General features: G+C 46.8%; 1 protein-coding gene across 2 annotated transcripts; it reads left to right on the top strand.

Annotated features, from left to right (window-relative positions):
• Nucleotides 1-41,832: 41,832 nt before the first annotated feature.
• On the top strand, nucleotides 41,833-69,573 carry ZNF541 (zinc finger protein 541; the record flags this gene model as incomplete). Of its 2 annotated transcripts, XM_080702032.1 has the most annotated exons (15): nucleotides 41,833-42,139; nucleotides 45,957-46,200; nucleotides 48,309-50,166; nucleotides 52,365-52,423; nucleotides 53,273-53,432; nucleotides 53,738-53,911; nucleotides 56,273-56,594; nucleotides 62,304-62,367; nucleotides 62,943-63,085; nucleotides 63,476-63,579; nucleotides 66,468-66,543; nucleotides 67,051-67,139; nucleotides 68,779-68,919; nucleotides 69,107-69,288; nucleotides 69,402-69,573. In XM_080702032.1, 15 exons carry the CDS (start codon nucleotides 41,833-41,835, stop codon nucleotides 69,571-69,573), a joined length of 4,095 nt encoding a protein of 1,364 aa, XP_080558158.1. The 2 variants fall into 2 exon arrangements, with proteins under 2 accessions (XP_080558158.1, XP_080558159.1); XM_080702033.1 differs by lacking the exon at nucleotides 53,738-53,911.
• Between the last annotated feature and the right edge of the window lie 1,737 nt (nucleotides 69,574-71,310).

Raw genomic sequence — 71,310 nt, 5'->3', positions numbered from 1 at the left:
CTGTTTCAAAATAAAAGTAATAGGGCTGGGGCGTTGCTCAGAAGTAGAATGCCCTGGGCACAATCCCCAGCGCCACAAAAAAAAAAAGGGAAAAAGAAGAAAGAAAAAGTAAAAGATATTCAACGTTATTACTCATTAGGGAAACGCAAGTCAAATGCACAATGAAACCCATAGTCGTGGCTCATGCCTGTAATTCTCCTGCTTGGGAGGCTGATTTAGAAGGATCGAAGTTCCCGGTCTGCCTTAGCAAGTGGTGAGACTATCAGCAACCTAGGATGACCTGCTTTAAAACAAAATAAAATAAAATAGAACTGGGGGTGTAGCTTGGAGGTGCAGTGACCCTGGGGTTCAGTCCCTAGTATCCCCCCCGCAAACCACAATGTGACACCACTTCACATGCACTAGGATGACTAATCAAGAAAAGGGAAAATAACATGTGTGAGTCAGGACGTGGAGAAATCAGAACCCTCTTTCACCAGGAGTGGAATGGGAAATGCTGCAGTCCCTGTGGAAAGAGTGGCTCCTCCATAAACCACGCACAGGGCCACTCCTGAGGACATCGCTGGGGTAATTAAAAACAGGTGTTCCTCCAGACATGGTGGTTTATACCTGTAATCCCAGTACTCGGGAGACTGAGGCAGGCAGATCACAGGTTCAAGGACAGCCTTGGCAATTTAGTGAGACACCCCAGCAACTTAGCAAGACCCTGTTTCTAAACAAAAAAAATAAACAAAACGTACTGGGGAGCTCAGTACTTAGGAGGCTGAGACAGGGGGATCGCGGATTCAAGGACAGCCTCAGCAATTTAGCAAGACTCTCTGCAACCTATCAAGACCCTGTTTCAAAACAAAAAATAGGACTGAAGATGTAGTTTGAAGGTGGAGTACCCTGGGTTCAATCCCTAGTACCATATAAATAGGTGTTCAGTCAAGCGTGGTGACACACGCTTGTAATCCCAGCATTTGGAGGGATTACAAACGGGAGGATCGCGGTTCGCGGACAGCCTCAGCTACTTAGCGAGGCCCTTTGCAACTCAGTGAGACCCTGTTTCAAAATAAAGACCAAGCTGGGCGTGGTGGCGCACGCTTGTAATCCCCGCGCTTGGGAGGCAGAGACAGGAGGATCGCGCAGGTTCGAAGCCAGCCGCACGCGCTGGCTTAGGAGACCCTGTTTCCAAATAAACAAATGTAAAAATATGCCTGGGAGTGTAGCCTGGAGGTAGAAGGGCTTCCAGGAACCCCAGTACCACCAAAAAATAGTAATAATAAAGACCAAAAAAATAGGGCTGGGGGTGTAGCTCGGGGGTAGAATGCCCCTGGTTTCCATCCCCCAGTGCCGCAAAACAAAACAAAACAAAACAAAAAAACAGGTGTTCAAATAGTAATTTATAAAGCTGGCCATGAGTGGTGGCGCACACTTGTAATCCCAGCATTCCCGAGGCTGAGACCAGAGGATGGCAGTTTGAGGACAGCCTCAGCTACTTAGCGAGGCCCTGTTTCAAAAAACAAATAAGCCGCGTGTGGTGGCAAATGCTTGTAATTCCAGCATTCAGAAGGCAGAGACCGGAGATCATGGTTTGCAGACGGCATCAGCCACTTAGTGAGGCCTATCGCAACTCAGTGAAACGCTCTTCCAAAAATAAAAAATAAAAAGAATAAAAAATAGGACCAGGGTTGTAACTCGAGGTAGAATGCCCCTGGGTTCCATCCTCAGTACCGCAGGGGGAAGGAAAAAAAAAAAGAACTTATACACAGCTGTTCATAGTAACACTGAACAATAGCCAAAAGGTGGAAATAGCCAAATGTCCTCAACAAATGAATGGAAAAACAAACTGTGGTAGGCATATTCAATGAAATATTATTCAGCCATGTAAAAGATTGACATAGTAACACATGCTGCTGCAACATGAATGAATGTTGAAAACATGATGCTAGCTGGGCCTGGTGGCACACATTTGTAATCCCAGGACTTGAGAGGCTGAGATAGGAGGATCAAAGCAGCCTCAGCTACTTAGTGAGGCCCTTTGCAACTCAGTGAGACTCTGTTTCAAAATAAAGAATAAAAAATAGCTCTGGGGCTGTTGCTCAGAGGTAGAATGCCCCTGTGTTCCATCCCCAGTACTGCAATAAATAAACAAACAAACTAGTTAAAATGATACATTTTGGAGCCAGGTATGGTGGTGCATACCTGTAATCCCAGTACTTGGGAGGCTGAGACAGGAGGATGGCAGGTTTGAGGACAGCCTCAGCAAGTAGTGAGATTCTCATTAACCTAGTTTCAAAATAAAAATTGGGCAGGGGGTGTAGCTCAGAGCTAAAATGCCCCTGGGTTCAATCCCCAATCCCAAAAAAATTAATAAAAATAAAACAAAGCCGGGCATGGTGGTGCGCGCTTGTAATCCTAGCATTTGGGAGGCTGATACAGGAGGATTGCGGTTCTCAGACAGCCTCAGCCACTACTTAGTGAGGCCCTTTGTGTCTCAGTGAGACCCTGTTTCAAAATAAAAAATAAAAGTCTGGGGTGTAACTCAGAGGTAGAATGCCCCTGGGTTCTATCCCCAGTACCACACATACACACACAAAAAAACGGACATTTTAGCCAGTAGTGGTGGCGCATGCTTGTAATAATCTCAGCACTTGGGAGGCTGAGACAGGAGGATTGCACAGGTTCGAAGCCAGCCTCAGCTACTTAGTGAGCCTCTCAGCAACTTAGTGAGACCCTGTTTCCAAATAAAGTACAAAATAGGTCTGGGAGTATAGCCTAGAGGTAGAAAAGCCCTCGGGCTCCACCCTCAGTACCACACACACACACAAAGTACATTTATGTTATGTGCATTTAGACACAATAAAAAAATCAAGAAAGCCCAGGTGTGGTGGCGCACGTTTGTAATCCCCACGCTTGGAAGGCAGAGACACCATGCCGGCTTATTTTATTTTGTTTCGAGATGGGAATCTCACTATGTTGCCCCAGGCTAGTCTTGGGCTCAAGAGATCCTCCTATCAAGTCTAGCTAATGCTAGGATTACAGGTCGTCAAAATTGTGTCCAAATTAATTAATTAATTAATTAAAAACTAGGGCTGGGGGTGTACCTCAGAGGTACAATGCCTGATTTTTATTTATTCACTTATTTATTTTTTTGTGGTACTGGGGCTTGAACCCAGAGGCATTCTACCTTCAAGCTACACCCCCAGCCCTATTTTTATTTCTTATTTGGAAACAGGGTCTCCCTAGGTTGATGAGAATCTCACTACTTGCTGAGACTGCCTTTGAACCTGTGATTCTCCTGTTTCAGCTTCCCAAGTCCTGGGATTGATTACAGGCATCTACCATCACACCCAGCTTCTGAATTTTTTTTTTTTTTTTTTTTTTAGTGGTACTGGGGATGGAATCCAGGGGCCTTCTACCTCCAGGCTACACTCCCAGACCTATTATTTCTTTCTTTCTTTCTTTCTTTCTTTCTTTCTTTCTTTCTTTCTTTCTTTCTTTCTTTCTTTCTTTCTTTCTTTCTTTCTTTATTGCGGGTCTGGGGATGGAACCCAGGGCATTCGACCTCCGAGCTACACCCCCTGCCCTATTTTTTATTCTTCTTCTTCTTTTTTTTTTTTTTTTTTTTTTGGTGGTACTGGGGTTCCTGGAAGCCCTTCTACCTCCGGGCTACACTCCCAGACTTATTTTTACATTTTTATTTGGAAACAGGGTCTCCTAAGCCAGCGCGGCGGCTGGCTTCGAACGTGCGCGATCCTCCTGTCTCTGCCTCCCAAGCGCGGGGATTACAAGCGTGCGCCACCACGCCCGGCTTTTCAGACGTTTTGGAAGTTAGTTATCATCTGTTGCCTCTCAGAAAATGACGTGTTTTTTTTTTTTTTTTTTTTTTTTTTTGCCGGGGGTGGTGGCGCACGCTTGTAATCCCCGCGCTTGGGAGGCAGAGACATGAGGATCGCGCAGGTTCGAAGCCAGCCGCGCACACTGGCTTAGGAGACCCTGTTTCCAAATAAAAATGTAAAAATAGGTCTGGGAGTGTAGCGTGGAGATAGAAGGGCTTCCAGGAACCCCAGTACCACCAAAAAAAAAAAAAAAAAGACGTTTTTCCACCGTGGCCCTCTGGCCCTATCTGCCTACTTTTTTCTACCTCCTCACCAGTACTTTTGAGGCTGAGGCAGGAGGATGACGGGTTCATGCCCAGCCTCAGCAATTTAGCTAGGCCCCCAGCAAGTTAGCAAGACTCAGTTTCAAAATAAAATAGGGCTGGAGGCGTAGCTCAGGAGTAGAACACCCCAGAGTTTCATCTCAGACAACAACAGCACTGTGTCTGTTCACGTGTAAGGAGAACCAGAGAGACGTGGGAGGGGCTGAAGAAGCCAGAGCGCAGGGATACGGCGGCCCCGTGCTTCTTAGAACCTACTCTAGGTGTTACCTAGAGACCCTGGAGCCTGACTCCTGGGGCTCACGGGGCCCATGGGGCTGTGGGACTTGCAGACCATCAATCCCCAAAGTGGACAGGGTTGGGTTGGGGGAGTTGCAGCTGTGGGGCCAGGAGTGGGTACCTGGAGTTTGGAGGGTTTCCAGGAGGAGGAGGAGGAGGAGGAGGAGGAGGAGGAGGAGGAGGAGCAGGAGGAGGAGCAGGAGGAGGAGCAGGAGGAGGATAAGGAGGAGCTGGAGGAGGAGGAAGAGGAGCAGGAGCAGGAGGAGGAGGAGGAGCAGCAGGAGGAGGAGCAGGAGCAGGAGGAGGAGGAGGAGCAGCAGGAGGAGGAGGAGGAGGAGGAGGACAAAGGCAGTGTGAGTTTTCTAGGCTCAGAGTGGAGAGGGAACCTGGGATTGAAATGCATAGCTCAACCCAGGACTTTCTCTCATTAAAACCCTTCTATGAGCCAGGTGGTGCACTCCAGCATTCTGGAGGCTGAGACCGGAGGATCGTGGTTCATGGACAGCCTCAGCTACTTAGTGAGGCCCTCTGCACCTTAGTGAGACCTTGTTTCCAAATAAAGAATAAAAAATAGGGCAGGGGGTGTAGCTCAGAGGTTGAATGCTCCTGGGTTCCATCCCCAGACCCCCCCCCCAAAAAAAAAAAAATTCTATGGCTCCCCAGTGCCCTGGGTAGAAAGTCCAAACTCCAGGCCTTGGCGTCTGTTTATCCAGCACACACTCCCTGGGCACCTGCTCTGTGCCTGTCCTGGTCACAGCCCAGCTCTGTTCTCACAGGACCCACACCCCAGTGGAAACAGATGTAAAACAAATAATTCCTGAGGATAGATACAGCCCATTCGTCACAGTGGGAGGTCAGGCAAAGTTAACCCTGACCCCTGGGCTTCCCAATTTCTATTATTCCTAAAGGACTATACCGCAATTTTTGCAGAATACTGCCTTTACTCTCTGTGCCTTTAATTTGTTCCTTCAGCCAACCTAATTCTTTTTCCTTAAATGGGCTCCCGTGGGACTACCACCCTAAGATTTCCCCTAAGCAATGATGACCATAAAATCACAGGAATAGCCAGGCCACATCTGTATCCCAGGACTTGGGAGGCAGAGACAGGAGGATCATAGGTCGGAGGCCAGCCTCAGAAACTTAGTGAGACCCTCAGCTACCTAGTAAGACCCTGTTTCAAAATAAAAAGGAGGTTAGGGGTATAGATTGGAGGTAGAATGCCCCTAGGTTCAATTCCCAGTAAAAGAAAATCACAGGTATAATAGGCTAGTTTCTTTCTTTGGTAATATGCTTTAAAGTAAATACATAAGAGCCGGGCTTGGTGGCACATGCCTGTAATCCCAGTACTTGGGAGGTTGAGCAGGAGGATTGCAGTTTTTGAGGACAGCCTCAGCAAGTAGTGCCTAAGAGTTTTGCAATCTCTAGTACTAAAATAAACAACCAGCTGGACTGCTGATGCCCAGTCCTGTCGGTAATCCTAGGATCTAGAAGGCTTAGATAGGAAGATCATGAGTTCAGGGCCAGCCTCAGCAACTTAGAGAGATTCTAAGACTTTTAGTTTCAAAACAAAAAATAAAAAGGGCTGGAGGAGAGCTGGGTGTGGTGGTGCATGCTTGTAATCCCAGTCAGTACTTGGGAGGCTAAGACAGGAGGATCGCACAGGTTTGAAGCCAGCCTCAGCTACTAAGTGAGGCTCTCTGCAACTTAATGAGACCCTGTTTCAAAATAAAGAATTAAAAATAGGGCTGGAGTGTAGCTGGGAGGTAGAATGCCCCTGGGTTCCATCCCCAGTAATGCAAAAAAAGAAAAAGAAAAAAAGGGCTGGGGGTGTGGCTTGGAGGTAGAATGCTTCTGATTTTACTCCCCAGTACCAAATATGCACACACAAAAATAATCACAGGTATGCTGATGGGCTAGTTTCTTTCTTTATTAATATGCATTAGCTGGGCATGGTGGTGCATACTTGTAATCCCAGCATTTGGGAGACTGAGACTGGAGGATTGCTGTTTGCAGACAGCCCCAGATACTTAGTGAGGCCCTTTGCAACTCAGTGAGACCCTGTTTCAAAAAATAAAGAATAGCCAGGTGTGGTGGTGCACGCTTGTAATCCCTGCGCTTGGGAGGCAGAGACAGGAGGATCGCGCAGGTTCGAAGTCAGCCGCGCTGGCTTAAGAGACCCTGTTTCCAAAAATAAAAAAGTATAAAATAGGTCTGGGAGTGTAGCCTGGAGGTAGAAGGGCTTCCAGGAACCCCAGTACCACCAAAAAAATAAAAAATAAATAAAAAAATAGGGCTGAGGTAGAATGCCCCTGGGTTCCATACCCAGTAACACACACACACACACACACACACACACACACACACACACACACACGGATTAAAATAAATACACGACCAACCAGCCTGGTCTATAATCCTAGGACCCAGGCAACTGAGAAAGGAGGACTGCAGGTTTGAGGCCCGTCTCAGCCACTTAGTGAGACTCAGTTTCAAAATAAAAAAAGTGGGAGTGTAGCTCAGAGGTAGAATGCCCCTGGGTTCAATTCCCAGGATAAAAATGAACAAATAAGCCGGGCATGGTGGCGCACACTTGTAATCCCAGCACTTGGGAGGCTGAGACAGGAGGATCGCACAGGTTCAGAGCCAGCCTCAGCTACTGAGTGAGGCTCTCAGCAACTTAGTGAGACCCTGTTTCCAAATAAAGTATAAAAATAGGTCTGGGAGTATAGCCCAGAGGTAGAAAAGTCCCTGGGTTCCACTCTCAGTACCACAAATAAATAAACAAACAAATAAATAAATAAATACAGACAGGCTCTGCATGTAGGAGGCACTTTCCAATAGGCAGAGGCCTGGATGGAAGGAAGAGGTGGGGAAAGGTGCTCCCAATGGTGCAATTTGCCCCTCTGGAGCAGGCCTGTGTTTTTTTCGGGGGGCACTGGGGATGGAACCCGGAGCTATTCTACTTCCGAGCTAAACCCCTTGCCTATTTTTTTATTCTTTTTTTTTTTTTTTTTTTGCAGTACAGGGGATGGAACCCAGGTCATTCTACTTCTGAGCTCCACCTTCAGCCCTATATTTTGTTCTTTATTGTGAAACAGGGTCTCACTTAGTGCCAAATGCTGGGATTGCAAGTGTGCGCGCCACGCCTGGCTGCAGGCGTGTATTTTGCTGCTGTTGTGGCCACAGACTCCAGGCTCCAGGGTCTTCAGCCTCTGAACCTGGACTTGCACCAGTGACTCTATAGCGGCCTTCCGGGCCGTCGGCCTGGGACTGGCCCAAGGGCTCCATCCTCGGTCCTTCTTGTTCTCAGGCCACGGCTTTGTGGACTGAGAGGCAACTGGTTTCCAGCCTGTAGAAGGCCATGGAGCGACTGTCCAGCCTCTGGTTGTGCAAACCAACCTGATCAATCCTTTTGTATAATTATACATAACAATCATTTTGTGGTCCTGGGGATGGAACCCAGGGGCATTCTACTTCTGAGCCCCACACACCCCCAGCCTTATTTTTTAATTCTTTATTTTGAAACAGGCTTTCACTAAGTTGTAGAGGGCCCCACTAAGTAGCTGAGGTTGGCTGTGAAGCCGGATCCTCCTGTCTCAGCCTCCCAAGTACTGGGATTACAAGCGTGCGCCACCACGCCTGGCTCCTATTTATTTTTTATTTTGAGAGAGTCTTGCTAAGTTGACGAGGCTGGCCTCAAACCTGTGATTCTCCTGCCTCGGCTTCCCAAGTACTGAGATTACAGGTGTGTGCCACCATGCCGTTTCATTATACGCATTCTATTGCTTCTGTTTCTCTGGAGAAGAAAGGAAGGAAGGGAGGGAGGGAGGGAGGAAGAGGAGGAGGGATGGATACCTCAATCCTTGAGAGGGGATGGAAGCCACGGATTGGGGTTGAAAAGGCTCGCCTGGGAAACAGCAATTAAAGGAAAGAAGACTAGAGGGAGCGTGAGCTCTGGGGACAGAGACAAAGGTCTTCCCACCTGATGGCTTCTGTCTGTGCAGGACCTTTGGAACTCGGGTCATCAGCAGATGGGCAGGCAGGAGAGAGCACAGCAGAGGTGGGAGGGGCCGCCCCGTGCCAGCCCAAGGGCTGCGATTTCTCTCATTCAGGTAAAACCCGTCTGGCTGGCTGGCTGCTTTCCTCCGGCTGGTCCAGCCGGCTGGGAGAAGACATGGCTGGAGTTTGACCAAGTGGGTACTTTGGAGCAGGAGAATGGTGAAGAGGTTGGGCGTGCTCAAAGGAAATGATGCAAAACATGAATCATAGCTGGGCGGGTGGCCCATGCTTGCGATCCCAGTACTTGGGAGGCCGAGACAGGAGGATCACAGGTTCGAAGCCAGCCTCAGCTATTTAGTGAGGCCTTCTGCAACTTAGTGAGACCCTGTTTCAAAATAAAGAATAAAAGCCGGGCGTGGTGGCGCACACTTGTAATCCCAGCACTTGGGAGGCTGAGACAGGAGGATCGCACAGGTTCAAAGCCAGCCTCAGTTACTGAGTGAGGCTCTCAGCAACTTAGTGAGACCCTGTTTCCAAATAAAATATTTAAAAAAAATAGGTCTGGGAGTATAGCCCAGAGGTAGAAGGCCTCTGGGTTCCACCAAAAAAAAAAAAAAAAAAAAAAGAATATAAAATAAGGCTGGGGCCGGGCATGGGGGCACACACTTGTAATCCCTGCGCTTGGGAGGCGGAGATCGGAGTATCACGCAGGTTCGAAGCCAGCCGTGCTGGCTTAAGAGACCCTGTTTCAAAATTAAAAAATATAGCCGGGCGTGGTGGCGCACGCTTATAATCCCCGCCCTTGGGAGGCAGAAACAGGAGGATCGCGCAGGTTCGAAGCCAGCCCCGCGCGCTGGCTTAGGAGACCCTGTTTCCAAATAAAAATGTAAATATAGGTCTGGGAGTGTAGCCCGGAGGTAGAAGGGCTTCCAGGAACCCCAGTACCACCAAAAATAAAAATAAAATAAAAATAAAAATATAAAAATATAAAAATAGGTCTGGGAGTGTAGCCCGGAGGTAGAAGGGTTTCCAGGAACTCCAGTACCACCAAAGAGAGAGAGAGAGAGAGAGAGAGAGAGAGAGAGAGAGAGAGAGAGAGAGAGAGAGAGAGGCAGGCTGCCTGGCACTTCCTTGCCGCCATCTTGTCTGGAGCTGCTTGTGGTGTAGACTGTGTTCACACTGTCACGGGAGAAGAGCCGATTCTGTGAAGGGTCGCTAGGAGTTCCCAATGAGGGACAGGGGAACTCAACTCAGGACCAGTGAGGTCCTTGGCTTGTGTGACAGAAAATAATTTCAGTACGCACCAGTAAGAGATATGGAGGCGTATTTAGGCAAGCCAAAAATACACGCTCAGGAGAAAATGGGGGCCATCTCCAGTGAGAGAGACACATTTGGGGGGTTCATGGCTCTTCTTTATGTTTGTTTGTTTGGCTATTATTGTGGTACTGGGGATAAAACCCAGGAGTGTTCTACAACTGGGATATACCCACCCAGTCTTTTTTTCTTTACTTACTTATTTTGTGGTACTTGTTAAGTTGGGTCCTGCACTCATGTGACTTTGTGCCACATGACCTCTGCAGGGCAAGGGAGGGGCTGAAACCCCCGCAAGAATTGGGCGTTCCCGCGAGTAAACCCTCATCTCGCGAGATGCATACCTTGAAAAGGAGAGCCCGCGTCCTCAAGCTTCGGACAGGCGCGCGGGCTCCATGGTGCCTCGCCCTGATCCCCGGGAGAGCCGTGCCATTAAAACTTTACATGCCATGTGTACCGGACCTCTCTCGTGTTTTTCACACTCCGCCGTACTCACTTATTTTTATTTTACTCGCATTTAATTTTTTATTTTACTTATCATTTGGTGCCGAACCGGGAGAACTCTTGGGTCCCTCCCCATTTTTTTCCTTTTTTTTTTTTTTTTTCTGTTTTCTCTTTTTATTTTTACTCTCTTTTTGAGCCCCGGACTCTCCGACCCGCCAGCAGCTCGACTGCGAGGTCCCACACCAGCGCTATGCTTGCAGGCGTTGCTCCCACCACTGCCGCCGCTGCCGCCCCGTGCCTGCCCGGACCGTAAGCCTTCTTCCCCAGCCCCGCGCTCTCCGGGAGAGCCGGCGGCCTTCTTCCTGTCCTGGGCTCTGCTGAGAGTCCGCGGCCATCTTTCCAGCCCCGAGCTCTGCTGAGAGCTCGCGGCCATCTTTTCAGCCCCACGCTCTGCTGAGAGCCGGTGGCTATCTTTCCGGCCCCGCGCTCTGCTGAGAGCCGGTGGCCATCTTCCAGCTCTGAGCTCTGCTGAGAGCTCGCGGCCATCTTTTCGGCCCCGCACTCTGCTGAGAGCCGGTGGCCATCTTTCCAGCTCCGAGCTCTGCTGAGAGCTCGCGGCCATCTTTTTGGCCCCACGCTCTGCTGAGAGCCGGTGGCCATCTTTCTGGCCCCACGCTCTGCTGAGAGCCGGTGGCCATCTTTCTGATCCCGCACTCTGCTGAGAGTCTGCGGCCATCATTCCGGCCCTGCGCTCTGCTGAGAGCCAGTGGCCATCTTTTCCCGCCCACGTGCTCTCTTCTGGAGCGCCGACGGCCATCTTCCACTGCCACCGCGGCCGCGGCCACCACCGCCGGGGCGTGCAGGCTCCGCTGGCCGCCAGGCTGCCAGTTCCACCCGCCCGGAGCCAGGCTCCTTGGGTGATGCTGGCACCTGTTCTGCTTGCCAACCTCCTGCACGGGCCAGGACCTCTGCCTGCCGCTTGGACCTCCTAAAACCGCCGTTCCAGCTCGGGCTCCAATCACCGCCGGGACCTCTGGCCGGTTTGCCCCGCCCGCCCCGAGCCAGGCTCATTGGGCGGCGCACAGCTGGCTTCGGTGTCCGCCACAGTCACCCGTGCCAGGCGTAGCTCTACTTGCTGCTGCTGCTCCGTTTCGCCCGCCCAAGCCAGGCTCACTGGCGGTGCTCCTCGGGGCCCAGCCTCAGCGACTGCCGCATGCCTGGAAGCCATTTTGTCTCCACGCCGCAAACTGGACAAGCCATGCCGCCTGCGTGCCACCGTTTGATCCTGCCTGCGCCAGCCGTCAGTGCCATCCACACCAGCCACCAGCATCTGCATGCCCCAACTCCACCGCGCCCCCAGCAGCTTCTCAGCGCTTCTATCGCAGCCAGCGCTGGCTGGCAACACTTCACTCCGGTAAACTGCCTCCTTCCCTTGGTTAGCGGGTTCCGGACTTGGGTCTTCCGGTCCACTGGGACCCCAAAATCCAAGCGCTTGGTGACCCATTGTCCCCTGGTCCACTGGGACCACCCTGCGGATGACCAGGTCATCCTCCGGTTTTGAAAAGGAATGAAGACGTTCTTCCCTATCTCTTAACCTCCGTTTCCGAACGACTGAGCAGGGAAATCGGGGACGCCCATTTCCTGTTCTTCGTTTCCGCCCGTGAACCAATTATGGGAAGTCGAACCTTTATACTAGCAGATGCCCTGAGAGCCTGTCTGCCTTGATACAAGTTGGGAAATGGGTTGTGGTGGCCCAGGAATAGTTAGGAACTTTTATAAGTAGTCTGGTATCCCTCCAAATGCTCTCCCCTATCAGCTGCCATTTATTTTCCCGCCAGCTGCCATTTTGTGATGGCGCATAGTCGCTGCCTGGTGATGTCACAGTCGCCATCTTGGCCCGCGCCAGACTGCAATTTTGCTGGGAGGCCCGCGTGGGCGCGCCCTAGGTGCTGTGGGAAACGCCGGGGCTGGGGCGACACCCTCTGCCCATGGGGAGTCTGCGTTGCCATTCTTGCCGGACACCAGCCCCGGGATGCGCTCTTTGTGAGTATAGGTCCGTCGCAGCTGACAGACCTTAACATGGCATCTAAGTTTTAATTCCAGAGAGAAACAGGCGGAAATGGAGCGTACACTCCGACTTTGCCAAAAAGCAGATCCCTGGTAGCTGCCCTTCGGCTGGCGGTGGCGGCTCAGCCCCCTGGAGCGCCACCTAGGTGTGGAGGACTGCAACAACAACTACCTCCAGGAGCCTGCCTCAAGTGGGGCAAAGCCACGCCTACCAATCAGACTGCTCGGTGTGTGGCCAGGAGGGCCACTGGAACAGTGCCCTTGGAAAAGGGTGAGCCCCAGGTGCCTCAACACAGGGGGAGCACCTTTCCAGACCAGGCCCCGCTGCTGGCCCTACTCAGCCTGGCTGAAGACTGATGGCTCCTGGATCCCTCAACCTCCATCCTCTTTGCCAGCTCAGGGTAGCTCTCCAGGTACTGAGTAAGCCAGTCTCCTTTTTGGTCGCCTGCTCAATCTCATGATTTGTTTTTTTCTTTAATAGCCCTTGCCTGTTCAAGCCTCCTCAAGCGCACATCACTAAGCTGTCCAGGGTAACCTCCAATTCGCACTGCAGCTATGCACCCACCTGCACCCCCTTCTGGGGGACTGGACTCCCGACTCCTCCCGGCCTGGGGCCCCTGACGACGCCCCTTGACAGCAGGAAGAAGCTAGAGGGTCCAACGTCATCCATTATCCCTACCATCAAAAGGCCGGAATGTTAAGTTGGGTCCTGCACTCATGTGCCTTTGTGTCACATGACCTCTGCAGGGCAAGGGAGGGGCTGAAACCCCCGCGAGAATTGGGCGTTCCCGCGAGTAAACCCTCATCTCGCAAGATGCATACCTTGAAAAGGAGAGCCCGCGTCCTCAAGCTTCGGACAGGCGCGCGGGCCCCACGGTGCCTCGCCCTGATCCCCGGGAGAGCCGTGCCATTAAAACTTTACATGCCATGTGTACCGGACCTCTCTCGTGTTTTTCACACTCCGCCGTACTCACATTATTTTTTATTTTACTCGCATTAATTTTTTATTTTACTTATCAGTACTAAGAATTGAACCCAGGGGTGTTCTACCTCACCCTAGCCTTATGTATTTATACTGGGGATTGAACTCAGGGACATTTTATGTCCAAGCTACACTCCCAGCCCCAACTTTTATTATTATATTTATTTATTTACTTTTATTTTATTTTTGCAGTACTAGGGATTGAATCCAGGGGGATTCTATCTATGAGCTACATTCCAGCCCTATTTTCTATTCTTTTTTTGTGTGTGTGCATGTGTGGAGGGTTCTGGGGATAGAACCCAGGGGCATTCTACTCCTAGCTACACTCCCAGCAGATTTTTTTTTTTTTTTTTGGTGGCACTTGGGGTGGAACCCAGAGGCATTCTACCTCTGGGCTATACTCCCAGACCTATTTTATATTTTATTAGAAACAGGGTCTCACTAAGTTGCTGAGAGCCTCACTAAGTAGCTGAGGCTGGCTTTGAACCTGTGCGATCCTCCTATCTCAGCCTCCCAAGCACGAGGATTACAGGTGTGCGCCACCACACCCAGCCTCCCAACAGATTTTTATTCTTTATTTTTATTTTATTTTATTGGTGGCACTGGGGTTCTTGGAAGCCCTTCTACCTCTGGGCTACACTCCCAGACCGATTTTAAACTTTTTTTAAATTTGGAAACAGGGTCTCTTAGGCCAACACAGCTGGCTTCAAACCTGCGCGATCCTTCTGACTCCACCTCCAAAGTGTAGGGATTACAAGCGTGCGCAACCACGCCTGGCTTTATTCTTTATTTTGAAGCAGGGTCTCACTGAGTTGTAAAGGGCCTTATTACCTAGCTGAGACTGTCTGCAAACTGCAATCCTCCTGTGTCAGTCTCCCAAATGCTGGGATTATAAGTGTGCATCAGCACACCTGGCTATCTGGCTATTCTTTTTTTTTCTTTTCTTTTCTTTTTTTTTTCTTCTGGTACTGGGGTTGGAACCCAGAGTCATTCTACCTCCATCAACACCACCAGCCCTATTTTTTTATTCTTTATTTTGGAACAGGGTCCCATTGTTTTGCAAAGGGCATAAGTAGCTGAGGCTATCCATGAATCGCAATCCTGTCTCAGCCTCCCAAATGCTGGAATTACAAGTGTGTGCCACTACAACCAGCTTGGTTCTTTATTCTTTCTTTCTTGCTTGCTTTTTTCTTTTTTTGCGGTACAAGGGATGGAACCCACAGGTATCCTACTTCCGAGCTATACCCCCAGCCTTATTTTTTAATTCTTTCTTTATTTTTTATTTTTTTATATTTTGCAGTACTGGGGATGGAATTCAGGGGCATTCTACCTCCTAGCTACAGGCCCAGCTCTATTTTTTATTCTTTATTTTGAAACAGGGTCTCACTGAGTTGCAAAGGGCCAAAGTAGTAGCTGAGACTGTCCTCAAACTGCGATCCTCCTGTCTCTGCCTCCCAAATGCTGGGATTACAAGCGTGCGCAACCACGCCCAGCTCATTTATTTTGAACAGGGTCTCACTGAGTTGCAAAGGGTCTCACTAAGTAATAGCTGAGGGTGTCCATGAACCGCAATCCTTCTGTTTCAGCCTCCCAAATGTCAGGATTACAAGCGTGTGCCACCATACCTGGCTTTACTCTTTTTTTTTTTTTTTTGGTGGTGGTACTGGGGTTCCTGGAAGCCCTTCTACCTCCGGGCTACACTCCCTGATCTATTTTTTATTTAATTTGGAAACAGGATCTCTTAAGCCAGCGAGGCTGACTCCGAACCAGCACCATCCTCCTGTTTCCACCTCCCAAGAGTGGGGATTACAAGCGTGCGCCACCACGCCCGGTTTACTCTTTATTTTTGAAACAGGGTCTCACTAAATTGTGAAGGCCCTCACTAAGTAGCTGAGGCTGGTCTCAAACCCGAGATCCTCCTGTGTCAGCCTCCCAAGTACTAAGGTTACAAGTGTGCGCCACCAGACCAGGTTTGTGTTTTGTTTTAAAACAGGATCTTGCCGGGCGTGGTGGCGCACGCTTGTAATCCCCGCGTTTGGGAGGCAGAGACAGGAGGATCGTGCAGGTTCGAAGCCAGCCGCGCGCTGGCTTAGGAGACCCTGTTTCCAAAATGAAAATGTAAAAAATAGGTCTGGGAGTGTAGCCCGGAGGTAGAAGGGCTTCCAGGAACTCCAGTACCACCAAAAAAAAAAAAAAAAACAAAAAAAAAACAGGATCTTACAAAATTGGTGAGAGATTTGCTACATTATTGAGCTGGTCTCAAATCTGCAGTCTTCCTGTCTCAGCCTCCAAGTACCGGGATTACAGGCCTGGGTGGGTATGGGAATGCATATCAGGGTAATATTTATCTGCTGATCAAAAGCTGCTCTATGGTGACCTGGTTATTTTCTGGATCCTTGATCCATGGTCTCCAGTGCCTGATCAATAGATAGCACTGAGTTGGGCATGGTAGCTCAGATTTGTAATCCCAGTTCTTGGGAGCCTGACAGAGGGGGATCTCAGGTTCAAGGCCAACTCCAACAGTTTAGCGAGAAGGCCAACAATCTAGTAAGACCTTGTTTCAAAATAAAAAAGGGCTGGGGTAGAATGGCTCTGGGTTTAATCCCAAGTACAAAAAAAATAATAATAATAATAATAAAGGTAGCACTAGAAAATTCCCTATTGTAGGTTTCTCAAGTAATCATATAGCTCTTGAACCACTTATTAGGGAGTTAATTCACAGTGCACAATGATTAAATTTTGGGTAGCTTTGAGATTTATAGATTTCTCAGGAATTTGGAAGTGATAGGCTTGGGAGAGAGACTGGTTTAGGGAGTGACAGATCTGAAAAATTTCCTAAGGTTCTTGCTAAATTGCTGTGGCTGGCCTCAAACCTGCAATCCTCCTGTCTCAGCCTTCCAAGCATTGGGATTACAGGTATGCACCCCAATACCTGTCATGTTACGTCTTTAATGTTATTCAAAAGGCAAAATTAAGCTGGGCGTGGTGGCGCGCGCTTGTAATCCCAGCATTCAGGAGGCGGAGACCAGAGGATTGCAAATAAATAAATAAATAAATAAATAAATAAATAAGGCAAAATTATCGTACAATGTAGTTATACCAATCTTTCTTTCTTTCTTTTTTTCTTTCTTCCTTCCTTTCTTTCTTTCTTTTTTTGCGGGTCTGGGGATGGGACCCAGGGGAATTCGACCTCCAAGTCATACCCCCTACCCTATTTTTATATTCCTTTTTTTTTTTTTTTTTTTTTTTGCGGGTCTGGGGATGGAACCCGGGGGCATTTGACCTCTAAGCTATATACCCCCTGCCCAATTTTTTATTCTTTATTTTGAAACAGGGTCTCATTGAGTCGCGGAGGGCCTCACTAAGTAGCTGAGGCTATCCATGAACCGCCATCCTCTGGTTTCAGCCTCCCGAATGCTGGGATTACAAGTGTGTGTCACCACGCCCGGCTTACTTATTTTGAAACAGGGTCTCACTGAGTTGCAGAGGGCCTCACTAAGTAGCTGAAGCTATCTGTGAACCGCGATCCTCCAGTGTCAGCTTCCCAAATGCTGGGATTACAAGTGCGCGTCACCACAACCGGTTCCCAGGGGCATTTTATTTCTGAGCTATATCCTCAGCTCTATTTTTTTTTGCAGCACTGGGGATTAAACCCAGGGGCAGTTTATCTTCAAGCTACACCCCCAGCCCTATTTTTAATTCTTTACTTTGAAACAGGGTCTCACTGAGTGGTGAGGCCTCACTAAGTAGCTGAAGCTGTCCGAGAACCTGGATCCTCCTATCTCAGCTTCCCAAATGCTGGGATTAAAAGCGTGCGCCACCACACCTTTTTCTTTTTTTGTGGTACTGGGAATGGAGCTCAGGGGTGTTTTATCTCCAAGCTACACCCTCTGTCCTATTTTTTTTTTTATTATTCTTTGAGTCAGGGTCTTACTAAGTTGCAGAGAGTCTCACTAAGTAGCTGAGGTTGTCCTCAAACCTGTGATTCTCCTGTCTCAGCCTCCCCAGTACTGGAATTACAAGCATGTGCCACCACACCCAGCTGTCAGTACCAATTTTGCCAGTTACCAGTACTGTGTGAGATGGTATTGTTCCACCTAAGAAAAATATGTAAAAATCTGCCAGATGGGTAGTATGCCATGGCATCTATGGCTTTAATTTGCATTCACTTGTTACTGTGGTTAGCTTTGTTTTTTTTTTTTTTTTTTCAGATACTGAGGATGGACCCAGAGACATTCTACCTCCGAGCTACATCCCTAGTCCTATTTTTTTATTCTTATTTATTTTTTTAATTTATTTTATTTTATTTTTGGTGGTTCTGGGGTTCCTGGAAGCCCTTCTACCTCCGGGCTAGTGGGCTACACTCCCAGACCTATTTTTTTTTAATATATTTTTAATTTGGGAACAGGGTCTCTTAAGCCAGTGCGGCTGGCTTCGAACCTGCGCGATCCTCCTGTCCTTGCCTCCCAAGCACGGGGATTACAAGCGTGCGCCACCACGCCCGGCTATTCTTTTTATTTTTGAAACAGGGTCTACTGAGTTGCAAAGGGCCTAAGGAGTAGCTGAGGCTGTCCACAAACTGCAATCCTCCTGGTTCAGCCTCCCAAATGCTAGGGTTACAAGCATGTGCCACTAGCCACTATGCCCATTCTTTTTTTTCTTTCTTTTTCTTTTTTTTTTTTTTTTGTGTGCTATAGTGGGGATGGAACCCAGGGGCATCCTACCTCTAAGATATAGCCCCAACCTGATTGTTTATTATTTTATTTTTGTGTGTGTGTGGTGCTGGGGATGGAACCCAGAGGCTTTCTCTGGGTTACACTGCCAGAACTTTTTTTTTTTTTTCTTTGCAGGTCTGGGGATGGAACCCAGGGGCATTTTACCTCCAAGCCACACCCCCTGCCCTATTTTTATTCTTTATTTTGAAACAGGGTCTCACTAAGTTGCTGAAGGCCTCACTAAGTAGCTGAGGCTGTCCGCGAACCGTGATCCTCTGTTCTCAGCTTCCCGAATGCTGGGATTACAGTGTGCGCCACCACACCTGGCCTCCCAGACCTATTTTATATTTAATTTGGAAACAGGGTCTCACTAAGTTGCTGAGAGCCTTACTCAGTAGCTGAGGCTGGCTTCGAACCTGCGTGATCCTCCTGTCTCATTCTCCCAAGCGCGGGGATTACAGGCTTGTGCTACCATGTCCAGCTTTATTCTTTATTTTGAAACTGGATCTCACTAAGTTGCGGAGGGCCTCACTAAGTGGCTGAGTTTGTCCTCAAACCACAATCTTTCTGTCTCAATCTCCCAAGTACTGGGATTACAAGTGTGCACCACCATGATTGGCTTCTGGTTTCCTCTTGTATGGAGTACTTCTTCATTTTTTTTTTTTTTCAGTACTGGGCATGGAACCCAGGGGCATTCTACCTCTGATATACACCCCCTGCCCTATTTTTTATTCTTTATTTTGAAACCGGGTCTCACTGAGTTGCAGAGGGCCTCACTAAGAAGCTGAGGCTGTCTGTGAACCACAATCCTCCTGTCTCAGCCTCCCAAATACTGGGATTACAAGCGTGATAAAATTAGCCGGGTGCCGAGACCACTTGCTTCTTCTCGGCATCTGTGTGATGGTCTCCCACGCAGTTAATTGGCTGATTCTCAATGTGAGCAAAGCCCCGAGAGAGAGTGTTGTCTCTGGCCAAAGTACTCCCCCACTCTTAGATATTCTTTCATAACTATTATTCTTTTGGTAATGATTCTTTTAACTTTCCACACGAATTGCTCCGGTGATGTAAGATCAGGACTGTGAGAGAAACTGAGTCCGTGGAAAATAAACTTTCTGGTAATTTGTCTAAGCCTCTAAACGTCCTCGGCTTTGTTCAAATGGTAATAAAATCTAGTTAGAATTCAGATGCAGTGGCAGCATTCCAGTCACAGTAATTACAAACGCAGATTTCCCCTCTATCTCTGACCTTCATTCTAATCATTAACTTAAAAGCCCTAAAGGGGAGGCAACCCGGTACCTCTGTTTACCCCTCTCTTTGTGATCCTGCCTAGATACAGAGAAGACAAACGTTGGGTGTGACATCAAAGCAACCTAGTTTATGAGCAGCTAATACTGCCCAATACAATAGAGCTGAAGGCTAGGAAGATTCTTGACCTTTACACCCAGTATGACCGCTGCCCGAGACAGGGAGGCGCCACGTGGCTAAGAAAGAAAGGAAATATGGAGAGAATAAGAAAGGATTTTTATATGAAGAAGAGCTTATTCTAAGATTGTCCCAAATGGGAAGGAGAGAATCAGGATATTGCAAAGGGTCTGTGATAGGAATATGGATTATTTATCAGATGAATAGGCTTCTAATAAGCCTATCGGTTGAGGAAAAGTGTCCAGCAGCTAGAGAAGTACATCTGACAACTAAAATCTAAAAACTTCATGGTATTTTTTGGTGTTTATCTGCCAAACTGTGTTGTGAGTTTGCTTAAGCTTTCAGACTTTAGAAGGCAAGGTGGACGACACCTGGGAGACTTCCATCACATCCACCTGGATTGCCATATCTCCCCATGCCTGCCATGTGGACTAAGCCCTAAAGATGGAAAGTTCCAAAAAAGTTAAAGAAGATTCCATGAGAGGCCTATTCTCCCTGGGCGTGCCTGTGTCTTCTGGAATTTGCCCTTTGGAACTGCCTGTCTGCAAGGGCAGCTCTCTTGGATCCTGAGCTAATCTCTTGAATGACCGGACTAATTTTATTTTACTTTATTTACATGTCATTCACTATTGTTTCGCAGTGATTGCACTCCTTTTTTTTTTTACTATTAATTTCACTGGTGAAGGATATAAATTTTTCCGGGTTCTTGTAATAAAGTGTCAATTGCTCAAGAAGCTTTTGTCCATGTCAGATTCTTTCCCGAAGCACCGTGAATAGGAACTTAAAGGAATTTCATAGAAGGGAAAGAATCGCTGCAGATAGGTGGCTGCAGAACGGCACCCGAATCCTTGCCCATCTTTTCTGAGATAAATCGATCCCGAGTGGACTCACAGCCATTCCGATTGAGCCAGTCTGTGACAGCCGGGCTTGGTGGCACAGGCTTGTAATCCTCGTCATGGTGGAGACCAGAGGATTGCAGTTCATGGACAGACTCAGCTACTTAGCGAGGCCCTTCGCAACTCAGTAAGACCCTCAAAAATAAAAATGACTGAAAAACAGGACAGGGGATGTAGCTCGAAGGTAGAATGCCCCAGTGTTCCATCCCCAGTACCTCAAAAAAAAAAATTAGGTTGTCTCCTTCATTTGTAGGCTTTATTAATTAACTTTTTGTGGTATGGAATCCAGGGTCATTCTACCTCCAAGCTACACCCCCAGCCCTATTTTTTTTTTATTTTGAAACAGGGTCCCACTGAATTGCAAAGGGCCTAAGTAGATGAGGCTGTCTGCGAACTGTGATCCTCCTGTCTCAGCCTCCCAAATGCTGGGATTACAAGCATGTGTCGCCACGACCATCTTCCTTTCGCTTTAAAGCAATTCTGCATATGAATTCTTTGTGTTATGTGTTGAAAGTTTCTTCTATTTACATCCACAAATCAATCCACATTTGATCAGAGGACTGAAAGATATTATTTCAGGAGCTTAAGTCAACCACTACACACAGCAAGCCATCCATTTTTTTCTTTTTAAAATAAAAGCCAGACGTGAAGGTGTGTGCTTGAAATCCCAGTACTTGGAAGGCTAAGACAGGAGGATCAGAGGTTCACCATCAACCTCAGGAACTTAGTGAGACCCTGTTTCAAAATAAAGAATAATTAAAATAGCCGGGCATGGTGGCGCACACTTGCAATCCCAGCATTCGGGAGGTGGAGACGGGAGGATCCTGGTTCTCAGACAGCCTCAGCTACTTAGTGAGGCCCTTCACAACTCAGTGAGACCCTCTTTCCAAAAAATAAAAAAGACTAGAGCTGAGTGTGGTGGCACACGCTTGTAATCCCAGCATTTGGGAGGCTGAGACAGGCGGATCGCGGTTTGCGGACAGCATCAGTATCTTAGTGAGGCCCTTTGCAACTCAGTTCAAAATAGAGAATAAAAAATAAGGCTTGGGGTGTTACTTGGAGGTACAATGCCCCTGGGTCCATCCCCAGTACCTCAATAAATAAATAATTAAATAAATAAAAAATAAAAGATTTAAAAAAATAGGGCTGAGGGTGTAGCTTGGAGGTACCAGTACCTCAAAAATAAATAAATAAATAAATAAATAAATAAATAAATAAATAAATAAATAAAGTAGAACTGGGCTATAGCTTGGAAGTAAAATGCCCCTGAGTTCAATCTCCACACACTCACACACGCGTGCGCACACACACACACACACACACACATACACACTAATAAATAGGAGCCAAACATGGTTGTGCATACTTGAAATCCCAGTACTTGGGGAGCTGAGACAGGAGAATCACAAGTTTAAGGACAGCCTCAGCAAGTAGACTCTCACCAATCTAGTGAGGCTGTTTCAAAACAAAAATAAAAAGGGCTGAAGCTGGGCAAGGTGACGCACGCTTGTAATTCCAGTACTTGGGTGGCTGAGACAGGAAGATGGAAGGTTCACAGCCAACCTCAGCTACTTAGGTGTTCCACAACTTAGTGAGACCCTATTTCAAAATAAAGAATAAAAAACAGGGCTGGGGCTGTATCTCAGAGGTAGAATGGCCATGGGTTCCATCCCCAGTACCACCAATTGGGAAGCCATTAGGGTTTTCCCCTACTCAGCAATTTAGTGAGGCATTCTGCAACGCAACTGTTTCAAAAGAAAGGAATAAAAAATAGGGCTGGGGTGTACTTTGGAGGCAGAATGCTCCTGGGTTCCATCCCCAGTACCACATACACACAAAAGTTTTGAACTACATTTTTAAAATCTGGTGTATAAGCTGGGCATGGTGGTGCACACTTGTAATCCCAGCATTCGGGAGGCTGAGACCGGAGGATTGTGGTTCACAGACAGCCTGAGCTACTTAGTGAGTCCCTCCGCAACTTAGTGAGACCCAATTTCAAATTAAAGAATAAAAACTAGGGCAGGGGTGTAGCTCGGAGGTCGAATGCCCTGGGATTCCATCCCCAGACCCGCAAAATAAATAAATAAATAAACAAATAAACAAATAAATACATAAATAAAAAATAAAATCTGGTGTATAGTTGGGCATAGTAGGGCACACCCATAATCCCAGGATTTGGGAAGCAGAGACAGGAGGATTGAAGGTTAGAGGTCTAATCTTAGCAATTTAGTAAGACCCTCTTTCAAAATAAAAAAATAAAAATGGCTGGGGTATAACTTGAGGTATACCCCTCCCCATTCAATCCTCAATACCAAAATAAATAAACTGGCCATGTTGGTGTGTACTTGTAATCCCAGTTTTTGGGAGGCTAAGACGAGGATAGCAGGTTCACAGCCAGCCTCAGCTATTTAGTGAGGCCTTTTGAAACTCAGTGAGACCCTGTTTCAAAATAAAAAAAATAGGGCTGGGGGTATAGCTTCGAGGTAGAATGCCCTGGGTTCGATTTCCATTACCGCAGAAAACTAATAATAAAAATAAACCAAAAATATAAATAAGCAGGGAGTGGTGGTGCATGCTTGTAACCCCAGTACTTGGGGAGCTGAGATTGGAGGATCACAGGCTCAAATTCAGCCTCCAATCTAGTGAGAACATCTGCAATTTAGCAGACCCTGTTTCCACATAAGAAATAAAATCAGGCTGGGAGTATAGCCTGGAGATACATTGTTTTCTGGGTTTCAATCCCAGTATCATATATATATATATATATATATATATATATATATATATATATATATATATATATATATATATACACACACACACACACACACACACATATAGGGGCTGGGGGTGTAGCTCAGAGGTAGAATGCCTTTGGGTTCAATCTCCAGTATTGAAACAACATTCTCCTTGAAAATGTAAAGTTATATATGTGGCTGGTGCTTGAGAAGCTACTGAACATGCGGCAGGGATGTTTAACCCAGACACTGTAGCTCGGCACCTAGGACACAAACTCAGCCTGTGCTCAATGAGGAAATCCAGAAGCAGAAGCCAGTCCCTCTCCTTTTCATTGTATTGACTCCTCAATGGGTCAATTATTATTATTTTTTAGTTCTGTGTGTGTGTTACTGAGGATCCAACCCAGGGGCATTCTACCTCCAAGTTATACCTTCAGCCCGATTTTATGTCTTATTTGAAAACGAGGTGTCACTAAGTTGTGGAGGGCCTTGCTAATTAGCGGAGGCTGGCTTCGAACCCGTGAGCCTCCTGTCTCAGTCTCCCAAGTACTCGGATCACAATCGTGCGCCACCATGCGCTCGGCTTCAAATTAAACAACAACAACACTTTATTGAAGTGTGATTTACATTAAGTTACACACGCTACGCGCAGAATTAAAATATTTTAGTCAATTCACCGAGTTGTGCGGCCACCCATCGCCCGGGCTCAGGACGCTTCTTCCATCACACCGACCCGGGGCGGCCGGCGTCTAGGGGCTCGACTCGGCCCGAGGGAGGCGCAGCGCCCCGCGTTCTGACGCCGCCGCCGGGAACAATGGCCGAGCAGCCGGGCCGTCGGCCGCCGCGTGGAAGCCGTGCGGGGCGCTCCTCCCCGTGGGCCCCTTCCCGGCTTCGTCTTCACCCTTCCCGGCCCGCAACCGCCCGCCTCCTAAAATGGCGACCAACCGCCTCCTTTCCCGCCCGCAGCAGGTCACATGACAGCGACGGGCCCCGCCCACTCCGGCCCCGCCCCCTCCGGGCCCCGCCCCGCGCCCGGGCGGCCCAGGCTGCGCGGCCCCGCGACGCGCGCGCGCCGGGAGCCCGGGCGGCGGCGAGGCGGGCGCGAGGCCGCGCTGGGTGGCGCGAGGCCGCGCACGCGCCCACGCGCCGGGGCCGGGGGCGCGCCGGGCGGGCCGGGCTGCGCGTGCGCGCCGGGCGGCGTGGCGGGCGGCGGCCGCTGGGAGGCCCGCGAGGCGCGAGGCGCGAGGCGCGGCGCGCGAGCCCCCGGGGCGGGTAAAACCCGGTTTCTGCTGCCCTTGCCCCCTCCCCATTCTCCCAGTCCCCTTTTTCCTGCCCCCTCCTCTTATCTCAGCCCCTCCCCCCTTTCACAATCTCCTTTGTTTCTGTATTTGGTTTTTAGGGGGCCCACCTCTCGACGGGCGCCCTTCGCGCTGCGTCACGCACGCACCTTCTGCACCCCAACAGCTCCAGGCCCCGCTGCAGCCCGCAGCCCCTTCCCCTCGGAGGAGCCGCTGCCCGGGGGCCCCTGGCCCGCTGCACCCCGGTTTCCTTCCTACCCCTCGCTCCGGGCCCCAACTGCCCCCTCGCAGCTCCCTCTCGCGCCGCGGGCCCTACCCGACCCCGCAGCTTCTGCATTTCGGCCTTGCATTCGCCGCCCCCTTCTAAAAATCCTCCGTCCTCCGGGGTCCCACTTCCGACCCCCCAGATGTGCCCCTCTTTTGGATCTTCCAGCGAAAACCAAAACGTCTTGTCTTCCTTGATTATGCCCCTCTTTGTACTTTTAGGAACTTCCTGGAGCAAAAATACAATTTGACCCCAATTCCTCCCCACCCCCCCATTCAGGATCATTTTCCAGCAAAAAAAATTCCCACCCAGACTACCTCTTTCGGAATATTTTTCCTACTGAAAGCAAATCAGCTTAGTCCTTCCAGTTTCTCTCTGGTCCAATATCGTTTCTCCAACCTTTCCAACAAAAATCTCTTTTTGTCACCTATTCCACCCCAATTAGGCTTCTCCCAGCAAAACACTCCAAGTTCCTTCTCAGGGGAGGGGAAAATAAAGAGAGATAGGAAAAAAATAATAATTTTCTCTTTCCTCCAAAACCTTTCACTCACCTATCTACCCAGTTTAGTACTGCTTTTTTCCTTCTTCCAAAAATTGTTCCTGTCTCTCAGTTTCACAGCTGTGTCCTTGTTTCTTCTGGGACTCAAGTTCTGACAGCCCCTCCTTTCCACCCCCTGCTTTCAGGGCAAAAGACATTGGATGAGTATCCTGAAATTACCACCCAGCGTTCCAGGAAAAAATAACCAAGGTCTGGTTGTCATCTGAACCCCCTCCCAGTGGGGCCTTAAAGGTCTTCCGGTTTCTTGGAGATACACTCCTTTGCTCTGCTGGTGAGTTTCCTCCCTTTGCACTCGTCCAAAGACACTCACTTTGACTTGTGGATCCCTTCCTCAGAAGGGTTTCCAATCCAGAGGCTTTGGCTCAAGTGTGAGACCGTACAAGTTGCTCTTTTGGGAAGTCAGATAAGAAAAAGTGTCATGTAAATAATTGACCTCTTCAGAGGAATGCAGTTCCTCTGAATTAGATGCATGCAATTATTATGACTGCTGTATATTTCATTGCTGATGCTTATTGCAAAAAAAGATTTTTCCTTCTCTGGCTCAGGATAGCAATTCAAATCCTTACAGGGACCAGCAAGTCAAGGACAGTAATAGCGGGGATCATGGCCAACAATTGTGTACCCCCTCAAATTAAAGCCAGACTGGAAATGCCAGGCCAGTGTTGCCAGAGCTTTTTTTTTTTTTTTTTTTTTTTGGTGGTGGTACTAGAGATTGAACTCAAGGGCATTCTACCTCTGAGCTATATCCCCTGAGCCACACCCTCAGCCTTATTTATTTATTTATTTTTGTTTTGAAACAGGATCTTACGAGATTGCTGAGAGTCTTGCTAAATTTCTGAGGCTGAAACTGGGCATGGTGGTGCACACTTGTAATCCGAGTGCTTGGGAGGCTGAGACAGGAGGATTGCATCACTGTCCACAAACCGCGATCTTCCTGTCTCAGCCTCCCAAATGCTGGGATTACAAGTGACCGCCACCACACTCTGCTTACACAAATGACTTTTTTAGAGCAGCTAGCCCCTCTCTCTCTCTCTCTCTCTTCTCTCTCCTCTCTCTCCTCTCTCTCCTCTCTCTCCTCTCTCTCCCTCCCCCCCCTCTCTCTTTGTGATACTTGGGATTGGACCCAGGGGCTTCTAACCTCTGACACCCCCAGCCCTATTTTATTTTATTTTTTATTTTGAAACAGGGTCTTGCTACATTGCTGAGAGTCTCACTATATTGCTGAGGCTGTTCTCAAACCTGCAATCCTAAATCTCAATTTTTTAAAAATCTTAAAATCCCTTTAAGCCAGGCACAGTAGCACTGGCCACTGCAATGCTTTGGAAGATGAGACAGGAAGATTACAGGTTCAAAAACAGCCTCAGCAACACAGGGATACTCTTAGCAACCTAGTTAGATTCTGTTTCAAAACAAAAAAGAAAAAGGGCTGGAGGTGGAGCTTAGAGGTAGAATGCCCCTGGGTTCAGTCCCTAGTAACACACACACACACACACACACACACACACACACACACACAGATATCTTTATACTTAAAACTTATTGAGGATCCCATAGAGTTTTTGTTCATTTAAGTTATTTCTATTAATATATGTTTTATTAGAAGTTTAATAAACTTTCAAGATGCTTATTAATCGATTTTTTTCAGTGCCAGGATCAAATTCAGGGTCTTAGGCATGTTAAGCAAGCTCTCTACCACTGAGTTACTTCCCCACCCATATTAATTGATTTAAAAATAGCAATAACGGGCAGGTGATCCATGCCTGTAATCTTAGTATCTGGTAGGCTAAGACAGAAGGATAGCAGGTTTGATGACAGTTTTAGCAACATAGTAAGACCTTATTTTAAAATAATAAGGGCTTGGCCAGGCATGGTGGCACACGCTTATAATCCCAGCGCTTGGGAGGCTAAGACAGGAGGATCGTACAGGTTTAAAGCCAGCCTCAGCAACTTAGTGAGACCCTGTTTCCAAATAAAGTATAAAATAGGTCTGGGAGTTTAGCCTGGAGGTAGAAAAGCTCCTGGGTTCCACCCCCAGTACCACAAAAATAAAATAAAATAAAATAATAAGGGCTGGGGGTGTAGCTTGGAGTAGCAAACCTCTGAGTTCAATCCCTAGCAACACCCCCCACCCCCCCACACACACGCAGTAATGAGGGCTTGGAGCAGTAGCTCAATAGTAGAGTATTTGCCTAGCATATATGAGGCTCTGAGTTCTATTCCCAGCAAAAATAACGGTAATAAACTCATTACTTAGGAACATTAATTGATATATTTTTATTTACAAAGACATATTTCCCTCGGGGGTCCTCTACATCCACTTCACTATGAAAATTGCCATTCTAGATTTTAATGCTTACTTGCTTTTTCTGCTAGGATTAGCTTTTGGAGAACAAGAAATTTTGGTGTCTCTTTTACTCCTTTAGTTAATCCTGTATAAGAATTTTCTTTTGTAAGTATCCTGATTTTCTTTATGTTTCTTTTTTTTGTGTGTGTGGTACTGGAGATGGAAAACCCAGGGGCTTTCTACCTCTGGGCTACACTCCCAGACCTATTTTTATACTTTTTATTAGAAACAGGGTCTCACTAAGTTGCTGAGAACCTCACTAAGTTGCTGAGAGCCTCACTAATTAACTGAGGCTGGCTTCAAACCTGCACGATCCTCCTGTCTCAGCCTCCCAAGATCGGGGATTACAAGTGTGCGCCCCACACCCGGCTATGTGTTTCTTTTTTCCAATGAAAACTTTGTACTTATTTGTTTGTTTGTTTATTTATTTATTTATTTATTTATTTTTGTGTGTGTGGTACTGGGGATGGAACCCAGGGGCCTTCTACCTCCAGGCTACACTCCCAGACCTATTTTATATTTTATTTGGAAACAGGGTCTCTTAAGCCAGCTGAGGCTGGCTTCGAACCTGAGCGATCCTCCTGTCTCAGCCTCCCATGGTTTGAGGAGGAGCATCCTTGATTGTTCAACTTAAAAACCTATATGCAGAATACAAGGCAGGAGTCCCAATTACAAGTGTGTAATAATAGCATAGTGGAGTGGTTAAATATAAGGGCTTTGAAATCACACTACTCAGGATTGAATCCTAACTGATTTTGGGCAAGTTAAGTTCTCTGGGCTTTGTTTACCTCACCCATGAAATAGAGTTAATAATATAGTACGTGTCTCCAAGAGGTGTTGTGGGAACTAAATAAGATGATATATAAGTGATTTACAATAGTACTTGGCATATAATAAAGCCTCATTACTGTTTACTGCTTTTGTTGTCATTATCATGATGATTATTATATGGGCCAGGCAGGAGTGCAAGAGGACTATGGAACTGAAGGCCATGAGGTCTGTCCAGAGATGACAGTCGTCCCGAGGCTAAAAGCTGCAAGTCTCCAGTCTCCCACCTCCTAACAACCCAGTGCTACTCAGACTTGATTACTCCATTCCCAAAACACGGATACAGAGAGGAAAGGAAAAGGTGCTGCTTGGGAGAGCTAGTGCAGCTGCCAGAACAACAAGTTGGAGGTTTTGAAACAAGAAAAGAAGTGACACAATGGAATCCTGTCACTCCTCAGTGAAAAGGGTGCTGAGAGCCTTCTGTGATCAGAATTCTATGCCAGGAAAGAGGCTCTGCAGAAGTACCAACAGTTAAGGCAGGGCTCCGACATCCTATTGCTTAGTCTGGGGAAATCAGAGGACTTGGGGGATGAATACTTCTGAGGCCATTTATGTAAGCGTGAGGTGGATTGTTAGACACACACACTTATCAAGGTTCAGAGGAGGGAATGATCTTTACTTGGTTATATTGGGAGTGTTCCTGTAGCCGAGGAGGCCTGTTGTCTTTGTTTTCAAGACTTCATTTGGCAGAGCTGAGTTAAGAGAATTCCATCAAGAGAAACTGTATGTGTTTGGGTCACAAATTCAGATGCCTCCAGAGGCCTGGCAAGCATATACATGAATGAGGTGGGAAGTGTGAGAGAATAGGGAGTGGTGGGGACTGGTAAAGTGGAGAATAGCAGGCTTTAGCTAAAGGCAACTCAAGCCAGTTGGGACCTTTCAGGAATGTAGACTCATTGTTGACAGGTTCTCAGGTGTTTTTTTTTTTTTTTCTTTTAGATTTGTGTGTGTGTGTGTGTGTGTGTGTGTGTGTGTGTGTGTGTGTGTGTGTTTGTATGTGTCTGGGATGGAACCCAGGGACATTCTACCTTCAAGCTACATCCCCAGTCCTATTTTATTTTTATTTTGAAACAGGGTCTCACTAGGTTAATGAGAGTGTTACTACTTGCTGAAGCTGTCCTCAAACTTGTGATCCTCCAGCTTCAGCGTCCCAAGTACTAGAATTACAAGCATGCACCACCACTCCTGGTTCTTTCTTTCAGATTTTAAAATATAAGTAGGCAACTGGGAGTGGTTGCCCACACTTGAAATCACTGTACTTGGGAGACTAAGACTGCAAAATGGTACATTGAAGGCCAGTGTCAGCAATGTAGCTAGATTCTCAGCAACCTAAGGAGAACCCTGTTATAAAAAAAATAAATAAAATAGGGTTGGGCATGGTGGTGCACGCTTGTAATCCCCGCTCTTGGGAGGCGGAGATAGGAGGATCGCGCAGGTTCCAAGCCAGCCGCACTGGCTTAAGAGACCCTGTTTCCAAATAAAAATATAAAATAGGTCTGGGAGTGTAGCCTGGAGGTAGAAGGGCTTCCAGGAACCCCAGTACCACCACCAAAAAAAAATAATAATAATAATAATAATAATAATAATAATAATAATAAAATAAGGCTTGGGATCTATTTCAGAGGTAGAAAACTCCCGAGTTCAATCCCCAGCACACCCCCCAACACACACTAGAAGTAGGAAAGCCTTTTTATCCTTTCTCTCTCTCTCTTCTCTTTCTTTCCCAGGGAATGAGCCCAGGGGTGTTTTACTACTGAGCTACACCCCAGATCTTTTTTTTTTTATTTTGAAACAGAATCTCAAAAAATTACTTTGGCCAAGCCCAGTACTTGGGAGGCTGAGACAAGATGATCACAGGTTCTCAGCCAGCCTCAGCTGTTTAGTTAGGCACTCTGCAACTTAGTGAGACCCTATTTCAAAATAAAAAAATTAAAAAGTAGGACTGGGGATGGAGCTCAGAGGTAGAATGCTCCTGAGTTCCATCTTCAATATGGCAAAAAAAAAAAAAAAATTACTTTGGATCCTCATTGTTGACTTGTTAGTGCGTGTGTGTGTGTGTGTGTGTGTGTGTGTGTGTGTGTGTTACTGAGGATGGAACCAGGGGGATTCTACCTCCGAGCTACACCTCCAGCCTATATTTTATTCTTTATTTGGAAACAGGGTCTCACTGAGTTGCAAAGGGCCTCACTAAGTAGTTGAAGCTGTCCGTGAACTTGTGATCCTCCTGTCTCAGCCTCCCAATGCTGGGATTACAAGCGTGCACCACCACATCTGGCCTTTGAATTGTTTTTAAACTGTTATACAAGGCATCAGTGAAGATAAAATGAGGCATGAGATCGGAAAGCATATAGCTCTTATGGCGCTAGAAAACCAAAGTCAGTTTGCACATGAAATGCAAACACGGCAACCCAAATCAGGGCAATTCAAATTACAGACACTAATTCAATGAGAGGGAGGCTGTTTCTTCTGAAACTTTACACTGACTGCCACGTTAGGACCTTTGGACTTTAGCTAAGACCTGTAGTCTCAACTTTTTCTCAATTTGAACTGCATGCTACTAACCTCCATTCATATCACAATGTCAATTGGTGTTTGGTTTAGCCCAAAGGCATTATTATGAGCTAAATCGTTTTCTAGCCTGTTCTCTTTAGCCCGTGGTATTAAAGCGGTTCTTTCTGGCATAAATACAATGATAAACATACTGGGGCACTGAAACCACACAGTAGTATTTGATTTTAAGGTGATCAGTGGTTCAGATATACTGATCTTTTCTTTCTTTTCTTTTCCTTCCTTCCTTCCTTTCTTCCTTTCTTTCTTTCTTTCTCTTTTTTTTTTTTTTTTTGGTGTGGTACAGAAGATGAAACCCTATTTTTTATTATTTAATTTAATTTTTTTTTGGTGGTCTTGGGGTTCCTGGAAACCCTTCTACCTCCGGGCTACACTCCCAGACCTATTTTATATTTTATTTTATTTGGAAACAGGGTTTCTTAAGCCAGCGAGGCTGGCTTTGAACCTGCGCGATCCTCCTATTTCAGCCTCCCAAGCACGGGGATTACAAGTGTGCGCCACCACGCCCGGCTTTATTATTTTGACACAGGGTCTTACTAAGTTTCAAAGGGCCTCACTAAGTAGCTGAGGCTGTCTGTGAACCATGAGCCTCCTGTCTCAGCCTCCCAAATGCTGGGATTACAAGTGTGCACCACTACCCCCTGCTCGTGTGTGTGTGTGTGTGTGTGTGTGTGTGTGTGTGTACTGGGAATTGAACCCCAGGGGTATTCTACTTCAGAGCTACTCCTCCAAGCACTTTTATTTTTATTTTTATTTTTATTTTTTATTTTGAAACAGGATCTCACTAGATTGTGAGAGTCTCTAAGTTGCTAAGGCTCTCCTTGAACCTGCCTTCTGTCTCAGCATCCCATTTATTAGGATTACAGGTATGTACCACCATGGCCAACTCTTTTTTCCTTTCTTCCTTTCTTTTTTTTTTTCCGGGCTTGGGGATGGAACCCAGGGGCATTTGACCTCCGAGCTACACTCCCTGCCCCATTTTTTATTCTTTTATTTTAAAACAGGGTCTAAGTTGCAGAGGGCCTTACTCAGTAGCTGAGGCTGGTGGGGCGTGGTGGCGCACGCTTGTAATCCCTGTGCTTGGGAGGTGGAGACAGGAGGATAGCGCAGGTTCGAAGCCAGCCGCTCTGGCTTAAGAGACCCTGTTTCCAAATAAAAATATATTAAAAAAAAAATAGGTCTAAGCCGGGTGTGGTGGTGCATGCTTGTAATCCCCGCGTTTGGGAGGCTGAGACAGGAGGATCATGAAGGTTCGAAACCAGCCTCGGCTACTTAGTGAGGGTCTCAGCAACTTAGTGAGACCCTGTTTCCAAATAAAATATAAAATAGGTCTGGGAGTGTAGCCCAGAGGTAGAAAGCCTCTGGGTTCTATCCCTAGTACCACCAAAAAAAAAAAAAAAAAGGCCTGGGAGTGTAGCCCGGAAGTAGAAGGGTTTCCAGGAACCCCAGTACCACAAAAAAAAAAAAAAAAAAAAAAAAAAAAAGGTAGCTGGGGCTGTCCGCGAACCACGATCCTCGGGTCTCAGCCTCCCGAATGCTGGGATTACAAGCATGCACCACCACATCCAGCTCTTTTTTCCCTCCCTCCCTTCCTTCCTTCCTTCCTTCCTTCTTTTATATTATACTCAAAAGGGGAAATATAGAAAATTTTTGGAATGAGAATTTTGGGCCCTTGGGAATTTCTACAGAGTTGCAGAGGATCTCGAGTCCTGTTCCTTAGGGATTAGCAAGGAGCTCCTATGCAAAAGGTGCTACGATGATGTTGAATTGAATTTATTTGCTGATAGAACAAGTTCAGCATCACTTCAGAAGGGACTGCTTTACTATATGGAAAAGGTTTTATTTTTTATTTTTTTATTTTTTGGTGGTAGTGGAGGTAGAACCCAGAGGCTTTCTACCTCCGGGCTATATTCCCAGACCTTTTTTATATATTATTTGGAAACAGGGCCTCACTAAGTTGCTGAAGCCTCACTAAGTAGCTGAGGCTGGCCTCGAACCTGTGTGATCCTCCTGTCTCAGCCTCCCAAGCGTGGGGATTATAAGCGTGCGCCACCATGCCCGGCTGGAAAAGGTTTTAAATATCAAAGCATGGTCTGAGACTTTTTTCTTACTCTCTCTGAGATTGTAACCAGAACAGTTGGTTCAAGGGACTATGGGAGTGTGTTGGAATATAGATGATTTGACATTTGGGGAATCCAGAGATATTCTCCCCACCCCACCCTTCCCCTTGTGTATTTTTTAGTCTGTAATTGGAGGAAAGTGGTATACAGATTAATTTATAGATAATACTGTGTAGGGTAAGAACATCAGTTCTGAAGTTAAATTATCTGTATTTAATATCTGATTCAACTACTTGTTAGGTGTGTGACTTTGGAGAAATATTTAATCTCTCTTTCCTTATCTGTTAAATAGGAGTAATAAAAGAACCTACTGGTAAGTTGCTGTAAGGAGTGAGTTAATGCATATGGAGCCCTTGGCATGATGCCTGACATCAGAGAAAATGCTTAATAAGTGCAGTGATTTATGAGCCTGTTTGTATTACTGGATGATGAAGGAGGAGATGGTTTTCTGAGTACTGACAGTGAACAGCAGCACTATAGAAGCTGCTATGTAATTGGTGGAAATATCAATTTTGCCTACAGATCTACACTCATGCTGTGCTTTCTGGAAACCCACAAAGCTCTGAAAAGCCCGTGGTGTCTCAAATCTCATTTGATGACAAAACCTGATGTTGATTTTTACAATGCATCCATCCCTTCATATCCATGGGGGATAGAGTCTAGGACCCCCTGTGGTTACCAAACTCCACAGATGTAATTATTAATTATTTAGTCACCAAGTACTGCCTTGAACAACACTGTGGATTATTTAAAATATGGTATATGAAGCCGGGCGTGGTGGCCCACGCTTGTAATCCCAGCATTTGGGAGCCTGAGACAGGAGGATCACAGTGCCAGCCTCAGCTACTTAGGCACTTTGCAACTCAGTGAGACCCTTCTTCCAAATAAAGAATAAAAAATAGGGCTAGGGGTATAGTTTGGAGGTAGAATGTCCCTGGGCAGTACTGAATATATATATGTATATATATGTATATATATGTATATATGTATATATGTATATATATGTATATATATGTATATATATGTATATATATACCATATATATGTATACACACCATATGGTATATGGCTAGGCATTGTGGCACATTCCTATAATCCAAGCAACTTAGTGAGACCCTATTTTAAAACTTAAAAAAAAAAGGGGGCTGGGGAGTGTGGCTCAAAGGTAGAACACTCCTGTATCAAATCAGTCCCCTGTACCAAAAAAGTAAATATTATATGGTATATGCAGATTTACCTTTCTAAGACCCCCCCAAAGTTTTTTGTTTTGTTCTGTTTTGGTTTTGGTACTGGGGATAGAGCTCAGGGGGATTCTCCCTCTGAGCCACACCCTCCAACCCTTTTTTAAATTTTTATATTTTTTTGTTTTGAAATAGGCCATCACTAGGTTGCTAAGAGTCTCACTACGTTGCTAAGGCTATCTTTGAACCTGCAATTAGTCCTCTTGTCTCAGCCTTCCAAGTATTGAAATTGTAGGTATACACCACCATGCATGGCTGACCCACAAAGTTTTGACTCCTGTACCTCACTGAGGTCCTAGAGTTGTGATATAGATTATGGAATTGTATTCAGCCTTTAATTTGTACTGTAAGGCACACAGGTAGGTGCATAACACAGATTTTGTGGATACAACTCTTCTATTATACATCAACATGAAAAACTCAAAGCAGAAACCAATGACATAAAAGTCTAGGCCCAACCTCCCATTTTTCTAGGCTCTACTAGTTTTTTTATTAGTGAGTCATCAAAATTTTATTAAACAGCCAGGCGTGGTGGTGCATGCTTGTGATCCCAGCGCTTGGGAGGCTGAGACAGGAGGATTGCGCAGGTTCGAAGCCAGCCTCAGCTACTTATTGAGGCTCTCAGCAACTTAGTGAGACCCTGTTTCCAAATAAAGTATAAAATAGGTCCTGGAATGTAGCCTGGAGGTAGAAAAGCCTCTGGGTTCCACTCCGAGTACCACCAAAAAAAATTTTTTTTTGTTAAACATCTATGTGGGAACATAATCATTCACATTAGCCCCAATCGGAAATAGCCAGAATGTCCATTGACAGGCGTATGGGTAAACAAACTGTGATCTGCCCAGAAATGGAGCATTACTTAGTTTAAAAAGGGATGGAGTGGCCGGTAATCCCCACGCTTGGGAGGCTGAGACAGGAGGATCGCGCAGGTTCGAAGCCAGCCTCACTGGCTTAAGAGACCCTGTTTCCAAATAAAAATATAAAAATAAGTCTGGGAGTGTAGCCCGGAGGTAGAAGGGTTTCCAGGAGCCGGGCATGGTGGCTCACACTTGTAATCCCCGGGCTTGGGAGGCGGAGACAGGAGGATCGCACAGGTTCGAAGCCAGCCGCGCTGGCGTAAGAGACCCTGTTTCAAAAATATAAAATAGGTCTGGGAGTGTAGCCCGGAGGTAGAAGGGCTTCCAGGAACCCCAGTACCACAAAAAAAAAAAAAAAAGGTTTCCAGGAACCCCAGTACCACCAAAAAAAGGAATGGAGTACTGATACATGCTAGTGTGGATGTACCTTGAAAACATTATCCTTGCTGGGTGTGGTGGTGCATGCTTGTAATCCCAATATTTAGGAGGCTGAGACCGGAGGATTGTGGTTCGCGGACAGCCTCAGCTACTTAGGCCCTTCGCAACTCAGTGAGACCCTGTTTCAAAATAAAGAAAAAATTGGGCAGGGTTGTAGCTCGGAGGTCAAATGCTTCTGGGTTCCATCCCAGACCCACACACACACAAAAATTAATATTAGTGAAAGATGCCAGATTCAAGTTGGATGAAATAGATGGCTATTTTGTGTGTGTGTGTGTGTGTGTGTGTGTGTGTGTGTGTGTGTGTCACTAGGAGTTGAACCCAGGGGCATTCTACCTCTGAGCTACCCCCAACCCCAGGCCTACTTTATTTTGATTTTGAGACAGAGTCTTACTAGGTTGATGTGCATCTCACTATTGGCTGAAGGTTTCCTTGAACCTCTAGTCATCCTGTCTCAGCCTCCCAAGTACTGGGATTATAACCATGCCCCGCAAGGGTGGCTATTTGAATATTTGCATGCCTCTTAATTTTTTTATTATTTATTTATTATTATTATTTTATTTTTTGCGGCACTGGGGATGGAACTCAGGGGCATTCTACCTCCGAGCCACACCCCAGCCCTATTTTAAATTCTTTATTTTTAAATGGTCTCCTGAATTGCAAAGGAACTCACTAAGTAGCTGAGGCTGGCCGCGAACACATGATCCTCCTGTCTCAGCCCCCCAGATGTTGGGGTTATAAGCGTGGGCTACCACACCTGGCTCACATGCCTCCTAATTTTTTATTGAAAAACTGGACATTTTGAATATTATTCTTTGGTAACTGTGGTAGTCAAATTCTCCTCCGACCTTCAGAGTTGTTTGGTGATATTTGTTGTGGGTCAAAATTGTTTGGTTAGAGCCGGGCGTGGTGGCACACACTTGTAATCCCCGCGCTTGGGAGGCAGAGACAGGAGGATCGCGCAGGTTCAAAGCCAGCTGCGCTGGCATAAGAGACCCTGTTTCAAAAATATAAAATAGGTCTGGGAGTGTAGCCCAGAGGTAGAAGGGCTTCCAGGAATCCCAGTACCACCAAAAAAAAAAAAAAAAAGTTTGGTTAGTGCTTGTTTTTTTTGTGTGGTACTAGGGATTATAACCCAGGAATTTTCTATAACCTCTGAGCTACACCCTCATCCCTTTTTTTGTTTTCCTTTTCCTTTTTTTTTTTTTTTTGTGATACTGGGGGTGGAACCCAGGGGCTTTTCTACCTCTGGGTTATACTCCCAGACCTATTTTATACTTTATTTGGAAACAGGATCTCACTAAATTGCTGAGAGCCCCACTAAGTAGCTGAGGCTGGCTTCAAACCTGAACCTGTATGATCCTCCTGTCTCAGCTTCCCAAGTATGGGATCCCAATCTCAGGTGTGTGCCACTACACCCAGCTATTTAGTGGCTTTTAAAACCTTTTTGAGAACCAGGCGTGGTGGTGCATGCTTATAATCCCAGCATTTGGGAGGCTGAGATAGGAGGATCACGGTTCGCAGACAGCCACAGCTACGTAGTGAGGCCCTCTGCACTGAGACCCTGTTTCAAAAATAAAGAATAGCTGCATGCTTGTAATGCCAGCATTTTTGAGGCTGTGACAATAGGAACACAGTTCGCAGACAGCCTCAGCTACTACTTAGCTTAGGCCCTTTGCAACTCAGTAAGACCCTGTTTCAAAATAAAGAATTAGAAAATAGGACTGAGTGTGTAGCTCAAAGGTAGAATGCTCCTAGGTTCCATCCCCAGTACCGAAAAAAAAATCCACCTATTTTTATATATGGTATCATTTATAATTTGTGATCAGTGTAGTACATTCTGTTAGTTTGGTGGTAAGGTAATAACAATGATTCCCTTAAATATCCCTAGCAAAAAACGAAGCTACTTGTCTTCATAGCCAGGCTCTGTGTGAGTGTTGGGGCAGCTCACCTTAGCCTTCACTTCCTGCTGTCACAGAGCAAGAGCTGTGGGGTGAGAGTTTAGAGACTTCTCAGGTTTTTTATAAAAATGTGCCTATCCTGAGCACGTGACCTTCTCGACTCCCAGTAACAGGGGGAAGCCGTGTGTGTGTGTGTGTGTGTGTGTGTGTGTGTGTGTGTGTATGCATGCACATACACAATACTAGGAACTGAACCTATGGGCATTCTACCTCCAAGCTACACCCTCAGCCCTATTTTATTTTAGTTAATTAATTAATTTGGCAGTACTGTGGTTTGAACTGAGGGGCATTCTACCTCAGCTATATTCCCAGCACTGTTTTTTATTCTTTCCCAAGCACTGTTTTTTATTCTTTATTTTGAAATAGGGTCTCACTAAGTTGTGGAGGGCTTACTAAGTAGCTGAGGCTGGCCATGAACCTGCAATCCTCCTGTCTCATTCTCCCAAGTACTGCTATTACAAGCGTCATCATGCCTGGCTTTATTTTATTTTGAAACAGGGTCTCACTAGGTTGATGAGAGTCTTAACTACTTGCTAAGGTTGTCCTCAAACCTGGGATCTTCCTGTCTTAGCTTCCCAAATACTGGGATTATAGGTGTTCACCACCACACCCAAAGCTTTTTCTGAAGTAACTAAAGTCTATATATAGATTGGAGCTCACCCTTGGTGTTATGTAGTTCTGTAGGTTTTAACTAATGTATGTCACATATCCACCATTACAGTTGCACACGGGATAGTTCTACATTCCCAAAACATCTCTCCTGTGCTTTATTTGTTCATTTCTCTCTCCTTCAACCCCAGCTTTGGGGTGACCACTGATCTTTTAAATGTGTCTGTAGTTTTGACTTTTCCAGAATGTCATATAGTTGGAGTCATACATATGTAACTTTTTTTTTTTTTTCAGGCCTGGGGATGGAACCCAGGGGCATTCGACCTCCGAGCTACACCCCCTGCCCTGTATTTTTTTATTCTTTATTTTGAAACCGGGTCTCACTGAGTTGCAGAGGGCCTCACTAAGTAGCTGAGGCTGTCCGCAAACTGCGATCCTCCGGTCTCAGCCTCCCGAATGCTGGGATTACAAGCGTGCGCCACCACGCCTGGCTTCATATGTAACCTTTTATGTTGGCTTTTTTCACTCATTTGTATAAGGTTCCTCCATGTAATTGTGACCCATTATGTGTGTACGTGTGTGTGTGTGTGTGTGTGTGTGTGTGTGTTACCAGGGATTAAACCCGGAGACATTCTACCTCTACACTACAACACCCAGCCCTTATAATTTTTTGTTTTGAAACAGGGTCTCACTAGGTTATTGAAAGTCTCACTACATTGCTGAGGCTAGTTTTGAACCTGCTATTTTCCTGTCTCAGCTTCCCAAGTAGTGGAATTATAGGCATGCAACACCACACCTGGCTGGCTATTGCTTTTTACTGCTGAATATCACTACATAGTCTGGATGTATCACAATTAAATTCATTTATCTATTAAGGATAGCTTAGTTGCTCCAGTTATAAAGTTAAGAATATAACTTTTACAAACATTTGTGTAGACATACATTGTTTTTGTGGTATTGGGGTTCCTGGAAACCCTTCTACTTCTGAGCTACACTCCCAGACCTATTTTTATATTTTTTTTTAATTTGGAAACAGGGTCTCTTAAGCCAGCACAGCTGGCTTCAAACCTGCGCGATCCTCCTGTCTCTGCCTCCCAAGCGCGGGGATTATAAGGTGTGCCACCACGCCCGGCATACATTTTTAGTTCTATTGGGTAGATACCCAGTTGTGTGATCGTTGGATCCCAAGATAAAATTATATTTAGATTGCAAGAAATGCCAGTCTGGAAGCCGGGTGTGTTGGTGCATGCCTGTAATCCAGTACTTGGGAGGCTGAGACAAGAGGATTGCAGGTTTGAAACCAGCCTCATCAAGTAGTAAGATTCTCATCAACTTATTGAGACCCTGTTTCAAAAATAAAAATAGGATTGAGAGTGTAGCTCAGATGTAGAATGCCCCTGGGTTCAATCCCCAGTACACCCCCACACACACACACACACACTAAAAAAAATCCAGTCTGGACACCGGGCGTGGTGGCGCATGCTTGTAATCCCCGCGCTTGGGAGGTGGTTCAAAGGATCGCGCAGGTTCAAAGCCAGCCTCACTGGCTTAAGAGACCCTGTTTCCAAATAAAAAGTATAAAATAGGTCTGGGAGTGTAGCTCGGAAGTAGAAGGGCTTCCAGGAACCCGAGTACCACCAAAAAAAAAACCACTTTGAAAGCTTCTCAGTTTTTTTTTTTGTTGTTGTTGTTGTTGTGGTGGTGGTGGTGGTACCGGGAATGGAATCCAGGGGCATTCTACCTCTGAGTGACACCCACAGCCCTATTTTTTTGTTCTTTCTAATTTCAAAACAGGCCTCACTCAATTGTGAAGGGCCTCACTTAATAGCTGAGGCTGTCTGTGAACTGCAATCCTCAGGTCTCAGCCTCCTGAATGCTGGGATTACAAGCGTGTGCCACCATGCCTGGCTCTCACAGTTCTTATTCTTCAAAGCATATGACTCCCCAGCTTTTCCTGTCAGCGTTTTGATATGTCAATTGTTTTCCCAGATTAATATTGTTTGGTCCAGGCCAGGCATGGTGGTGCATGCTTGTAATCCCAGCATTTGGGAGGCGGAGACTGGAGGATCGCAGTTAGCGGACAGCCTCAGCTACTTAGCAAGGCCCTTCACAACTCAGTGAGACCCTGTTTCAAAAAAAAAAAAAAAAGACAAAAGAATAGGGATTGGGGTGTAGTTTGTAGGTATAATGCCTCTGTGTTCCATCCCCAGTACCTCAAAAAATATATATGTATATATATTGTTTGGTCCAAACTACAGAGGCTGGTTCATTTGATTGTGTTGTTTTCAACAAATGTCTTCCCCCCAGCCCATCTCTCTTCTCTCTGAGAAAGTCTGAAGTTAGGCAAAACAAGGGCAAGACATTAGACTTTAGGGAGCCACTGACAGGTAAGGCATTCACAGTTCTTGAGAACAGAATCCTCTTTGTTTGTTCCAGCAGCAGGAACCCATATTGGACACATGAGCCCATCTCTTCAGGACCATTATTGAGCCAGGGAGTAGGGATGGGACCAGGGTAAGTTAAAGTGCCACGGGCTCTCCTGCCTGTTCCAGTCTCCATTTTCAAGGTTCAAGGATAGCCTCAGAAACTTAGGCTCTCAGCATCTTAGTGAGATCCTATTTCCAGATAAAAACTAAAAAAGGGCTGGGGGGATAACCTGGAAGTAGCTCCTGGGTTCCACACTCTGTGTAGTTATTTTGTTTTGTTTTGTTTTGGTGTTTTGGTGGTACTGGGGTTCCTGGAAACCCTTCTACCTCCGGGCTGCACTCCCAGACCTATTTTTATACTTTTTTATTTGGAAACAGGGTCTCTTAAGCCAGCGAGGCTGGTTTCAAACCTGTGTGATCCTCCTGTCTCCGCCTCCCAAGCGCAGAGATTACAAGCATGTGCCACCATGCCAAGGACTTGGGGTTTTACTTACCTGTCTTTTTATCTTTTTAGTTTGGCTACATGTTGAAAATTATTTTTGCCATATTTCTATGTGTTTACAGCTGGAGAAAGAGGTCCATTCAGTCCACCATGTGATGTGCTAGAAATCCTTTCATTTATTTCTCTGTGTTTCTTGTTTTTTTTTTTTTTTTTTTTTTTTTTTTTTGGTGGTGGTACTGGGGTTCCTGGAAGCCCTTCTACCTCTGGGCTATACTCCCAGACCTATTTTTATATTTTTATTTAGAAACAGGGTCTCCTAAGCCAGCGCGCGCGGCTGGCTTCGAACCTGCGTGATCCTCCTGTCTCCGCCTCCCAAGCGCGGGGATTACAAGCGTGTGCCACCACGCCCGGCTCTTGTTTTTGTTTTTGTTTTTTTCTGGAACTAGAGGTTGAACCCAGGAACATTCTACCTCCAAGTTATACCCCTAGCACTATTTTTTATTCTTTATTTTGAAACAGGGTCTTACTAAGTTGCAAGGGCCTCACTAAGTAGGCTGAGGCTGGCCTTGAATTGTTATCCTCCTGTCTTACCACACCTGACTTATTCCTCATATTTCTGCCCCATTTATTTGTAAGAAAACTGGGCTCTTGGAGCTCAGGGGCCTTGTCCAAGGTCATATTGCTATTTCTGTTTGAATTCTAAGTTCATGTCCTTACCACCATGCCTATTGCCACTACTACCTCATCATCTGGTAATCTTGGTTTGTCTTGTTCATTTTCAGGAACTAGCTGCTCTCCAGGGCTCTGTCCTCTTTGGCTCTTCTACACAACCTTGCTCTTCTAGAGAGTGGCTCTTGGCCAAGACCTGGTAACAGAGCCATGGACCAGTATAGTCTTGGGGACGAGGGTGCCCTTCCATCAGAAATGCACCTCCCTTCATTCTCAGAGAGCCAAGGGCTCAACTGCAATGACACCCTCAACCGGGACTTGGGTCCCAGCACACGAGACCTGCTCTATGCTGGCCTGAGTGGTTTAGACCTGGACCCCAGTCTCCCAACCCCTGACATGCCTGGTGAGGGGCTGGAGGACAACCTCGATGCCCTGTCCCTGTACTCGGGGAAGGACAGCGATTCTGTGAAGCTGCTGGAGGAATATGCAGATCCGGAACCTCAGGCTTCCTTACAAGGTGAGACTGCCCTCCTGGGTAGGAAGGCCTGCTGGCGTGTTTGACATTTCCTGTATTTGGCTAGGGATTGAATCTGCATAATGGTTAAGAAGGTTTTCTTCTTCTACAAGTGACTTAGGGAACATTCATTTCCCTCCCTAACTTTGGAATTGTTCCCAACTTTCTGGTAAAATAATGTTGAAAACCTAGGCGTGGTGGTGCACGCTTGTAATCCCAGCATTCGGGAGGCTGAGACCGGAGGATCGCGGTTCGCGGACAGCCTCAGCTACTTAGTGAGGCCCTCTGCAACTCAGTGAGACCCGGTTTCAAAGTAAAGAATAAAAAATAGGGCTGGGGCTGTAGCTCGGAGGTAGAATGCCCCCAGGTTCCATCCCCAGACTGGCAAAAAAAAAAAAAAAAAAAAGGACTGGAGGTGTAGTTCGGAGGTAGAATGTCCTTGGGTTCCATCCCCAGAACTGCAAAATAATAATAATAATAATAATAATAATAATAATAATAGTGCTGAGAAACATAGATGTTTGGAGGTGTCTTAATCTTTTGTCTGGTGTATGGGCAGGACCCTTTTATTTAAGAGAGACTTCTCTACCCATTACCATATCTCGAGGGCTCTTCTCATTTTTTTTTTTTTAAGAATGAACCCAGGGCCCTACTCTTCTGCTTCTTGGTTGTCTAGCTTTCCTAAGTCTCACTGTCTTTATAAGTAGGGACAGTAATATCTCCCTGCTAACAATGGTATGAAGCAAAAGAAGAAATAGTCATAAAGCACTGGACAGGGTTTAGGGTTTTTTTCTTATTTTTTCTTTTTCTTTTTCTTTCTTTTTTTTTTTTTTTTTTTTGGTGGTGCTGGGGTTCCTGGAAGCCTTTCTACCTCCGGGCTACACTCCCAGACCCATTTTATTTTTGGAAACAGGGTCTCTTAAGCCAGCGCAGCTGGTTTTGAACCTGCGGGATCCTCCTGTCTCTGCCTCCTAAGCGCGGGGATTACAAGCGTGCGCCACCACGCCCGGCTTTCCGGCTTTTCTTTTTTTTTTTTTTTAATAAGGAATGGGCTCTTCCTGTGAAATCCTCCTGCCTCAGCCTCCTAAGCAGTTGGGACTACAGGTACATGCTATCAAGCCTGGCTGGTTATACATTTTACCAATACTGTGATATTTGATTTATTTCTAACCTTTCTCTTTAACAATGGAGAAACAAAGGGAGAACTAATGAAATAATTAAGTAACCTGGTTTTCCTTTAGATCTCCCCTAGAGGATCAATTCATTTTTTGTTCTCATCCTCTTTTCCATCAGTTCCTATTGTTTAAATGGATTGAGCCAGCTAGAGCTTTTGGATATTTATAATTACACCTTACACATGCAAGACTACATCCAAAATGCCCTGAAAAGCAAATGTTAATTGGGCTAAGTAGCTCAAAAGGTGCTCTGAAGAAATGGCTAAAATGAAAACCAACTAAGTCTCTCTACTCCACACAGAAATGTAGTGGACAGATGTTGCCCTCGTCCCTGTGTTGGAACTATGGCCAAGTGTGAAATCTTAGAGTCAGGAAACATCATACAGGCCATCTGTGGAGTTGAGGGTGCTGGCCAGGCAGGCCCTGGCAGTGAGCAGAGTTCTCAGCCTGGGCTGAGAAATTTTCTGAATAATGCTGCTAGTGTCCAATGTGTGTTCTTTGCTGAGCAGAGACTGTAACTTTCACCAGAGAGTCACAGGGTCTGTACAAGTTATTAATCTAGTGCATCTTTTACTAATTTGTCTTACACTTGAATTTTTTACTTTATAGAAACAAAGGAATCCACTGAATACTAAATTTCAACTCTTTACACTTCTCTAAAGGTCTACATAAATACAACTGCCCTTCCCTCCTCCTTTCTTTCTCTCCCTCTTCCCCACCCCACCTCCATGGATCTCTATGTTGCCCAGACTGACCTTAAACTTCTGGACTCAAGTGACCTCTTGCCTCAGCTTCCTGAGTAGCTGGCACTATAGAAACAAACCTCCAAGCCCAGCTTACATGTCATCATCATGTTTTTTTTTTTTTTCAGTACTGGGGAATAAACTCAGGGCATTTCTACCTCTGAGCCATTCCCCTAGGTCCTATTTTTTCTTCTCCTCCTCCTCTTCCTCCTCCTCCTCCTCCTCCTCCTCCTCCTCCTCCTCCTCTTCTTCTTCTTCTTCTTCTTCCTCTTTTTTTTTTTTTGGTGTGTGTGTGTGTATGTGTGTGTGGAGGTACTGGGGATGGAACCCAGGGGCATTCTACCTCCAGGCTAAACCTACAGCCTTATTTTTTATTCTTTACTTTAAAACAGGGTCTCACTGACTTGCAAAGGATCTCACTAAGTAGCTGAGGTTGGCTACTTAGTACACTACACCCGACTTGGTTTTTGTTTATTTGTTTGGTTGGTTGGTTTATTTTTGTAGTGCCAGGGATTGAACCCAGGGGCATTCTACATCCAAGTTATACCCCAGTCCTATTTTATTTTTTATTTCAAAACTGGGTCTCACTAAATTGTGAGGGCCTCACAAGTTGCTGAGGCTGGCTGTGAACCTGTGATCCTCATGTCTCAGCCTTCCAAGTCCTGGGATTACAAGCGTGCACCACCACGCCAGTGACTCACCTTGTTTTTTTTAGTGTCCTTCCAATTTTTTAAATTTCCTTTTCTAGCTAGGCATGGTGACACACACCTGTAATCCCTATACCTGGGAGGCTGAGATAAGAGGATCACAAGTTCAAGGACAGTCTCAGCAAGTAGTGAGACTCATCAACCTAACAAGACCCTGTTTCCAAATAAAAATAAAATAGGACTGGAGGTATAGTTCAGAGGTAGAATGCCCCTGGGTTCAATCCTCAGTGCCAAATTAAGTAAATAATTAATTAATTTCCTTTTCTAGTTTATCAGTTGCTTTAAGCAACATTTAAATTAACTCAGCAAGGCTGAGGAATATACCCAGGGGAAGTCCAAATTTTTTCTATTTTAAACTGTTGAAATTATTCAATTACTCAACACAGTAATTTCTCATATGAAGAAGATGAAGTCGTAGGCAAGTTATGTGATGAATGGCTCAAGGCTGTAGGCAGAGCTGGATGAGAATATGCTTTCCTTTCTGTCCTGCCTGTCAACCACAGTCAACCTGCATTTTTGGATTATTTAGTATAAGCCCCTCCTTTGGCCCCTGTGGGATTTTTGGGCCCCATCTCTGCAACCTCCCAGGTAAAAGATCATTTCTAAACTTGCCATCTCATAGGACAGTTTAATTCATTTTGCATGCCAATCTAAGACATAGAAACAGCTTCCATTATTCATTTGTCAAACATACATTTATTAGTGCCATGGTGGGAATTGCAGGAGCGGGGAGCAGCAGTGGCTAGGCAGCATCCTTGTATCCATGGTTTCTAGTGGTCTACAAACAGCTTACCTTCACTCTTTATTCACCAAACCTCATTCTGGCCCTTGGAACAAGACAGAAACAATCTCCTTCCTCTACATGCTGGCCCTCGCAGTATTTGACATCTTCCCTGTTCTACTTGAATATTTCCAGTTCCTTCAGCTGTTCCTCAGGTGGCATGAGTTATAAAAATATCTTCTGTCAGCCGGGCGGGGTGGTGCATGCTTGTAATTCCTTTGCTTGGGAGACGGAGACAGGAGGATCGCAGGAAGCAGGCCTCAGCTATTTAGTGAGGCTTTCAGCAACTCAGTGAGATCCTGTTTCCAAATAAAGTATAAAATAAGTCTGGAGCTGGGCTGAGAGTTGTAGAGTGTATTAGCGTGCTCTCTGGTCTCCCCAGCTGTATAACCTGTGCTTTCTCCCTTCGTTTAGACCTGGGGCTAGGCACGGTTAAGGTGCCTAAAGAGGCTGACGAAGGAGGCAGGGCCAGCTCGGGGAGTGCGCGGAAAGGCAAGCGGCAGCACAGTTCCCCTCAAAACCCACTCCTGGACTGCAGCCTCTGTGGGAAAGTGTTCAGCAGCGCCAGTTCTCTTAGCAAGCACTACCTGACGCACAGCCAGGAAAGGAAGCACGTTTGCAAAGTCTGCAGCAAGGCCTTTAAGCGTCAGGATCACCTGTATGTAGGAGTCTGGTCAGAAAAATGGATGTCCTGGGGTGGGGGTGGGGGCATGCCTTGGTCTTCCCATCGACCCAATCATGTCCTCTGTTGTCTTCCCCTTACTCTGCAGATGTGTATCATTTGCACCACCCCATTCTTCTCCCACTGCCAGTGTCCCCATGCACGGGTTTGGCTCTGCCCTGGAGAGGTCGCTTTTCCTGCCCCCAGATTCACACCAATGGAGAAGTGGCTGCCTGAGCTGCACATGGAGCCACCACGTACTGGCTCACTCTCCAGGCGGTTGTGTCTAGAGAGGTGGCTTACTTGATAGAGAAGTGTTCTGAGTCCTTGGAAGGTGTCTGAGGCCAGTGGACCTGTGTTACACAAGGGATATGTTTTTGGATGACATGGTAGCACAAATGATTCTGAGATGCCTGCTTCTAGAGCATAGTAATGGAGCAATAACCCATTTTCTTATTATTTTATGTTTTTTTTAAATTTTGTGGTACTGGGGATCAAGCCCAGGTGTATTCTACCTTCAAACTACACCCCTAGCCCTTTTTATTTTTATTTTTTGTTTGGAAATAGGGTCCTAGTAGGTTGCTAAGAGTCTCACTAAGTTGCTGAGGCTGTCCTTGAACCTGCGATCCTCCTATCTCTACCTCCTAAGTACTGGGATTACAAGCATGCCCCACCATGCCCATATAACCTGTGTTTTTATTATTTGTTTTTAACTTACCATGCCCATATAACCTGTGTTTTTATTATTTGTTTTTAACTTTAATTCTTGATTTTAAAGCAAAATAGCATTAACAATTAACAAAATTGTCCCTAACATCTTGGCAATGATAAGATTTTCTTGCCTGTGAGGGAAAGAAACTATTTTCAAATCAAAAAGCTTGTGGGTGGAGCAGGACAACACTGCATTTTAGCATCTTTTTTGCAGAGGACTTCCATCCCACCTTTCATTTTGCCCTCTGGCCCACCCCTACCCCGGGGGGGGGGGGTATTTGGCTTGGGTCACAATTGTCACTGTTGAGGTCTTCTGACCCTTCTCTGCTGCTCCCTTCTTTGGTCAAGGGCCAAGCTTTGGGGAAGGCTTCAATCACTGGATGTTCCCTAAGGCCACATGCGCTGGGCTGTCCAGAGCAGGCCTGCCGGGGACCCAGAGGGTGACACACTCATTGCTTATGTGTTAATGTAGGATAATGTAGGATGAGGGAAATACAATACATATTTGTGTGTGTGCTTGTGGAAATTTTAGGCACATTTGGCTGTTTGACTGTAGAACGTTTTTACTGAATTGGGCATCTGTGCATTGGTTTCTTCGTTGTAGGAGGTTCTAGGTAGCTGTCTCCACAGTAAATGCTATGGTAAGGAACAGACTCCTTTGTTACAGGAAGGGTAATCCCCCAGTTGGCATCTCCTCAAGTGGATTTTTGTAGAATTTTGCTTCTTAGGAATGCAGATAGGGGCAAATTTGAAAAACAAAGGCTCTCTGGGCAATGAGTGAGAGACAGTGAAAGTTAAACCCCATTTGCTGCTGTGCATTGGGAATCTCCAAAGAGTGAAGCGTGAATAGTAATTTTTCAGAACTTTTCTAATGTGCCCAAGTCCTTCTGGAGGACCGGTGTTCCTTGGCAACCCACTTTGGGGAAGTCTGATCTGGTTTCAAAGTTTTTTTTACCCCTCTGAGAAGGAGTGTGTGTGTGTGTGTGTGTGTGTGTGTGTGTGTGTGTGTGTGTTTGGGTTCTGCCTCTGAGATGAGCTGTGCCCACAGCCCTTTTTGTTTTGTGTTTCAAAAAAAGGTCTCTTTAGGTGGCTGAGTCACTAAGTTGCCAAGGCTGGTCTTGAACCTGTGATTCTCCTGTCTCAGCCTTCGAAGTACTGGGATTACAGGCATGCATTGCCACACCAGGCTTGATAAGGAGTTTGTTTAAAGGCAAGAGTAAGTAAGGAAAGCCCCTTCCAGATTGCTCTGGCAGAGCAGGGCAGCTTAGTGATCTCTCCCCAAGTGCTCTGTGTGAGTTATGGTGTGAATGCACCAAGGACCTTGGGAATGCTGGGGTCCCACAGTAGGAAGCCAGTCTCCAGCGCCCACTGACTCCCCTTGTGTCCAACTCCAGGACTGGGCACATGCTCACCCACCAGAAGACCAAGCCCTTTGTGTGCATCGAACAGGGCTGCAGCAAGAGCTACTGTGACTACCGTTCCCTACGCCGGCATTATGAGGTCCAGCATGGCCTGTGCATCTTGAAGGAGGCCCCCCCAGAAGAGGAAGCCTACGGAGACTCCCCCCATGCCCACGACATGACCACCCAGCCTCCTTCAGGTGGCCTGCGGTCCCTGGGGCCCCCGGAAGCCAGGTCCCCAGGCTCCATCTTGCCCAACCGCGACCTCTTGCGCTGTATCGTGAGCAGCATTGTGCACCAGAAGATGCCTTCTCCTGGCCCAGCCCTAGTGGGGCCTTCAGATGGTGATGGGAGGAACATGTCCTGTCCCTGCCCCACCTTGTCAGGGTCCTCCTCCTGTACCCCAGCTAGCACCCCAGTGGCCTCAGGAACCCTGGGCACTGAAATTCCCAAGGAGGCGCATCCCCCACAGAAGGAGAAGGAGACAGCCACTGAAGTATTCACAGCCATCCACTCAAGAACCACTGAAAATGGTGCCCCTGATCCACCCGACTTGGAGCCCCCACTGCTTCAGCTCCCGTCCTCCCTGGATGCTTGGCCTGAGGGTGGCTCCCTGCCTGCCTGCCTGCCTCTCTTCCGAGGCCAGGCGGTGCCTGCCAGTTCTCAGCCATCCAGCCATAACTTCCAGTGGCTCCGGAACCTGCCTGGCTGCCCTAAGAACAAAAGCAGCCATGTGTTCATGGTCCACAAGCCTGCAGCACCATCCCAGGGGGGCTCTGAGTCTGGTCCCAGGCCTAGTAGCACCTCCGTGCCGGCGGATCCTTCACCTAGCACGGGCACCAGTCAAGAGGACACGTCACCCTTCCCTCCTGCGCTCCTGAAGGCACCCAGTGAGGCCTCCAGTGACTCCAGGCATGCTGGTGGAGAAGAAGATGGCTGGACCTCCAAAAAGAGCAAGCTGGACTGCGAGTCCTTCTCGTGGCAGAGCCCAGTGGAGCCCACACTCCAGGATGTGCAGAACCCAGGTGGACTCCCGTCAGAGGCCACACCACTCTTCCGGCAACTGTTCCTGAAGTCGCAGGAGTCTCTGGTGAGCCACGAGCAGATGCAGGTGTTCCAGATGATCACCAAGTCCCAGCGGATCTTCTCCCACACCCAGGTGGCAGCAGCCTCCTCCCAGCCCGAAGGCAAGCAGGCTACCCTGAAGTCACTGCAGGGGCCGTGGCCACAGCAGCAGTCCCTGCCACTGGCACCCACTGTAGACTCTCTACAGGTGAGTCTCACAAACCCAGAACCAGAGGGATCCCCAGCCCGCAGGAGGAAATCCATGCCCACAGTCCCCAGAGAGGCCTCTCCCAGTGGCACAAGACAAGACACAAAGGGAGGACCAAAAGTGGCCTCTGCTCCACCATCCCTGGCAATGCAGTCTCTGGACCCTTCCCGGAACCCAGATCTCTCTTCTCTGGCCAAGCAGTTACGATCTTCCAAAGGGGCCTTGGACCTAGGGGACATCTTCCCTTCTGCAGGCCCACGGCAGACCCCACTGGGTGGAGATGAGCCACCTGGAGCCCAGCCATCTGGGAAGCAGGCCCAGGCGGAGAATGGCTCTGCTGCAGGGGCCACAAGAGGTGAAAAGGGCCCAGCCTGCTCCCGAGGCGTAGGCTATAGGCTCTTCTCGGGCAACCCCAGGACCCAGCGGTTCTCAGGCTTTCGGAAGGAGAAGGTGAAGATGGATGTGTGCTGTGCAGCGTCTCCAAGCCAGGTGGCCATGGCCTCCTTCTCATCATCTGGCCCTGCCATGGATTCCACCCGGGACACGAAGTCCAAACTGACAATATTCAACAGAATCCAGGTACCCGAGTCCTCCATGCAACCTGACCATGTACAGTGGGGCTTTTAGGGTTTCTCTGGTGTTTGTCTGAACATTTGTTAGTTGTCAGTGAATACTTAGATATGATTTTACAATGGAGCCTTGGGTGTGAGAATATTAAGGTTCTGAGAGATTGCACCCCCCAAAAAAGCACTTTCTGTCGTTTTGTTAATCGCTAAGCTCTTTTTGCTTTCTTAACGCCTCTCGCTTCCTTGTGGATTTGCCTCCTTAAACTCTTCAGAGGATGTAAAGGTGAGCCTTTCCTGCCTTAAGTACTGCAGGCACGGGGTTGCACTGGGCGGTAGAGTACTATATGCGAGGCCCTCGGTTCCACCCCTAGCATTGCAGAAAAAAAAACAAATAGAGTTTCTACATGGATTGGCCAAACGTTTCCTGACAGAGAGCAATGGCTTGGATAAACACAGGCAAGACCTGCTGCGTGCCCACACTGATGAGCATGAGCCTCTTTCTTTCTTGCATTGCACTGGGAGGGCCCGCTCCAAGACCTTAGCAAGCTTCACATCGTCTTACAGCCACCACTTCTATTTCACATCTTTATTATGCAAATACCATATACGTTACCATTTTAAAGTGTGAAATGTGGTAGTTTTTAGTGTATTCACAAGACTGTACAACTATCACCATTGTTTGCCAGAACAAATTAGTCTCCCCAAAAAGAAACCCTGCCTCTCTTGGTTGACGGCCCTGGTCATTCCATCCTCCAATCTGCATCCTCCAGCCCTTAGCAACCACAAATCAACTTTGCCTCTCTGTGGATCTGCTCATTCTGGACATCTTTAGGTGGAATCCCTGCTCTGTGGCCTCCTGTGGCTGCTCCTTTGGCTCCGCAGCATGTTTTCACGGCCCATCCATGTTGTAGCATGTCAGTGCTCCATTCCTCCTTATGACTGAGCGGTGTTCCGTGATGAGGACAGGTGGAGTTTTCTTCGGCTATTCATGAGTTGGCTGTTTCCACCATTTGGCTCTTGTATAAATAAGCTGCGGTGACGATTTGTGTACAACTTTTTGTGGGGTGCATGTTCTTATTTCTGTTGGTGGATACCTAGGAGGGGAATTGCCAGGTCCCAGGGCAGCACTCTAATGTTTGAGGAACTGTCAGGCTGCTTTCCAAAGCAGCAGCTCCATTTCACGTCCCCCTGTCCTCTTGCAGTGTGTAAGGGTCCTGATGTCTCCACAGTCTCACCAGCTTGTGTTGTACTTTATCATCCTCTTCAATCATCTTAGTAGGTGTGAAGTGGCATCATGATTTTGATTTTGATTTCCTTGATGACTGATGATATTAAACACCCTTTCGTGTGATTATTGGCCCTTGCTATATCTTAGGAGAAATAAATACTCAGATGCTTTGCCCATTTTCAAAATTGGATTACTATCTTACTGAAGATATAAAGGTTCTTTATATATTCTGGGTGCAAGTCCCTTATTATATACATGACTCTCAAATATTCTCTCCTATTTTGTGATTTGTCTTTTCACTTTATTTTTTATTTTTTTATTTTTATTTTTGCGGGTCTGAGATTGGAACCCAGGGGCATTTGACCTCCAAGCTACATCTCCTGCCCTATTTTTTTATTCTTTATTTTGAAACAGGGTCTCACTAAGTTGCAGAGGGCCTCACTAAGTAGCTGAGGCTGTCCATGAACTGTGATCCTCCAGTCTCACTCAGCCTCCCAGATGCTGGGATAACAAGCATGCGCCACCATGCCGGCTTCACTTTATTTTTATTTATTTATGTATTTATTTATGTATTTATTTATTTACTTTTGGTGGTACTGGGGATGGAACCCAGGGGCCTTCTACCTCCGGGCTATACTCCCAGACCTATTTTATATTTTATTTGGAAACAGGGTCTCTTAAACCAGCTGAGGCTGGCTTCGAACCTGTGTGATCCTCCTGTCTCAGCCTCCCAAGCGCAAGGATTACAAGCGTGCGCCACCACGCCCGACTCCGGCTTCACTTTATTTGTGGCATTTTTGCAGGACAGACATTTTCAGTTTTCTTGAAATCCAGTCCATCTCTTTGTTCTTCTATTCTACTTTAGTGCCATACCTAAGAAACCACTGCATAATCCACAGACACGTCTTCTGAGAGTCTTAGTTTTAGCTCTTCTGTATCTCCTCAATTCTGCCATGCTAGCTCAGATATATTTTTATCTTCAGGGTGGAAACATCTACAGGCTCCCCCATCCGATGAAGGAAGAGAGCACAGCATGTGGATGGTAAGTTGAGATGCCCTCCTACCCTATCTGGCACTGCTGTTGGAGGAGTCCTTGTGGCTTCCTGTGCTGGTCTGGGTGAGTGCACAGAAGGCCTTCTGTCCTGAGAGGGTGCTCCACCCTGTGGAGTATGTGGGTATCACCTCCTTTTTTCAGGGTTTATCAAGAGCTGTCAGTGAGCCAGGTGTGGTGATTTATAATCCTGATACTTGGGAGGCTCAGACAGGAGGATCACAGGTTAAAGAGCAGCCTCAGTGACATGGGGAGACTCTCAGCAACCTGGGTAAACGCTGTTTCAAAAACAAAAGTAAGCCAGGCGTGGCGGCACAGGCATATAATCTCAGTACTTGGGAGGCTGAGATAGGAGAATGGCAGGTTTGAGAATAGCCTCAGCAAGTAGCGACTCTCATCAACCTACTGAGACCCTGTTTCAAAATAAAAAATAAAAGAGGGTTGGAGCACAGCTTGGAGGCAAAATGCCTCTAGGATCAATCCCCAGTGCCACGAAAAATAAAAATAATAAATAAATAAATGGCTGGGGTTAACTGGGCATGATGGCCCATGCCTGGAATCCCAGTACTTAGGAGGCCGACAGGAGCATCACAGGTTCATGGCCAGCCTCAATAATTTAGTGAGGCCTTCCCCAACTTAGACCCTGTTTCAAAATAAAAATAATAAAATAGGGCTGGGGTGTAGCTCAGAGGTAGAATGCCCCTGGGTCCCACCCCAGTAACACACACGCACATGCACACAATATGCGTGTCATCAGTGAACTTTTAAAAGCGAAAAAACAGTGGGTGAGGGATGGAGTCCCATTCTCCTACTCTTCTCTACCGCCTTGTCTACTTGCAGTGACCAGCAAAATGGAGGTCCCACGGACTGGACAGAGCCAAGGAGCACTTACGCCTGCAGGAACTGCAGCCAGGTGTTTTATACCGAGAAAGGTCTGAGCAGCCACATGTGCTTCCACAGTGACCAGTGGCCATCACCTCGGGGGAAGCAGGAGCAGCAGGTGAAGGGGCACGGCCAGTGGCTTCCGTGGCTACAGGGTGACAGGCTTTGGGAAGTGGGCCATGGCATGGTCATCCCTGGCTGATGGTGGTTGCCTGGGGGAAGTGTGGGTTGGCCCAGTGTCACGACTGGCTCTCTCCACGGCAGTCATCACCTGGTGGGATGGCGGCAGCTCCTCAGCTGGGCGCTTGTCCCCAGCCTCACTGCTTGGAAGTCTGCCACAGCTTTTCCACCTGTCCTCAGGAGCAGTTCCTCTGTCTCCTGTCTGCTCTTTCTCTTAAAAAGCCATCATCTCTCCATGTTCAGGTGTTTGGCACAGAATTTTTCAGGCCACCAAGACAGGTGCTGAGGCCAGAGGGGGATGGGCAGAGTCCCCCAGGAGCCAAGCAGCCCTTGGACCACATGGATACAGTCCCTTTGGTGATGCCCGTGTTGGTCCCTGTGGCTCCAGCACCTAGGCCCCTGGGGAGCCTGGCCAAGGTGGGTACATGTCCATCTGCTTCTTCCCACTGCTGTTCCCACCTGTCGGTGGGAGCTGTGGGAGAAACCCAAACCAAACACTCCAAGAAATCCTGAGTTGAGAAGCACTTAGTTTGCATCTTCATTCAGTTATTCCACATCCATGGAGTTCATGTGTGCCAGGCTCAGTGTTAGGCAGTGCTGGGGACAGAAGGACATGACAGAATAGGCCCTGCCTCTCAGGCTCCCAGTCCAGTGGAGGAGACAGACGGCTCCCAGACAGTGCTGGATGGCCCAGAATTTGCAGGGGTGGGGTGGGGAGCAGAAGGAGCCGAGGGAACTTGGAGGAGGCCCCAGCCCAGCCTGGGGCCCAGGGAGGGCCTCCTGGAGGAGGAATATCAGAGCTAAGAACTGGGGGAGAGGAGGAGGGCTGGCAGGGAAGAGAGCGTTTCGTGGTGAGCGGAGCATGTGAGTTTGAGCAGTCGCTCTTGAGTCTGCGCTGGAGTACCCCACATGGAGAGGCCATGATAGACTCAGCTGGGGACAAGATGCCTGGACCAAAGGTCTCCTGAGTCGGTGATGCGTCCCATTGTTGGTCTTAGAGGAGCTGTGATCATTTGAGTTGAATAATTTTTCTTTTTGGCACACCTATCTCACTGCATCTCTGGCCCCTTTTCTATCTGTTTTTCCATTACTAGGGATTGAACCCAGGGGCATTCTACCTCTGAGCTATACCCACATCCCTAGTTTTTTAATTTTTAAATTTATTTTATTTTTGCAGTACTGGGGATGGAACCCAGGGGCATTATACTTCCGAGCTACACCCCCAGCCCTATTTTTTAAGTCTTTTTAAAAATATTTATTGATTTACTTACTTACTTACTTACTTACCTACTTATTTTTTGTAGTACTGGGGATGGAACCCAGGGGGATTCTACCTCTGAGAGACACCCCCAGCCCTAATTTTTTATTCTTTTTATTTTTGAAACTGGGTCTCACTGAGTTGCGAAGGGCCTTGCTAAGTAGCTGAGGCTGAACCACGATCCTCTGGTCTCCGCCTCCCAAATGCTGGGATTAAAAGCATGTGCTACTGGGTGTGATGGTGCACCCTTGTAATCCCCGAGCTTGGGAGGCGGAGACAGGAGGATCGCTCAGGTTTGAAGCCAGCCTTGCTGGCTTAAGAGACTCTGTTTCTAAATAAAATATAAAATAGGTCTGGGAGTATAACCTGGAGGTAGAAGGGTTCCATCCCCAGTACCACTAAAAAAAAAAAAAAAAAAAAAAAAGGGTCACCACGCCCAGCTTAATACCGGCTTAATATTTATTTATTTATTTATTTATTTATTTATTTATTTATTTATTTATTTTTGCAGTACTGGGGATAGAACCCAGGGGCATTCTACCTCCAAGCTACACCCTCAGCCCTATTTTTTATTCTTTATTTTTTTTATTATTATTATTATTTTTTTTTTTTGGTGGTACTGGGGTTCCTGGAAGCCCTTCTACCTCCGGGCTACACTCCCAGACCTATTTTTACATTTTCATTTGGAAACAGGGTCTCCTAAGCCAGCGCGAGCGACTGGCTTCGAACCTGCGCGATCCTCCTGTCTCTGCCTCCCAAGCGCGGGGATTACAAGCGTGCGCCACCACGCCCGGCTATTCTTTATTTTTTGAAACAGGGTCTTACTGAGTTGCAAAGGGCCTCACTAAGTATCTGGGGCTGTCTATGAACCCAGATCCTCCTGTCTCAGCCTCCCAAATGCTGGCATTAGAAGTGTGTGCCACCATGCCCAGCTTAATTTTTATTTTATTTTTTATTTTTATTTTTATTTTTATTGGTGGTACTGAGGTTCCTGGAAACCCTTCTACCTCTGGGCTACACTCCCAGACCTATTTTATACTATTTTTTAAATTTAGAAGCAGGGTCTCTTAAGCCAGCGCAGTTGGCTTCGAACCTGCGCGATCCTCCTGTCTCTGCCTCCCAAGTTGGATTACAAGTGTGCACCACCATGCCTGGCTTAATTTTTATTTTGAAACAGAGTCTCACTGAGTTACTGAGGCCGACCATGAAACTGTGATCCTTTTGTCTTAGCTTCCCAAATACTGAGATTACAAGTGTCCTGGTCCATTCCTTTAGTACTAGTTATTTGAATCAGTGAAGCTGTCCCCACATATCCCCTGATTCCTGCCTCAGACAGGCTTAGCACCCTTAGCACCCGGTGAGGCCAGGGAGTGCCTGGCCTCCTGTGCTCAAGGCTCCAGTGTGGCCATTGTGGTTTGCATGCTACATTCCCCTCCATCTCCAGCCATTTCATTCCCACCCTCATTGTTGGGGCAGGTGGCCTCAAGTGATCCCCTGTGGCTCTGAATTCTCTTCTTCAGGGACAAGAGAAAGACGGGGAAGAGAAAGACAGCAAGGAGAGCAGCCAACATAGGAAGCGGAAGAAGCGTCCCCAGCCCAAGGCACTGTTCCTCCCTCCTCCACCCTCCCCGTTTGGGGAGCCGGGCACTGGGGGCTGCCACCAGAGCTGCTTGCGTGCACCCGTGTTCCTGGTGGACCACCTTCTGAAGGGCTTGTTCCAGTGCTCGCCCTACACGCCGCCCCCGATGCTCAGCCCCATCCGGGAGGGCTCCGGGCTATACTTCAGCACTCTCTGCTCCACGTCACAGGCCGGGCCCCACCAGCTCATCAGCTCTGTGCTTGGTGAGTGAGGCCTGAGTGCAAATCACCCACTTCAGGTGTGCAGTGTTTCTGAGGATAGTTGCAAGTTTGTGCACCTGTCATACAGTCTAACTAGAGCATTTCATCATCCCCAGAAGCTGCCTGTGGCCTCTAGCAGTCATACCCCACGCCCTCCTCAGCTCACATCATATAGGCCCATACCCCTCTCCCAGCCCTGGGCAGCCACTTACCTACTTCCTGTCTCTCTGGATTTGCCTATTCTGGATATGTCAAACAAATGAAATCATACAGTGTATGACCTTTAATGCCTACTTGTATTATGCTTCTAGAATTCATCCATGTTGTAACATGTATCAGGGCTTCATTCCTTTTTATGACTAATATTCCATTGGATGTATAGACAACATTTATTCATCAGATGGCCATTTGCATTGTTGCCATTTTTCGCTATTTTGAATAATTCTACTATGAACATTTGTTTACAACTTTTTGTGTGGATGGGTAGATATCTAGAATGAAATGTCATATCATATGATAATGCTGTTTAACTGATTAAGGAACTGCCAAACGATTTTCTAAAATATTTGTCCCATTTAGGATTCTCACCAACAAGGTATGAGAGTTGTAATAGCTCCCCAACATTGCCAACACCTGTCATGGGCTGTGCGGTGTTTGTGTATCCTTCTCTCTTTTTTCTTTCGTATTTTTTTTCAATATTGGGAATTGAACGCAGGGCCTCTTACATGCTAGGCAAGTGCTCTACCACTGAGCTACATTCATAGCCCTTTATTCATTTTATTTTATTTATTTATTTATTCCTTTTTGGGGTGGTACTGGGGGTGGAACCCAGAGGCTTTCTACCTCCAGGCTATATTCCCAGACCTTTTTTTATATATTTTATTTGGAAACAGGGTCTCACTAAGTTGCTGAAAGCCTCACTAAGTAGCTGAGGCTGGCTTTGAACCCGTGCAATCCTCCTGTCTCAGCCTCCCAAGCGCAGGGATTACAAGCGTGCGCCACCACGCCCAGCTAGCTATTCATTTTATTTTTTGAGACAGGATCTCACTAAGTTGCCCAGAATGGCCTTGAACTTATAGTCCTCCTGCCTTGGCCTCTCAATTAACTAGGATTGGAGTGTGCACCACCACACCCAGCTTGGACTGTGTTTTATATTGTAAGATCCTAGTAGGTGTAAAATGGTATCTGTGGTTTTGATTTTCATTTCCCTAATATCTAATGGTATTAAGCACCTTTCCATGTGCTTACTATATGTATATATCGTTACATAAATTGATGAAGTTCAGTCTGTTTCTTTGTCATTTGTGCTTTTGTTGTTACATGTGAGTGTTGCCTGGCACAAGGCAATGAAGAGGTACTTCTCTTCTAAGAGTTTTATAATTTTTTGTGCTGGAGATGAAACCAAAGGGTACACTACTAGAGCTATTTTTTATATATTTTATTTGGAAACAGGGTCTCACTAAGTTGCTGAGAGCCTTACTACGTAGCTCAGGCTGGCTTCGATCCTGTGATCCTTCTGTCTCAACCTACCAAGTACTGGGATTACAAGCGTGCGCCACCATGCCTAGCTCTCCTGGCTTGTTTTTTTTTTTTTTTTTTTTTTTTTTTTTTCCCTCTGTGGTACTCAGATGGAACCTAGGGGCCTTCTACCTCCAGCCTACACTCCCAGGTCTATTTTATTTTATACTTTATTTGGAAACAGTCTCACTAAGTTGCTGAGAACCTCACTAAGTAGCTGAGGCTGGCTTCGAAACTGAGCCATCCTCCTGTCTCAGCCTCCCAAATGCTGGGATTACAAGCATGCACCACCATGCTCGGCTGGCTTTTTTTTTTTTTAAACAGATTTCTTAGAATTTTCTATGAAGTCAGGCATGGTGGCACATGCTTTTAATCCCAGTACTTGGGAGGCTGACAGGAGGATCACAGGTTCATGGCTAGCCTGAACTACTTAGGTCCTCCTTAACTTAGTGAGACACTATTTCAAAAAATAAATAGGGTATGATGGTGCACATTTGTAATCCCAGTACTGAGGAGGATGAGACATGACGATTGCAGGTTCATGGACAACTTCAGCTATTTAGTGATGTCCTCCACAACTTAGTGAGATTTAGTTTCAAAATAAAGAATAAAAGATAGGGCTGGGGTATAGTTCAGAGGTAAAATGCCTCTGGGTTCAATCCCCAGTGCCACACATACACACAAAAAAAATTTCTATAGATCAGATCATGTCATCAGCAAGTAGAGATAGGTTTACTTCTTTTTTTTCAACCGTGGATGTCTTTTATTTCTTTTTCTGGACTAATTGCCTTGGGGAGGATATTCAGTACGGTGTTGAAAAGACGTGGTAAAGCCAGGCATGGTGGCGCACATCCCAGTACTTGGGAGGCTGAGACAGGAGTATTCTAGGTTTGCAGCCAGCCTCAGCTACTAAGTGAGACGCTGTCAAAATAAAATAAGATCAGGAATGTAGCTTAGGGGTAGAATGCCCCTATGCCCCTGGGTTCTATCCCCAGTATCCCCCCCAAAAAAAAATAGAAGTGGTAAGAGGAAATATTCCTGTATCCCTGTCTTGGTTTCTTGGTTCTGATCTTAGCAGAAAGTATTCAGCCTTTACAATCAAATATGATGTCACCCTTATGTTTATGTAGATGCATGTATCAGATTTAGAAAGTTCCATTCTACTCATTGTTTTGTTGAGTGTTTTTATCATAAAAGGGTGTGAATTTTATGTTGGTTTTTTTCTGCATATATTGAGATGATCATGTAGTTTTTGCCCTTTAGTGAACAGATATACTTTATTATGTTTATTGATTTTTTTTCAGTATTGGGGGTGGAATCCAGGTCCTCATACTTGCTAGGAAAGTGCTCTACTACTAAGCTTCATTCCTATTTACATTAATTGATTTTTTTTTGGTGGGGGGAGGTATTGGAGACCGAACCCAGGGACATTCCACCTCTGAGCTATACCCCAGCCCCTCCTTTTTTGATACTGGGGATTGAACCAAGGGCATTCTACACCCCTAGCCCTATTTTATTTTTAATTTTTTGAAACAGAGTCACCTGAGTTGTGGAGGGCCTCATTAAGTTTCTAAGGCTGGTCTTGAACCTGTGATCCTCCAGTCTCAGCTTCTCAAATACTGGGATTATAAGTGTGTACACCACACCCAACTTACCCCAGCCCTTTTTATTTTTAATTTTGAAACAGGGTCTTACTAGGTTGCTTAGAGTCTCACTATGTTGCTGAGGCTGTCCTCAAATCTGTGATTCTCCTATCTCAGTCTCCCAAATACTGGAATTACAGGTGTGTGCCACCACGCCTGGCTCCCACATTCATTGATTTTTTTTTTTTTTTTTGGCAGTATTGGGGTTGGAACCCAGGGACATTCTACTTCCGACCTATGCCCCAGCCCTATTTTTTATTCTTTATTTTGAAAGAGGGTCTCACTGAGTTGCAAAGGGCCTCACTAAGTAGCTGAGGCTGTCCACGAACCTAGATCCTCCTGTCTCAGCCTCCCAAGTACTGGAATTACAAGTGTGCACTACCACATCCCGCTACATTCATTGATTTTTGACACCAAACCAACCTTGTATCTCTGGGACACGTTCTGTTTGGTTATGGGTTGTTTTTATTTTGAAATATTTTTTGAGATTTTTATACTATATTCACAAATGACATTCATCTGTAGTTTTTTGTGATGTTTTGGTTTGGGCATAAGAGTAGTATTGGCCAGGCATGGTGTCCCATGCCTGTGATCCCAGTACTTGGGAGGCTGAGACAAGAAGATCACAAGTAGCCAGGCATGGTGATGCATGCTTGTAATCCCAGTACTTGGGAGGCTGAGACAGGAGAATTGAAGATTCGTGGCCAGTCTCAGCTACTTAGTGAGGCCCTCGGCAACTCAGTGAGAATCTGTTTCAAAATAAAGAGTTAAAAATAAGGTTGGGGTTGTAGCTCAAAGGTAGAATGCCCCTGGGTTTCATCTCCAGTATCGCAAAAAAAAAAAAAAAAAAAAAAATCACAGGTTTGAGGCTAACTTTATCTATATGGCACTACTCTCGGCAACCTAGTGAGACCATGTTTCAGAATAAAAAATTAAGCCGGGCGTGGTAGAGCAAGTTTGTAATCCCAGTACTTGGGAGGCTGAGACAGAAGGATTGAGGTTCGTGGACAGCCTCAGCTACTTAAGCCCTCCGCAACTTAGTGAGACCTTGTTTTAAAATAAAGAACAGCCGGCTTTGTGGTGCATGCTTGATATCCCAGCATTCCAGAGACAGAGACCAAAGGATCACGGTTCACAAACAGTCACAGCTATCTAGTGAGGCCCTTCACAACTCAGTGAGACCCTGTTTCACAAAATAAAAAGGCTAAAAAAATAGGTTTGGGGTTGTATCTCGGGGGTAAATGACCCTGGGTTTCATCCCCAGTACCACAAAAAAAGGAAAGAAAAAAGAAAAGAAAAGAAAAGAAAAGAGAAAGAAAGAAAGAAAGAAAGAAAAGAAAGAAAAGTGGGTTAGGACTGTAACTCAGAGGTAGAATGTGGGTTCTATTCCCAGTACCGAAAAAAAGTAAAATATAAATAAATAAATAAATAAATAAATAAATAAATAAATAATTTAAAGGTTTGGGAGAGTAGCTTGGAGATAGAATGTGCCCCTATTTATTATTTCTGGATCTCTTCATTGATCCCTGTGGACCTTTGTTGCCATCAGATGTTATTTCTTTAGTACTGCATTACTCCTTTGTGCTACTTTATAACAGTTCTAGATGTTCTAGGTCCATACCATTTGTTTGTTTTTACAGCACTAGAGATTCAGCCAAAGTTATCACACTTGCTAGGCAAGTTCTGTACCATGGGGCTACAGTGTGTGTGTGTGTGTGTGTGTGTGTGTGTGTGTGTGTGTGTGTGTTAGTGCGTGTGTTACCAGGGATTGAACCCAGAGACATTTGCCTCTGAGCTACATCCTCAACCCTATTTTATTTTGAAATAGGGTCTTAGCCAGGCATGGTAGCATATGCTTGTAAACCCAGTACTTGGGAGGCTGAGACAGAATGATGACAGGTTCAAGGACAGTCTCAGCAAGTAGTGAGATTCTCATCAACCTAGTGAGACTTCATTTTAAAATAAAAATAAAAAATAGGGCTGGGAGGGTAGCTCAGAGGTAGAGGCCCTGGGCTCAGTCCCCAGTACTGAAAAAAAGAAAGAAAGAAAAGAAATAGGGTCTTGCTAAGTTTTTGAGGCTAGCCTCAAACCTGTGATCTTCCGTCTTTAGCCTCCCAGTACTGGGATTATATCCTCTAACGTTTTTAAGCCTGGGAGCTGGGAAGAGGGAGGCCCCCATGCTGGCTGCATGTACCTGGAATGAGGGCAGTGCTTCTGGTACCAGAGCTGGGACCCAGGTGGGGAAGGGCGACAGTTGAGGCTCAAATGCCACAGACTCTTGTTCTTATGGACAGGGAGTCCGTTTTTTGAATACATATTTCTCTAAATGTTGTACGTCCTTAGGTCACTTTTCTGAGAACTTAGCCCATTGTTTTAATACCTAGATGTAATTTTCAGCAGCTTGTGTGTTGTTTTCTGAGCTCCTTCTGCCTTTTTAGAAGTCTTCCCCTTCCCATCCACCTAAAGGCCTGTTTTCGGCAGAGTCAGGCAGGGGGTCCTGCAGGTCATGTGTGGTCAGTCTTCCTGAGGCCTTCCACTGTGTGTTTTCTAGATCAAGTGGATGGCTCTTTTGGCATCTGTGTGGTGAAGGACGATACTAAGATCAGCATTGAACCGTGAGTTGGAACACACTTAGAACCCGAGGGCACTTCCAAGTGAGGGTGCTTTAACCCTGTTGGGTTCCAGTGTCACTTTTCCTCAAGGATCCTTCACTGGGAGGTCAGGTTTAGCTGCAGACGCTCTTGGAATGAAGCAGCAGATTTCTCCAGATATAATTAGGAAGTTCCCCCAATATTTTGTCTGTCCAGATATGCACAGTTGATCTCATGGGGACAGAGGCCTGGGGCCCAGGGGTTCTGGGCAGAGGTGCTGCTGGCACAGTGCAGGACTGGAGAGTATCTGTGGAGGTGGCTGACACATTTGACCAGGTGTCAACATGCACCCCCTGTTCTCAACCCCAAGAGAGGCCCCAGGCCAGAAATCTGGTCATGAAAACAGAGGAGGAAGAAGGTATCCCTAGAGCTTTCTGAAGTACCTGCATGTGTGTGCTGAGTGAGGAGTAGCCGATGTGTCTGAGAGATGGCAGTGGGTTTATCCAGCAAGAGCCAGGCACACAGCACATCTCTACTCTATTTTCCTTCGTAGTCACCTTTGTACGTTGCATGCACCTATGTGTGTGGCTTTGTTTCAGGCATATCAACATAGGAAGCCGGTTTCAGGCTGAGATCCCGGAGCTGCAGGAGAGGTCGCTGGCTGGAGCAGATGAACATGTTGCTTCTCTGGTCTGGAAGCCGTGGGGAGATATGATGACCAACCCGGAAACCCAGGACAGAGGTGTCTGAGGCTTTGGGGTCAAGTTCCCAAGGCCCCTCCCCCAACTCCAGGGAGTCCCACACACACACTTTTGCCTGACCAAGAAGCAGTGTCCCTGGGGGTGGCAGTGGAGAGGGCAGAGCTCAGCCTGGTGCTGTTCCTCCCATGCAGCTGCTCCCGCCAGGCCCTCCCCACCACCAGGCAGCTGGTCAGGCCATCCAGGGTGGGTGCCGGGCAGGGCTTCTGTTCTTCCTCCTCGTTCATCCCCCTCTGGGCATGTGTGAGAGAGGGCAGGTGACCAGAGGCCCCTCTCTTGCTGTCTGGGAAGGTTTCCTCCCTGGCACCTACTGACTTCCTTGCATCTCTTCTTCTAATGCTTTGCTCCTGCCTGCCTCTGGCTCGGAACCACAGTGACCGAGCTCTGCAATGTGGCCTGCTCCAGTGTCATGCCAGGAGGTGGCACCAATCTGGAGCTTGCTCTGCACTGCCTGCATGAAGCCCAGGGCAGCGTACAGGTGAGGCAGCCCAGGTCCAGGTGCACACCACGTTCCATGGGCTTAGGGCTTCCAGGCCAATGAAAGCTGAAGGAAAGCTGCCCCTCCTTTTTCAAACTTACCTTGAGATCTATGTGGTCTTTGTACTCTGATGGTAGGAAATGCTCACCTATGGGTTCAATCCCTCAGTTCCTGTCCTCTTGAGATAGTCATGGGTCCCCTAACTGGGGAAGGGGCCCAGTAGACCCAGCTAAGCTCCTGAATCCATCTGGCTTTGTGTGTGTGTGTATGTGTTGGGAGGGGTACTGGGCTGGAACCTATGTGTGTTCTACCTCTGCGTTATACCCCCAGCCTATCTTTTTTTCTTTTTGTGGTACTGGGGATTGAACCTGGGGCATTCTACCTCTGAGCTATACTCCCAGCCCTATTTTTTACTCTTTATCTTGAAACAGGGTCTTACTAAGTTGTGAAGGGCCTCAGAAATTGCTAAGACTGGCTTCAAACCTGTGATCCTCCTGTCTCAGCCTCCCAAGTACTGGGATTACGAGCATGTGCCACCACATCCGACTCCCAGCCCTATTTTTTTATTCTTTATTTTGAAGCAAGGTTTCACTAAGTTGCAGTAGGCCTCACTAAGTAGCTGAGGTTGTCTTCAAACTGCGATCCCCCTGTCTCAGCCTCTCAAGTACTGGAATTACAAGCAAAAGTCACCATACTGGGCTGGCTTCTTTTTTTTTTTCCTTTTTTTTTTTTTTAACTGGGGTTTGGACCCAGGGTCATTCTTCCTCTGAGCTACAACCCAGCCCTATTTTTTTTTATTCTTTCTTTCTTTCTTTCTTTCTTTCTTTCTTTCTTTCTTTATTTATTTATTTTTGCGGGTCTGGGAATGGAACCCAGGGGCATTCGACCTCCGAGCTATACCCCCTTCCTATTTTTTATTCTTTATTTTGAAACAGGGTCTCACTGAGTTGCGGAGGGCCACATTAAGTAGCTGAGGCTGCCCGCGAACCGTGATCCTCCGGGCTCAGCCTCCTGAATACTGGGATTATAAGTGTTTGCCACCATGCCTGGCTCTTTATTCTTTATTCTTTATTTTGAAACAGGGTCTCACTAAGTTTCAGAGGGCCTCACTAAGTAGCTGAGGCTGGCCCCAAACCTGTGATCCTCCTGTTTCAGCCTCCCAAGTACTGATATTATAGGTGTGTGCCACCAAACCCAGCTCTATCTGGCTTATTTACTGAGTTTAATCTTTTAATTAAGAGGCCATGTATAAAAACATAGTTTTGTGTTACTGAGGATTGAACCCAAGGCCTAAGTAAGTGATCTAACACTGAACTATATCCTAGCCCCTTTTTGTGTGTGTGTGGTACATTGGATGGAACCCAGGGGCATTCTACCTCCAAGCTACACCCCCAGCCCTATTTTTTTTTTATTTGAAACTGGGTCTCACTGAGTTGCAAATGGCCTTGCTAAGTAGCTGAGGCTGTCCGCAACCGCGATCCTCTGGTCTCAGCCTCTCAAATGCTGGGATTACAAGCATGCGCCAACATGCCTGCTCTTCATCCTAGCCCTTTGTATTTTGAGAGAATGTCTCACTAAATTGTCCAGGCTGACCTTGGACTTTTTTTCCTCCTGCCTTAGCCTCCTGATCAGCTGGGACACAGGTGTGCAACATTGCACAAACTGTGTGTGTGTGTGTGTGTGTGTGTGTGTGTGTGGCACTAGGGATTGAATCCAGGGGCATTCTACTTCTGAGCTACATCCCCATCCCTATTTTATTTTTATTTTGAAACAGGGTCTTAGTAGGTTGATAAAAGTCTCACTATTTGCTGAGGCTGTCCTCTAACCTATGATCTTCCTGTCTCTTTCTTTTGTGTGTGGTACTAGAGGTCGAACCCAGAGACCTTCTACCTACTGTCTACACTCCCAGCACTCTTTTATTTTATTTTTTTATTTGGAAACAGGGTCTTACTAAGTTGCTTAGAACCTCACTAAATTGCTTAGGCTGTCCACAAACCTGCGATCTTCATGTCTCAGCCTCCTAAGTACTAGGATTACAGGTGTGCAACCACCATACCAGACATATAAAAACCTTTGATGAAATATAAACATATGTCTACTCTGTGTACCTTCCTCACAATTCTGAGGGTTATAAGATAAGTTAATAAAGTCCAGCCCTGAATAATGGGAGAGGAACTGACCTTTCCCTGTTCTAGGGACCCAGGAGTTATGCCATGGTCTTGCTTCTGTCAGGCTGAGAGGCAGCACCTGGCACATGGTGGGTCCTCAGCAGAGTAATCAGTACATAGTTGTTGAGTAGCCATTGGGTGCCTGTAATGTAAGCCCTGGAGTTGAGGATAGCTCTAGGGCTCTGTGCTTGTTTTAATGCTCTGTTCTTGTCATAGCCATCTTGAAATTATATTTTTTGATCAAAGAGTCACCATTTCCATTTTGCACTGGGTTACATTGGTGAATGAGACAAAACCTCTGCCCTTGTGGGGCTTACCTTTTAAGAATCAAAATAGGAAACATGTTTTTAAATTTTAATTCCGCTAACAATGAGTGCTATGGAGAAAATGAGATGGGGCTTTGGGCTGGGGCAGTGTTTCTCCAAATGCTAGTCCTTGATGATTGACAGCTTGTTCCAGAATAAATCTGCACGCTGTTTTCTTTATCAAGGAAGTCATAGTGCAGTGCCAAAGGCAACATCTCAAAACTGTACTCAGAAAGAGGCCATCTTGTGCCCAGGGGCTGTTCACTGCTCTGGGGACTGATGGCTTCATGTAGCCCTGGGATCATGAGAGACTTTGGGGGTGGCTGTGAGTGGTTTTCAAATGAACGAAAGAGTAGAGGCGGACCTTCACCTTGCTCCCCCGCCCTGTGAGGGCCTGCATCTTCCTTCACCTCAGGTTGCCCTGGAGACACTCTTACTCAGAGGACCCCAGAAGCCCAGGACTCATCCGCTGGCTGACTATCGTTACACAGGTGATTGGAGAAAGCTGCTGGGACGCTGGGGCCGGCTGAGAGCCCTGCCAGCCAGTAGGGTCTGCGGCAAGCTCTGCCTCCACCTCTGCCCCTTGGTGTTCTCCTGGGGGCCTTCGCCTGCCTCTCTAGAATGGCCTGCCTTCTATGGCAGACTGAGCAGGCCTTGCTTCCTGCTTGCTGGAGTCTACCTTCCCCCTTTTCCAGTGGTTCCCTCAGAGCTCTACCCAACCAGGAGGGGAGCAGGGGCGATGGGCTTAGGTTGAGCAGTTGAGCACACAGCCTGCCCAGGCAGCCCAGGTCCCCAGCAGTTCTTGGCGAGCCACGGAAGCCTGCGTTGAGGCATCTGTACAATGGGGCAGTAATGGTACTCCTCACTGGGCTTCTGCATCCATGTATGAGATTGTGCTCAGCAACAGCAGCCTTAGGAGGAGGGTGGTTTGCACCTCAGCTATGCCTGTGATTCCACAACAAGAAGTGGCCTTCCCTCTTGTCTGGATTCTTTGACAGGTTCTGACATCTGGACCCCCATGGAGAAAAGGCTCTTTAAGAAGGCATTCTGTGCCCACAAAAAGGACTTTTACCTGATACACAAGATGGTAAGACAAAGGAGGGCTTGGACAGACAAGGCCCGGACTCACCCAGCTGTGACAGTCCTCAATGCCTGGGGCCACATGCTTCTCCTTCCTGTGGGAACACTGCATTCAAATTTCAACACTTCTCATCTCAGAAAACCAAACAGTATAGGCATTAGGTGCCCAAAACAAGGTTCTTTGCCCTTACCCGCTATCTGCTTCTGATTGGGTTTCATCTCCAATACTGCAAAAGTCAATTCATTAATTAAGCAAGCAAGCAAGCTGCTATGAACTTTTTTTTTTTGTACTAGGGCTTTCTACTGCCAAGCTATTCCCCCAGCCCTATTTTTTATTCTTGATTTTGAAGCAGGGTTTCACTAAGTTGCAGAGGGCCTAAGTGGCTGAGGCTATCTGTGAACCTTTGATCCTCATGCCTCAGCCTCCCTCGTCCTGGGATTACAAGTGTGCACCACCAGGCTCAACTACTATGAAGTTATATGCAAAGCCACTCTGAGAGTTCATTGTCTTGCCAGGTGCCTGGCCCACCTTTTCTTGTATGTTGACTGGCTCTTAATTGTCTTGGATAGCAGGGAAAATCTGGTTCCTGTTGCTCCCTTTTGTTCAAAAGTAGTTTACCTTTTTTCTACTTTTTTATTTTGGTGTTAGGGATTGAACCCAGGGGCATTCTACCTCCAAGCTACACCCTTCCCCCCTGCCCTTTTTATTTTTTATCTCAAAACAGGGTTTCGATGGCGGGCATGGTGGCGCATGCATGCAATCCCAGTACTTGGTCTTTGAGGCTAAGACAGGAGGATCTGGGTTTGAGGCCAGCCTCAGCTATTTAGTGAGGCTCTCAGTAACTCAGTGAGACCCTGTTTCAAAATAAAATATAAAATGGGTCTGGGAGTGTAGCCTGGAGGTAGAAAGCCCCTGGGTTCCATCCCCATTACCACACACACACACACACACACACACACACACACAAACAGGGCCTCGCTAGGTTGTTGAGACTGGTCTTGAACCTGTGATCCTCCTGTCTCAGCTTCCCAGCTGCTAGAATTACAGGTGTGTGCCACCACACCCAGCTGGAGATGCTATTTTGACTCCTAGTTTGTGAATACACACAAAGCTGAAACAAATTCTTGCAGTAAATTATTTTCTGTTGTGATCTGACTAGCCATTTGAGTTTCCTGAGACATTTTCTTCTTAGAGCATCCTTTTGTTGTTTCTAGGAATCAAGCCTAGGGCTTCCCATATGCTAAGCAGCACTGTACCGCTCCACCACACTCCCAGGTCTACATTTTGCTCTTACAGAAGTTATTTTAATGGGATCCTTCATCTGTATGTGTGTGGGTGGGTGCTGGAGATTGAACTCAGGGGCATTCTACCTCTGAGCTACATCTCCAGTCCTGTTTTATTTTTTATTTTGAAACAGGCTCTTACTAGGTTGATGAGATTCTAACTGCTTGCTGAGGCTATCCTTGAACCTGCCATCCTCCTGTCTCAGCTTCCCAAGCACTGGGATTACAGACATGCACCCCTACGCCCTGCCCAAGGAAGGTGTTTTAGAAGGACTATGACTTGTGCTGGCTGGCCCAGGGTAGGATCATGCTGTGAGATCTGAGAGGTGCTGCCACCATCTGTTTCTGTTTTCTTCCACTAGATACAGACAAAAACTGTGGCACAGTGTGTTGAGTATTATTACATCTGGAAAAAAATGATCAAGTTTGACTGTGGCCGAGCCCCAGGGCTAGAAAAAAGGGTCAAGAGAGAACTGGATGAGGCAGAAAGGACAGAAGAAAAGGTAGAAGACCCGTGAGGGAGAGGTCCTCAGAGCATCTCTGATCCCAACTCCCACGCCCACTCCCAACCCAGTCAGAGGGCAGGGAGGTGGCCCACAGGGATGGGTCTTCCTGCAGAGGGCATGCATGGTCATGTCTCATACTGGGGCGCAGGGTTAGGGCCTTACATTGTTCTTGCTCCCTTTGCAGGTCCCTTGTAGCCCTCGGGAGAGACCCACCCATCGTCCCACTCCTGAGTTAAAGATAAAGACCAAGAGTTACAGGAGGGAGTCGATCCTCAACTCCAGCCCAAGTGCAGGCACCAAGCGGACCCCTGAACCACCGGGCAGTGTGGAGAATCAGGGTGTCTTTCCATGCAGAGAGTGTGAGAGGTACCTGGCCTTTCCTTGGAGATGCTCACACCACCCCAGCCCTGGCCTGTGGTCCCTCCCTTGGGCCACCAGCCTCCTCCTCTGTCCTGACCCTTTGTCCTTCAACTCCTCAGGGTGTTTGACAAGATCAAGAGTCGAAATGCCCACATGAAGCGGCACCGCCTCCAGGAGCATGTGGAGCCAGTAGTCAGGGTGAAGTGGCCTGTGAAGCCCTTCCCGCTAAAGGAGGAGGAAGAAGAGGAGGAGGAGGAGCTGGGGGCTGACATTGGCCCCCTGCAGTGGTGACTCCTGCGGCACCTCCTGCCTTCCTTCCACTCTCCTTGTCTCCCGTTGGCCAGCTTCGCTAGCACGCTTGGTGAATATTTGGCCACAGACAGGCAGAGAAGGAGTCATGGGACAGCTATTGAGTCTGTCGATGGGGCCAAGGCTCCATTCTCTTTAGGTTAATAGACTCCACTTCTTTCAGTCCCAGGTTGCCTAAAGCAGGGAAGTTTGGAGTAGGGGCAAAAGGTTAGGTTTGGGTAGTTCTTAAATCTTAGCCTCAGGTATGGGATTCATTATATTGGTTAGATAAGGCCAAGAGATAGAGAATCAGTGGGAAAATATCTTGAGATCACCAACCAATTGGGGCCCACTCCCTGGGCGGGGTCCCTCTGCATTCTGGATTCAGTCCCCAGTCTTACAATGACTTGTACATTGTTATATGTGTTTTTGTACGTGTCTACTTGTAAATCTTATTAAATTGGGTTCTTGAACATCTGTCTTCTGACTTCCCAGCCTGTCAATCCCACAGACTTCTGAGCCACAACCACCTACTAGTGCCTGCCCTGGAGGACCTACTGAGTTTGGGCATATTCACCTGTCCTGGGTTTTTTGTTTTTGTTTTTATTTTTTTTTTGGGGGGGGTTGTTTTTTTGGTGGTACTGGGGTTCCTGGAAGCCCTTCTACCTCTGGGCTACACTCCCAGACCTATTTTTACATTTTTATTTGGAAACAGGGTCTCCTAAGCCAGCGCACGCGGCTGGCTTTGAACCTGCACGATCCTCCTGTCTCTGCCTCCCAAGCGCGGGGATTACAAGCGTGCGCCACCACGTCCGGCTTTGTTTTTATTTTTGGCACTGAGGATTGAACCTAGAGGGATTCTACCTCTAATCCCAATTACATCTCCAGCCTGATTTTATTTCTTATTTAGAAACAGGGTCTCACTAGGTTGTTGAGAGCCTCACCAAGTTTCCAAGGCTGGCTTTGAACCTGGGATCCTCCTGTCTTAGCCTCTCAAGTATTGGGATAAGAAGTGTGCGCCACCACACCCAGCTGCATGCATTTAATTAAGCACCTGCTGTAGTATGTGCCAGACAGTTCCCAGCCCATGCAGTGGGACACATTAAAGCAAGAGGGACAAGGGCCTTTTCCTCATGGACCTTCCAGTTTAGCAGCAGGAAGGTAGCAGCAATAAATAAGCAAACAAGGTAATTTTAGATGGTGACTAGGGTGTGCTTTCGGCCATAGAAACAGAGGAGTCAGTGTAGGATTAAAACATCAGGACTTATGGTGGTTCTTGCTGCTCTGCTTTGAGTTGAAGGACCCCTGGCGGCAGGCAGTGGCGGAACCTAGGCTGCAGCAATGTGCCTTTTTTTTTGGGGGGGGGGGGTCTGGGGATGGAACCCAGGGGTAGTCAACCTCCAAACTACACCCCCTGCCCTATTTTTTATTCTTTTTTTTTTTTTTGGTGGTACTGGGGGTGGAGCTCAGAGGCTTTCTACCTCCGGGCTATACTCCCAGACCTATTTTATATTTTTATTTAGAAACAGGGTCTCACTAAGTTGCTGAGAGCCTTACTAAGTAGCTGAGGCTGGCTTTGAACCTGTGTGATCCTCCTGTCTCAGCCTCCCAAGCGCGGGGATTACAAGCGTGCGCCACCACACCCGGACTATTCTTTATTCTTTATTTTTGAAACAGGGTCTCACTGAGTTGCAGAGGGCCTCACTAAGTAGCTGAGGCTCTCTGCAAACCGTGATCCTC

The sequence above is a fragment of the Muscardinus avellanarius genome, assembly GCF_963383645.1.
Source record: "Muscardinus avellanarius genome assembly, chromosome: 10".
NCBI classification, from domain to species: Eukaryota; Metazoa; Chordata; class Mammalia; order Rodentia; family Gliridae; genus Muscardinus; species Muscardinus avellanarius.
Note: the sequence above shows the minus strand (reverse complement) of the source record. Positions and strands in the feature narration are given on the sequence as shown.